Source organism: Coregonus lavaretus (genome assembly GCF_964263955.1).
Source record: "Coregonus lavaretus genome assembly, chromosome: 4".
Taxonomy (NCBI): domain Eukaryota; kingdom Metazoa; phylum Chordata; class Actinopteri; order Salmoniformes; family Salmonidae; genus Coregonus; species Coregonus lavaretus.
The window spans coordinates 19,940,543-20,001,490 of NC_139991.1; the positions used below are offsets into that span (position 1 = coordinate 19,940,543).

The 60,948-nt window shown below is 43.5% G+C and overlaps 2 protein-coding genes across 2 annotated transcripts; both read left to right on the forward strand.

The window, feature by feature from the left end:
- Positions 1 to 41,215: 41,215 nt before the first annotated feature.
- On the forward strand, positions 41,216 to 55,189 carry LOC311127215 (oxidoreductase HTATIP2-like). The gene is made up of 6 exons (XM_084159011.1): positions 41,216 to 41,415; positions 45,223 to 45,412; positions 47,558 to 47,665; positions 51,225 to 51,362; positions 51,503 to 51,564; positions 51,836 to 55,189. The coding sequence occupies exons 1-6, from the start codon at positions 41,300 to 41,302 to the stop codon at positions 52,050 to 52,052; spliced, it is 831 nt and encodes a 276-aa protein (XP_084015137.1). The 5' UTR covers positions 41,216 to 41,299; the 3' UTR covers positions 52,053 to 55,189.
- A 1,475-nt stretch (positions 55,190 to 56,664) lies between these two features.
- LOC311128016 (transmembrane protein 208-like) lies at positions 56,665 to 60,548 on the forward strand. Its single transcript, XM_084159945.1, has 6 exons — positions 56,665 to 56,850; positions 57,171 to 57,266; positions 57,351 to 57,410; positions 57,614 to 57,750; positions 57,954 to 58,038; positions 58,142 to 60,548. The coding sequence occupies exons 1-6, from the start codon at positions 56,845 to 56,847 to the stop codon at positions 58,280 to 58,282; spliced, it is 525 nt and encodes a 174-aa protein (XP_084016071.1). The 5' UTR covers positions 56,665 to 56,844; the 3' UTR covers positions 58,283 to 60,548.
- The last annotated feature ends 400 nt before the right edge of the window (positions 60,549 to 60,948 follow it).

Consider the following 60,948-nt stretch of genomic DNA (forward strand, 5'->3'; position numbering starts at 1 on the left):
GTTTGACTACGTTCCATTTATTCCATTCCAGCCATTACAATGAGCCCATCCTCCTATAGCTTCTTCCACCAGCCTCCTCTGGTGTGTGTATGTTCAAAGCCCCGTAGAATTCAGAGTGAGGCAGGGTGGTAGGGATAGGGGGTGGGGGGTATGGTGTATGGAATCTTAAGAGTGAGAGTTTATTCACCAGTGTCTGAGGGCTGCTTTTCACCACCAGTGAGTGAGTGTCTATAGTGGGGCAATCAACCATAGGGCTAGAGGGCCTTTATCTCTAAAACAGCCCCATGTCCTTCTCTGTCTGTCTGTCTGTCTGTCTGTCTGTCTGTCTGTCTGTCTGTCTGTCTGTCTGTCTGTCTGTCTGTCTGTCTGTCTGTCTGTCTGTCTGTCTGTCTGTCTGTCTGTCTGTCTGTCTGTCTGTCTGTCTCACACACACACACACACACACACACACACACACACACACACACACACACACACACACACACACACACACACACACACCCCATCTCCTCCGCCTCTACCCTTTATCCCTCAATCCTACCAACCTTTACGTGCCTCATCATCAGCTTCACTCTCATTTCTTTCTTCTTTTTCCTCCACCTTTTTCTCTCTTTTCTCTTTGCTCTCTATCTTCCTCTATCACTGTCTTTTTGACCTATTATCAGGGTCAATAGGGCAATGAGGGCAAATCACAAAACAACAAAGATGGTAGCTTTCATTTGACGGACACAGACAGCTAGGGCTGGCTGTTCTACTAAGTCTGCCAGAATATTTGAATATTGTTTGGGCAGCACTAATGGTTTAGGTCGGCCTTTCAAATATTGGTCATAAACTGGTAACTTTTGAACGCATCAAAAGTTGAAGACTCTTGTGGTCTTATAAAGGTCTGGGAATGGTCTTGAGTCATTGGTGTGTTGCCATCTGGGACTGCTGGGTCCACCAGTGCTTTAACCATGACAGATAATGAAATGTTCAGTTTTACCTTAAACAGTTGTCACTAGATGGCTATGTATTGTAAGGGGTCGGCAGGCTGGAGTGGGACTTTAAGGTTAGGGGTAAGGTTAGGGTCACAGTGGTTACAATGGCATACAGTATGTAGTTAAGTGCCATGTATCCGTCCTTTCTAGCATGGCAGTATAGTGACATCCCCACTGATGCACAGGCTCCTACTGCAGGCGACTCCAACTGCAGGCGGCTCCTATTGCAGGCCAGTGTGGGAAAGGCAGAGGGGACCATGACTCATCCGGACATATGGTCCTCCGATTCGACTCGCCATGCCTCATCTCCCCGGCATCTGGTGCCATGTCAGGCTGCCGAGTGTGCCACACAGTGACAAACGGGGGGGAAGGGAGGGGGTCGAGAGGGGCACAGAGTGTGGGGTTTGGGGGTGTAAGGCGAAGGCAGAGAGCTGGTGGTACAGTGTGGGGGGGGGGGGGGGGGGGGGGGGTTGGGGATGTAAGGTATACGAGGCACAGGGAGGGAGAAGAGAAGAAGGTAGAGAATAGAGTCATTACCACCCAGGGCTATGGGCTATTCCTCTCTGGCCCATTAGCCAATGGCGGCCGAGACCAATCGGGTTTTGTTGCTGTTTGCAGGGTCATCCACTGGTGGTCTGACTGTGGGCCTTTTTTTTTTTTTTTTGTACAATAGCCGCATGCTCAGTCGTCCTCACACAAAACCTTTTATGGAGTAAGAATATTCTCTCTGTGCCCCCCCCCACCTCTTACCTCTCTTTCTCTCTCTCACTCCCTCTCTGTCTCTGCTGGTAAAAAAGACCCAGTCAGGCAAAAGAGTGAAAGGAGAAAGAGAGAGAAAAGAGATATTTAAGAAGCAAGGCCTGCAGGGAAGTGATCGTTTAGGGGGAGGAGAGTTTGTTGTGTGTAGGTCTCGTCATAGTCTCATTCTAACCGGTAACGAATAACCTAAGATCAGAGCTCAAGGGCCGATTTCGATTACATTGAAGAAGCTATCTCATTCTTCATGAAAGAGGAATTTAGGCCTACACCTCTCTCTCAATTCAATTCAATTTAAGAGCTTTATTGGCATGGGAAACATATGTTTACATTGCCAAAGCAAGTGAAATAGATAATAAACAAAAGTGAAATAAACAATAAAAAATTCACAGTAAACATTACACTCACAAAAGTTCCAAAAGAATAAAGACATTTCAAATGTCATATTATGTCTATATACAGTGTTATAATGATGTGCAAATAGTTAAAGTACAAAAAGGAAAATAAATCTACATAAATATAGATTGTATTTACAATGGTGTTTGTTCTTCACTGGTTGCCCTTTTGTTGTGGCAACAGGTCACAAATCTTGCTGCTGTGATTGCACACTGTGGCATTTCACCCAATACATATGGGAGTTTATCCAAATTGGATTTGTTTTCGAATTCTTTGTGGGTCTGTGCAATCTGAGGGAAGTATGTGTCTCTAATATGGTCATACATTTGGCAGGAAGTTAGAAAGTGCAGCTCAGTTTCCACCTCATTTTGTGGGCAGTGTGCACAAAGCCTGTCTTCTCTTGAGAGCCAGGTCTGCCTACGGCAGCCTTTCTCAATAGCAAGGCTATGCTCACTGTGTCTGTACAAAGTCAAAGATTTCCTTAATTTTAGGTCAGTCACAGTGGTCAGGTATTCTGCCACAGTGTACTCTCTGTTTAGGGCCAAATAGCATTCTAGTTTTCTCTGTTTTTTTTGTAAATTCTTTCCAATGTGTCAAGTAATTATCTTTTTGTTTTCTCATGATTTGGTTGAGTCTAATTGTGTTGCTGTCCTGGGGCTCTGTGGGGTCTGTTTGTGTTTGTGAACAGAGCCCCAGGACCAGTTTGCTTAGGGGACTCTTCTCCAGGTTCATCTCTCGGTAGGTGATGGCTTTGTTATGGAAGGTTTGGGAATCACTTCCTTTTAGGTGGTTGTAGAATTTAACGGTTCTTTTCTGGATTTTGATAATTAGCGGGTATCGGCCTAATTCTGCTCTGCATGCATTATTTGGTGTTTTACGTTGTATACGGAGGATATTTTTGCAGAATTCTGCATGCAGAGTCTCAATTTGGTGTTTGTCCCATTTTCTGAATTCTTGGTTGGTGAGCAGACCCCAGACCATAAAGGGCAATGGGTTCTATAACTGATCCAAGTATTTTTAGCCAGATCCTAATTGGTATGTCGAATTTTATGTTCCTGTTGATGGCATAGAAGGCCCTTCTTGCCTTGTCGCTCAGATCGTTCACAGCTTTGTGGAAGTTACATGTGGCGCTGATGTTTAGGCCAATGAATGTATAGATTTTTTCTGTGCTCTAGGGCAACGGTGTCTAGATGGAATTTGTATTTGTGGTCCTGGCAACTGGACCATTTTTGGAACAACATTATTTTTGTCTTACTGAGATTTACTGTGAGGGCCCAGGTCTGACAGAATCTGTGCAGAAGATCTAGGTGCTGCTGTTTGCCCTGCTTCGTTGGGGGCAGAAGCACCAGATCATCAGCAAACAGTAGACATTTGACTTCAGATTCTAGTAGGGTGAGGCCGGGTCCTGCAGACTGTTCTAGTGCCCTCGCCAAATCGTTGATATATACAGTGGCTTGCGAAAGTATTCATTGTGGATTATGGTGGAAAATAAGTATTTGGTCACCTACAAACAAGCAAGATTTCTGGCTCTCACAGACCTGTAACTTCTTCTTTAAGAGGCTCCTCTGTCCTCCACTCGTTACCTGTATTAATGGCACCTGTTTGAACTTGTTATCAGTATAAAAGACACCTGTCCACAACCTCAAACAGTCACACTCCAAACTCCACTATGGCCAAGACCAAAGAGCTGTCAAAGGACACCAGAAACAAAATTGTAGACCTGCACCAGGCTGGGAAGACTGAATCTGCATTAGGTAAGCAGCTTGGTTTGAAGAAATCAACTGTGGGAGCAATTATTAGGAAATGGAAGACATACAAGACCACTGATAATCTCCCTCGATCTGGGGCTCCACGCAAGATCTCACCCCGTGGGGTCAAAATGATCACAAGAACGGTGAGCAAAAATCCCAGAACCACACGGGGGGACCTAGTTAATGACCTGCAGAGAGCTGGGACCAAAGTAACAAAGCCTACCATCAGTAACACACTACGCCGCCAGGGACTCAAATCCTGCAGTGCCAGACATGTCCCCCTGCTTAAGCCAGTACATGTCCAGGCCCCTCTGAAGTTTTCTAGAGTGCATTAAAATGATCCAGAAGAGGATTGGGAGAATGTCATATGGTCAGATGAAACCAAAATATAACTTTTTGGTAAAAACTCAACTCGTCGTGTTTGGAGGACAAAGAATGCTGAGTTGCATCCAAAGAACACCATACCTACTGTGAAGCATCGGGGTGGAAACATCATGCTTTGGGGCTGTTTTTCTGCAAAGGGACCAGGACGACTGATCCGTGTAAAGGAAAGAATGAATGGGGCCATGTATCGTGAGATTTTGAGTGAAAACCTCATTCCATCAGCAAGGGCATTGAAGATGAAACGTGGCTGGGTCTTTCAGCATGACAATGATCCCAAACACACCGCCCGGGCAACGAAGGAGTGGCTTCGTAAGAAGCATTTCAAGGTCCTGGAGTGGCCTAGCCAGTCTTCAGATCTCAACCCCATAGAAAATCTTTGGAGGGAGTTGAAAGTCTGTGTTGCCCAGCAACAGCCCCAAAACATCACTGCTCTAGAGGAGATCTGCATGGAGGAATGGGCCAAAATACCAGCAACAGTATTCCAAGACATTTAAATGTTTCCCCTTAAACCACTCGAGTGTTGCTTTAGCTGTATGCTTAGGGTCATTGTCCTGCTGGAAGGTGAACCTCCGTCCCAGTCTCAAATCTCTGGAAGACTGAAACAGGTTTCCCTCAAGAATTTCGCTGTATTTAGCGCCATCCATCATTCCTTCAATTCTGACCAGTTTCCCAGTCCCTGCCGATGAAAAACATCCCCACAGCATGATGCTGCCACCACCATACTTCACTGTGGGGATGGTGTTCTCTGGGTGATGAGAGGTGTTGGGTTTGCGCCAGACACAGCGTTTTCCTTGATGGCCAAAAAGCTCAATTTTAGTCTCATCTGACCAGAGTACCTTCTTCCATATTGTTTGGGGAGTCTCCCACATGACTTTTGGCGAACACCAAACGTGTTTACTTATTTTTTTCTTTAAGCAATGGATTTTTTCTGGCCACTCTTCCGTAAAGCCCAGCTCTGTGGAGTGTACGGCTTAAAGTGATCCTATGGACATATACTCCAATCTCCGCTGTGGAGCTTTGCAGCTCCTTCAGGGTTATCTTTGGTCTCTTTGTTGCCTCTCTGATTAATGCCCTCCTTGCCTGGTCCGTGAGTTTTGGTGGGTGGCCCTCTCTTGGCAGGTTTGTTGTGGTGCCATATTCTTTCAATTTTTTAATAATGGATTAAATGGTGCTCCGTGGGGTGTTCAAGGTTTCAGAGCATGGGGTTTGCAACGCCAGGGTTGTGGGTTTGATTCCCACAGGGGGTCAGTATGAAAATGTATGCACTCACTTAACTGTAAATCGCTCTGGATTAGAGCGTCTGCTAAATGACGAAAATGTAGATGTAACAAAGTATGAGAAGACTTTGCCTTTGTTTGTCAATTAGGGTGTGCAGAGTGAATACATGGTCTGTCATATGGTAATTTGGTAAAAAGCCAATTTGACATTTGCTCAGTACATTGTTTTCACTGAGGAAATGTACAAGTCTGCTGTTAATGATAATGCCGAGGATTTTCCCAAGGTTGATGTTGACGCATATCCCACGGTAGTTATTGTGGTCAAATTTGTCTCCACTTTTGTGGATTGGGGTGATCAGTCCTTGGTTCCAAATATTGGGGAAGATGCTAGAGCTAAGGATGATGTTAAAGAGTTTAAGTATAGCCAATTGGAATTGGTGGTCTGTATATTTGATCATTTCATTGAGGATACCATCAACATCACAGGCCTTTTTGGGTTGGAGGGTTTATATTTTGTCCTGTAGTTCATTCAATGTACTTGGAGAATCCAGTGGGTTCTGGTAGTCTTTAATAGTTGATTCTAAGATTTGTATTTGATCATGTATATGTTTTTGCTGTTTGTTCTTTGTTATAGTGCCAAAAAGATTGGAGAAGTGGTTTACCCATACGTCTCCTTTTTGGATCGATAACTCTTCATGTTGTTGTTTGTTTAGTGTTTTCCAATTTTCCCAGAAGTGGTTAGAGTCTATGGATTCTTCAATTACATTTGAGCTGATTTCTGACATGCTGTTCCTTCTTTTTTTCGTAGTGTATTTCTACACTGCTCAAAAAAATAAAGGGAACACTAAAATAACACATCCTAGATCTGAATGAATGAAATAATCTTATTAAATACTTTTTTCTTTACATAGTTGAATGTGCTGACAACAAAATCACACAAAAATTATCAATGGAAATCAAATTGATCAACCCATGGAGGTCTGGATTTGGAGTCACCCTCAAAATTAAAGTGGAAAACCACACTACAGGCTGATCCAACTTTGATGTAATGTCCTTAAAACAAGTCAAAATGAGGCTCAGTAGTGTGTGTGGCCTCCACGTGCCTGTATGACCTCCCTACAATGCCTGGTCATGCTCCTGATGAGGTGGCGGATGGTCTCCTGAGGGATCTAGACCTAGACTAAAGCATCCGCCAACTCCTGGACAGTCTGTGGTGCAACGTGGCGTTGGTGGATGGAGCGAGACATGATGTCCCAGATGTGCTCAATTGGATTCAGGTCTGGGGAACGGGCGGGCCAGTCCATAGCATCAATGCCTTCCTCTTGCAGGAACTGCTGACACACTCCAGCCACATGAGGTCTAGCATTGTCTTGCATTAGGAGGAACCCAGGGCCAACCGCACCAGCATATGGTCTCACAAGGGGTCTGAGGATCTCATCTCGGTACCTAATGGCAGTCAGGCTACCTCTGGCGAGCACATGGAGGGCTGTGCGGCCCCCCAAAGAAATGCCACCCCACACCATGACTGACCCACCGCCAAACCGGTCATGCTGGAGGATGTTGCAGGCAGCAGAATGTTCTCCACGACGTCTCCAGACTCTGTCACGTCTGTCACATGTGCTCAGTGTGAACCTGCTTTCATCTGTGAAGAGCACAGGGCGCCAGTGGCGAATTTGCCAATCTTGGTGTTCTCTGGCAAATGCCAAACGTCCTGCACGGTGTTGGGCTGTAAGCACATCCCCCACCTGTGGACGTCGGGCCCTCATACCACCCTCATGGAGTCTGTTTCTGACCGTTTGAGCAGACACAAAATTACCTCCACTGCTGGAGGTAATTTTGCAGGGCTCTGGCAGTGCTCCTCCTGCTCCTCCTTGCACAAAGGCGGAGGTAGCAGTCCTGCTGCTTAGTTGTTGCCCTCCTACGGCCTCCTCCACGTCTCCTGATGTACTGGCCTGTCTCCTGGTAGCGCCTCCATGCTCTGGACACTACGCTGACAGACACAGCAAACCTTCTTGCCACAGCTCGCATTGATGTGCCATCCTGGATGAGCTGCACTACCTGAGCCACTTGTGTGGGTTGTAGACTCCGTCTCATGCTACCACTAGAGTGAAAGCACCGCCAGCATTCAAAAGTGACCAAAACATCAGCCAGGAAGCATAGGAACTGAGAAGTGGTCTGTGGTCACCACCTGCAAAACCAGTCCTTTATTGGGGGTGTCTTGCTAATTGCCTATAATTTCCACCTGTTGTCTATTCCATTTGCACAACAGCATGTGACATTTATTGTCAATCAGTGTTGCTTCCTAAGTGGACAGTTTGATTTCACAGAAGTGTGATTGATTTGGAGTTACACTGTGTTGTTTAAGTGTTCCCTTTATTTTTTTGAGCAGTGTATATTGTTTTAGTGATTCACCATAGTGAAGGCGTAGGCTCAGGTTTTCTGGATCTCTATGTTTTGGTTGGATAGGTTTCTCAATTTCTTTCTTAGGTTTTTGCATTCTTCATCAGACCATTTGTCATTGTTGTTAATTTTCTTTGGTTTTCTGTTAGACATTTTTTGATTTGATAGGGAAGCTGAAAGGTCAAATATACTGTTTAGGTTTTCTACTGCCAAGTTTACACCTTCACTATTACGGTGAAACGTTTTGTCCAGGAAGTCGTCTAAAAGGGATTGAATTTGTTGTTGCCTAATTGTTTTTTGGTAGGATTCTACACTACTTTCCTTCCATCTATAGCATATCTTAATTATTCAGTTCCTTTGGCTTTGACGCCTCATGATTGAGTATTGCTTTGTTCAAGTAGACTGTGATTTTGCTGTGATCTGATAGGGGTGTCAGTGGGCTGACTGTGAACGCTCTGAGAGACTCTGGGTTGAGGTCAGTGATAAAGTAGTCTACAGTACTACTGCCAAGAGATGAGCTATAGTTGTACCTACCATAGGAGTCTCCTCGAAGCCTACCATTGACTATGTACATACCCAGCGTGCGACAGAGCTGCAGGAGTTGTGACCCATTTTTGTTGGTGATGTTGTCGTAGTTGTGCCTAGGGGGGCAAATGGGAGGGAATGCTGTCACCTCCAGGTATGTGTTTGTCCCTCTGTGTGCTGAGGGTGTCAGGTTCTTGTCAAGTTTTGGCATTTAGGCCACCACAAACTAGTACATGTCCCTGGGCCTGGAAGTGATTGATTTCCCCCTCCAGGATGGAGAAGCTGTATTCATTAAAGTATGAGGATTCTAGTAGGGGTATATAGGTAGCACACAGGAGGACATTTTTCTCTGTTGAGATAATTTCCTTTTGAATTTCTAGCCAAATGTAAAATGTTCCTGTTTTGATTAATTGAATAGAGTGAGTTGGACTTCTCCATACCAAATTAGCATACCCCCTGAGTCCCTTCCCTGTTTCACACCTGGTAGTTTGGTGGATGGGACTACCAGCTCTCTATAACCTAGAGGGCAACCAGTGGGTCCATCTCCTCTATACCATGTTTCTTGTAGGATGACAATGTCTGTATTTCTGATTTCTTTGGTGAAGTCCAGGTTCCTGCTCTTTAGGCCAAAGGCAGATGACCTCAGGCCTTGGATATTTCAGGATGAGGGGGCCTAAATGGGGTGTGGGCATGGTTAACTTGGGGGGGTGTTGATTGGTTGGGGTGGGGGTGTGGATGTGGCTGGTGGTGCTGTGGTCTGTATGTAGGTCCTCTCGGCATGGGTGGCAGGGTGGAGATAACCACTTGTACGTTGGGGAAAGTAGAATAAGCTTTTTCTCTCCCTCTCTCTCTCTCTCTCTGAACTGGCACATGACTGTCAATCAAACATACTATTGGAAACCAAGGGGTCACAGTTGAAGTGGTCACACTTCTTTCTATGGTATCTGAGACCTCTCCATTTGTGCAGATGGACAAACTGGACAAATAGGCCATAGCAAATTCATTATGTGCAGCATCTGAATACACAACATTGAGAAGGCCAATAAGGGGCAATATGGTGACGCATCCACTTTTATAATGGGTGTGTGTTCTCTGAATGTTTGCAGTGGGCCAACAGAGACAGATGGAGGATATAGTCACAGTGCAGTGACTCTATCATTGAATATAACCTTAAATGGTCTAAGATGAATACATTCCAATTCCAACATAGTTCATCATACATATTCAGAGTGTGTGTGTGTGGGCGTGTGTGTTCCTGCTTTCATGTACAGTGGGGAAAAAAAGTATTTAGTCAGCCACCAATTGTGCAAGTTCTCCCACTTAAAAAGATGAGAGAGGCCTGTAATCTTCATCATAGGTACACGTCAACTATGACAGACAAATTGAGAAAAAAATATCCAGAAAATCAAGGTTCTGGAGTGGCCTAGCCAGTCTCCAGATCTCAACCCCATAGAAAATCTTTGGAGGGAGTTGAAAGTCCGTGTTGCCCACCGACAGCCCCAAAACATCACTGCTCTAGAGGAGATCTGCATGGAGGAATGGGCCAAAATACCAGCAACAGTGTGTGAAAACCATGTGAAGACTTACAGAAAACGTTTGACCTGTGTCATTGCCAACAAAGGGTATATAACAAAGTATTGAGAAACTTTTGTTATTGACCAAATACTTATTTTCCACCATAATTTGCAAATAAATTCATTAAAAATCCTACAATGTGATTTTCTGGTTTATTTTTTCTCATTTTGTCTGTCATAGTTGACGTGTACCTATGATGAAAATTACAGGCCTCTCTCATCTTTTGAAGTGGAAGAACTTGCACAATTGGTGGCTGACTAAATACTTTTTTCCCCCACTGTATGTGTATGCACATACATAAATAGTCAAGAACAAGAAGGCCCCCACACGCTTTAAACTCCCAATTCACCACTTTACTGACTACGCTTTTATCTGAAACAGATCTTTGTCGGGTCAAACAAACATACTGAGTGCTCACTTCCCAAAATAGTTTCTAACATAATATATTTTACTGTTGCCTAGATTTTAACTTGAAACCATTTGTATGTATATAATCCTTTATGACCATATGTACCTCTGTGATTAATTATGATTGATTATGCACAAAAGTGAATGTAATTGTTTCCACACCCACCATGCGTCATGTGCATAATGATCATGTGATGTGAAATGTGTATATTTTGGGAAGTGAGCACTCAGTTTGTTTGTTTGACCTGATGAAGATCTGTTTCGGATCGAAACGTAGTCAATAAAGCTGTGAATTGGGAGTTTAAAAAGAGTGTGGGGGCCTTCTTGTTCTTTATTAGTATTCTTTATTAGCCCAGCACCTATGTTTTTAAGGATGTGCTTATGACCACAAACTTTTCTATAGACATTGTAAAAAATACACATATTTGCCTACATGTTCTGTGTGCTCCTACATGTCCCTGTATGGCAGTTTCTTTGGTCCAGTCCTGCAAAATAAAAGACCAGCTAGCCACCTAGCGGGCTGCTAATTCCCAATGTCAAATACAATGGGAGCAATTATATGGTAATCAGTGTTGGTGGCTCATACCTTTTTGCTTCCCTCAGTGTGTGTGTGTGTCTGACCAAGCTGCTCCTCTGGGAGACGGTTAGTCACGGCTTATTATTGACCCATTAGACAGTCACACTGGCAAAGAGGAACCATTCAACACACATGCACACATACACTCACTCACTGCATTTATTCAGTCATCATAATAATGATGATGGTGTTGATGAAGATAGCAATGATTATATTCTTATCTGGAACAAGGAAATATCAATTGAGTGATTTGTGATTATGAGTGGAGAGATATTGGATAGTCTTCTGTGAGTATTGTGATTGTTTATGTTTGAATATTTTCCGCCTTTCCTGTTGCTGTCTTGTACCTTGTATTAGGAATATTTTATTTTATATGATTGCTGACAATTTGGAAGTTGAATGATCAAATGCACGCAGTGTACGAACACACAAGCAACGCACAAACACATCAAATTTCAAATGTGTCTATCCCAACATGACTTCTCTCCATTGCACCATTGATAAATGTGTTGTTTTGATAGTAACCCCCCACCTGCACATCTTTAGTCCTGTCAACCCCAAACCGCCAGCCACCCCCTCCTTCCTCCTGCCCTCTAACCCCCTTCACCCTCCCATCCGCCCCTCTATCCTAACACACCCACACTACCCCCCTCCCTTCCCTCTCCCCTCCGCCCTGTCCCACCACAGCAAAGCTCTATCTTTGTTAACCTAATGTGCTTTTACCAGTTGCTTTCTGCCAGGGGGACATCTGCTGCATGCAACCAGTCAATATTGTGGGGACAGTTCAAAGCGGACCAGTTCATTATCTGTGTCAGCTTAACAACCAGAAGGTAGTGGTCCGAGGGACCGAGAGGGGGTGACAATGTGGCCCCACACAATGGACTCCTCATTAACTAGTGATTTATCATGATGGGATGCCCAATCCAACCTTTGCCCCCCCACCCCCCCCACCCCCCCCCCCCCCCCAGACTATCCAGGACACTCAAATTAGTATAATATGTTACGTTTGGTATGGTTACATAAGACAGAAGGTTACTTAAGGCAAAAAAACTAAAGTAGTGTGGGTGGGTGGGTGGATGGATGGATGGATGGGCGTATAACGTCAACGTCTAGCAACCCAAAAGTTGCGTGTTCCAATCTCATCACAGAGAGCTTTAATATTTTAGCTAATAAGCAACTTTGCAACTACTTACTACTTTTTAGCTACATTGCAACTACTTAGCATGTTAGCTAACCCTTCCCCTTTAACCTAACTCCTAACCCTAACCTTAACCCTAACCTTAGCCCCTAACCCCTAACCTAGCTCACATTAGCATTAGCCACCTAGCTAACGTTAGCGACAACAAATTGGAATTCGTAACATAAGTTTAGCTAATTCTTAACATATTGTTCGAATTGCAATTCGTAAACTATTGTACGACTTGCAATTCGTAACATATCATAGAAATTGTAATTCGTAACATATCATACAAAATGGATGATGGACATCCAGAAATTAATACTTACCATACGAAACGTAACATATCATACCAATTGAGTATCCTGGATCTACCCCTGAGTCTAGGTTGAGTTTAAAAGTCAAATAAAAAAAGAAAGTGAAAAAGTAGAATCATCAGTAGCAGGAGTGTGGCGAGAGTGAGGATAGTGGCGAGAGTGAGGATAGTATGGAGGGTGCCAGGCTAACTTTGCTGCGTTTTTATAAAAAGTATGAAACAGGTAAAAGAGAGGCCTACTGCTGGCTTTATATGCATTTACTTTATATCCCTTTTCATGTGCACACTTTTGCTCTTTGATTGATATTTTTCCACTTTGTATTCTTTGGGTTAACTTCAATCTCTTTACAGCTTCAATTCGTTTTCTGTGTCTTGAATGTCTATGACACTTTGGTTCCTGATAGTTCAGCTCCTGACTTTCCTCCTATTCTTATTCAGATTGTGAGTCAAACATAGGGCCTCTTTCTCTTTGCATTCATCTATTTATTTCTCATCCCTCATTTTCGCTTGCAAATATCACATCTAACCGTAAAATTAGCCTCTCAGCGGTCCCACACCTCCCTTTCCATGACGAGCTTTATCAAAGTCAAATATTGCAGTCATGATGATATGACACGTCACAGGAGCATGTTAAAGATGCATCATGCATGCATAACTAGAGAGATCATAGTCCGTCTCCAGCCATTCTGCCCTCATAGAGAGGGACTCCCCTTCCACATAATGGTAGCATAATGAGCGTTTAATGTATGGCTACTCTGAAATGGAGGAGAAAGGGAATATTCAGCGTGGCCCATGTGGTGGTTTTGTAAGAGAGAGAAGAGGGACACGCCTCTTCTCTCTCTTTCTCTCCACCCTCTCTTCCACACCCTTTTCTCTGAATCCATTTGCCTAAATCAATCTGAGGAGGAGGCGGTCATGGATAATGTACCAGTCGAGGTTTGTAAACCGTTTTGTTAACAATTGTATTGTGAAAAGAAAAGAAAAGAGGAGGAGAAGAGAGATAAAGAGAGAGAGGGGGAGAGGGGGACAGAAGGCAGAAGGTTTCATGAATGAGGAACAGTTGTGGTGGGTGTGGTGGGCAGAACCGTTTGGGACAGGGCCTGGTTGGTGGTGGTGACACCCCTGTCCCATCTCTACCCCTCGCCCCCTATTGCCCCCTTCCCACGTCCAAGACCCGGTATCCGCCCCGTTCGGACCAGTCTTCACTTTAGTCACACCACCTGCCTCCACCACACATCCACCAATCCTCTGACAAGGCCAACAGACGGAGATCCCCCCACTCACCTCCCTCCTTTCGAACCTCCCCAGCCCGATCCAACCACATCCTGCTTTGGAGGATGATAGTTGAGAAGACACTCAGCAGTAGTCAATGAGAAGAGAAAGAGATAAACTTAGTTACTAATCATGTCCCTGTTTGGCGTATTGTAGTGATCAATAATCAATAGTGTTCCAATCAGTTGGTGATCATTATAAATTTTTCTATAGGTCAATACCTTGATTGATAGTGAAAGGCAGAGGGTGTGTGTAAGAGTTGGTTCAAGTCAGGGAGACCTGTTCATTTTTCCCCCCACAGGCAGAGTGCAAATTATACCGTGACATTCGGGGGTCTCTATTTTTGTTCAGGGGATATCCTATTTTATGGGCCTAATAGTAAAGACATGTATTTTAACGGTAAACATGTATTAACCTTTAATGTGGCATGAACACAACCAGTCATGATGTTTTCACCTGACTGTCAAACAAATCACTTCAAAAAGTAGGCTACCTGCGCACGTTCATCCACTCCAAAATAAATCCTGTATCCAAACAGTGCACTGTGCACGCTCCAATTGACGGAGGGAAAGAGACATGTTACAAAACGACAAAAAGTGTAATGGCATTCGACGATTGTTATTAATTAATGCGTCTTGCTGACAAATAAACCTTACAAAAAATACATAATAATCAGGACACCTGAAAAGGGGTTGAAATACAGGACGCAAATACAGCTGTGTCTGTCCCGAGCTCATTAGTGCGGGAAACTGTGAGGGCCCAGTTAAAACAATGTTGCAAGTTCGCTAGCGAGCTGGACCAAGTCGATACAATGTTGCAACTTTGCTAGCGAAAGCTCAAGACAGACAGAGAGAGAGGGAGACAGGCGGAGTAGAGAGATAAATGTGATTGAAAGAACCTTAACAAACTGTCACTGGTTTAAACCTAAGCATGAAACATGGAGATGCCTTCAAATTATGTAGGTAACACCACGTAATTTCTTTCTCCAAATAGTCCCTTTATTTTTCAGAATGTTAAATGCATTTCATTTGAATTTACGCTGCCGATTGTCAGTGGTGTCGGTCCTTCAGTTGGTCGGAATTTGAGACAAAATGTTCACAGAAAAGTGTTATTAACCCAACTTCAAACCGTGGGTTTATGTGTGGCAATCTAGATTTGTTTGCTCGTGATCAAAGGCACGTGCACAAAGCAGAAGTACATGCACACGAGGGATGCATGCAACCGAAGTCTGCAGGTGTTTACATGGTTTTGTGCATGTGCCAGGTGATATACATTTCAACGGCAGTACCGGCGCTCTAAGAAGTCGGGTAATCAATACTTTCCTGTGGATATTTGATCTCAGATTTTGAGCGGCTGAAGGACCAACCACACAGACAACCGGTAGAGTAAATTCAAATGTAATTTTATTCAACATTCTGCCTTGTAAGGAAAACTTCAACAATTTTGCATTGCTATGTTTCAGACTATTTATCAAGTATTGGTATACATGTCTGGTTTATTAGGCAAGTTTAAACCATGAGAGAGAGGTGGGGGTGTTCGTTTAATTTGGAATAAGCTTTTATTTTATTTGTATTGCAATTAGGGGAGCTCATGTCTCATTTGGGGGGGCTGAACTCCCCTCTGGCCTCCCTGTAATTTGCACGCTGCATATAGGATACTCCAACAGAGACAGGGAAATCTATAGGGAAACTCATTCTGACCCACATTGAAGACAAAGCAGTAGAGAAACAGAGCTTGGCAGGTAGCCTAGCGGTTATGAGCGTTGGGCCAGTAACTGAAAGGTTGTTGGCTTGAATCCCCGAGCCGACTAGGTGAGGCACTTAACTTTATTTGCTCCTGTAAGGTTTAAAGTGTACCCCTTCTTTACCACAACAGTTGAAATTGCAACTCAAACCTTTATCTGAGTAGTTAACACATTACCACAAATCCCCTGCAATTGAACCCCCAAAACATAATCTGTTCATGTGAAACCAAGAGTCTCTATTGTACAAGTTGACTCTGAACCTATTCCTTTATGTTCCCCATATGGGACTACTTTGCCTATCAAAGACACTTTGAGCCTGGTGACGCCTGTGCCAGTCTGACACCGTATTCCCCTCTGGGCCCCTCCAGATCTCCACCCCAGCACCCATTACGGCATCCTAGCTCCAGACCCAGCTCTCACTGGACAGCTATCCCCAGAAGGGCCCTCCAGATCAGGGTTGATTTGCAGCATAAGCCCCCTAGTGATTACCCATTAGCCCTGGTCCCTATTGACTGGCTTCTAGCAGGGTAGCATGTGTACCCCTCTCTACCCCCCTCTATCGCCTTAGTGGCCCTCCCATTGAAGATTTGCCCCCCTCTCTCCTCCCTAATTGGCAGTAAGGGGATTCAGAGAGGGCCGGGACACAGGGAATAGATGGTGACATCTGATCTGATGTCCACTTAAAATCAAAATAATGTTGAGCTGCTACTTTGTTGTGTCACAAGAGGTAGTCTGTAGGGGCATAGTGCTTTGATTGGATGATTGATAGGTCATTATAGAAACAGAATCACAGTTTAAATGTGAAAGGAGAAGGTGTTGTCTACAGGAAAAACACCTGACTGTGACGAAAGATGTATTTGTTGCACAGAACATGAAGCTAGCCTTAGGGTTAGGATAGTGGTTGAGGCTAGGGTTGAACCGAAATGTTGACATGAAGCTAGGGTTAGGTTTAGGGTTAGGGTTGTGGTTGAGGGTTATGGTTGAACTGGGATGTGGATATGAAGCTATAGGGTTATGGTTAGGATAGTTAAAACAACGGTTGCAGTTTTTCTCAATCACATACAACATGTTTTGGGGAACAATGTTGTTGATTTTCAAAACATTGCACACAAGACACATGACCATTTGGCCTTTTGAAAAACATTAAATGCATTTTCAAAATGTATTTGTCTTCTCAAAACAGCAAACACATTCCTCAAAACTATATGATACCGTAACAATTGCAAATACACACAACCATACATACCTCTTGAATCAAGCTGACAAAACAGAAAGTTAATCTGTCTTTTAAAAATTACCTTTTTATTTGTATTTTTATTTAACCTTTATTTAACCAGGTAAGCCAGTTGAGAACAAGTTCTCACTTACAACTGCGACCTGGCCAAGATAAAGCAAAGCAGTGCGATAAAAACAACAACACAGAGTTACATATGGGGTAAAACAAAACATAAAGTCAAAAATACCACAGAAAATATATATACAGTGTGTGCAAATGTAGCAAGTTATGGAGGTAAGGCAATAAATAGGCCATAGTGCAAAATAATTACAATTAGTATTAACACTGGAATGATAGATGTGTAAGAGATGATGTGTAAATAGAGATACTGGGGTGCAAATGAGCAAAATAAATAACAATATGGGGATGAGGTAGTTGAGTGGGCTAATTTCAGAAGGGCTGTGTACAGGTGCAGTGATCGGTAAGGTGCTCTGACAACTGATGCTTAAAGTTAGTGAGGGAGATAAGAGTCTCCAGCTTCAGAGATTTTTGCAGTTCGTTCCAGTCATTGGCAGCAGAGAACTGGAAGGAATGGCGGCCAAATGAGGTGTTGGCTTTGGGGATGACCAGTGAGATATACCTGCTGGAGCGCATACTACGGGTCGGTGTTGCTATGGTGACCAATGAGCTAAAATAGATTGGCGACGAATATGTAGTGAGGACCAGCCAACAAGAGCGTACAGGTCACAGTGGTGGGTAATATATGGGGCTTTGGTGACAAAACGGATGGCACTGTGATAGACTACATCCAATTTGCTGAGTAGAGTGTTGGAGGCTATTTTGTAAATTACATCGCCGAAGTCAAGGATCGATAGGATAGTCAGTTTTATGAGGGCATGTTTGGCAGCATGAGTGAAGGAGGCTTTGTTGCGAAATAGGAAGCCGATTCTAGATTTCACTTTGGATTGGAGATGCTTAATGTGAGTCTGGAAGGAGAGTTTACAGTCTAACCAGACACCTAGGTATTTGTAGTTGTCCACATACTCTAGGTCAGACCCGTCGAGAGTAGTGATTCTAGTCGGGTGGGCGGGTGCCAGCAGCGTTCGATTGAAGAGCATGCATTTCGTTTTACTAGTGTTTAAGAGCAATTGGAGGCTACGGAAGGAGTGTTGTATGGCATTGAAGCTCGTTTGGAGGTTTGTTAAGACAGTGTCCAATGAAGGGCCAGATGTATACAAAATGGTATCGTCTGCGTAAAGGTGGATCTGAGAGTCACCAGCAGCAAGAGTGACATCATTGATACAGTGGGGAAAAAAGTATTTAGTCAGCCACCAATTGTGCAAGTTCTCCCACTTAAAAAGATGAGAGAGGCCTGTAATTTTCATCATATGTACACGTCAACTATGACAGACAAATTGAGAATTTTTTTCTCCAGAAAATGACATTGTAGGATTTTTTATGAATTTATTTGCAAATTATGGTGGAAAATAAGTATTTGGTCACCTACTAAACAAGCAGGATTTCTGGCTCTCACAGACCTGTAACTTCTTCTTTAAGAGGCTCCTCTGTCCTCCACTCGTTACCTGTATTAATGGCACCTGTTTGAACTTGTTATCAGTATAAAAGACACCTGTCCACAACCTCAAACAGTCACACTCCAAACTCCACTATGGCCAAGACCAAAGAGCTGTCAAAGGACACCAGAAACAAAATTGTAGACCTGCACCAGGCTGGGAAGACTGAATCTGCATTAGGTAAGCAGCTTGGTTTGAAGAAATCAACTGTGGGAGCAATTATTAGGAAATGGAAGACATACAAGACCACTGATAATCTCCCTCGATCTGGGGCTCCACGCAAGATCTCACCCCGTGGGGTCAAAATGATCACAAGAACAGTGAGCAAAAATCCCAGAACCACACGAGGGGACCTAGTGAATGACCTGCAGAGAGCTGGGACCAAAGTAACAAAGCCTACCATCAGTAACACACTACGCCGCCAGGGACTCAAATCCTGCAGTGCCAGACGTGTCCCCCTGCTTAAGCCAGTACATGTCCAGGCCCGTCTGAAGTTTGCTAGAGTGCATTTGGATGATCCAGAAGAGGATTGGGAGAATGTCATATGGTCAGATGAAACCAAAATAGAACTTTTTGGTAAAAACTCAACTCGTCGTGTTTGGAGGACAAAGAATGCTGAGTTGCATCCAAAGAACACCATACCTACTGTGAAGCATGGGGGTGGAAACATCATGCTTTGGGGCTGTTTTTCTGCAAAGGGACCAGGACGACTGATCCGTGTAAAGGAAAGAATGAATGGGGCCATGTATCGTGAGATTTTGAGTGAAAACCTCCTTCCATCAGCAAGGGCATTGAAGATGAAACGTGGCTGGGTCTTTCAGCATGACAATGATCCCAAACACACCGCCCGGGCAACGAAGGAGTGGCTTCGTAAGAAGCATTTCAAGGTCCTGGAGTGGCCTAGCCAGTCTCCAGATCTGAACCCCATAGAAAATCTTTGGAGGGAGTTGAAAGTCCGTGTTGCCCAGCGACAGCCCCAAAACATCACTGCTCTAGAGGAGATCTGCATGGAGGAATGGGCCAAAATACCAGCAACAGTGTGTGAAAACCTTGTAAAGACTTGCAGAAAATGTTTGACCTGTGTCATTGCCAACAAAGAGTATATAACAAAGTATTGACAAACTTTTGTTATTGACCAAATACTTATTTTCCACCATAATTTGCAAATAAATTCATAAAAAATCCTACAATGTGATTTTCTGGAGAAAAAAAATTCTCATTTTGTCTGTCATAGTTGACGTGTACCTATGATGAAAATTACAGGCCATCTTTTTAAGTGGGAGAACTTGCACAATTGGTGGCTGACTAAATACTTTCCCCCCCCACTGTATACACAGAGAAAAGAGTCGGCCCAAGAATTGAACTCTGTGGCACCCCCATAGAGACTGCCATAGGTCCAGACAACAGGCCATCCGATTTGACACATTGAACTCTATCTGAGAAGTAGTTGGTGAACCAGGCGAGGCAGTCATTTGAGAAACCAAGGCTATTTAGTCTGCCAATAAGAATGCGGTGGTTGACAGAGTCGAAAGCCTTTGCCAGGTCGATGAATACGGCTGCACAGTACTGTCTATTATCGATCGCGGTTATAACATCGTTTAGGACCTTGAGCGTGGCTGAGGTGCACCCATGACCAGCTCGGAAACCGGATTGCATAGCGGAGAAGGTACGGTGGGATTCGAAATGGTCGGTGATCTGTTTGTTAACTTGGCTTTCAAAAACTTTCGAAAGGCAGGGCAGGTTGGATATAGGTCTGTAACAGTTTGGATCTAGAGTGTCACCCCCTTTGAAGAGGGGGATGACCGCGGCAGCTTTCCAATCTCTAGGGATCTCAGACATTACGAAAGAGAGGTTGAACAGGCTAGTAATAGGGGTTGCGACAATTTCGGCGGCTAATTTTAGAAAGAAAGGGTCCAGATTGTGGTCCTCTGTAGCTCAATTGGTAGAGCATGGCGCTTGTAACGCCAGGGTAGTGGGTTCAATCCCCGGGACCACCCATACGTAAAAATGCATGCACACATGACTGTAAGTCGCTTTGGATAAAAGCGTCTGCTAAATGGCTTATTATTATTATTGTCTAGCCCAGATGATTTGTTGGGGTCCAGATTTTGCAGCTCTTTCAGAACAACAGCTGTCTGAATTTGTGTGAAGGAGAAGCGAGGGGGGCATGGGCAAGTTGCAGCGGAGGGTGCAGAGCTGGTGGCCAGGGTAGTGGTAGCCTGGCCAGCCATAGCAAAATGCTTGTTGAAATTCTCGATTATTGTAGATTTATCGGTGGTGATATTGTTTCCTAGCCTCAGTGCAGTGGGCAGCTGGGAGGAGGTGCTCTTATTCTCCATGGACTTTACAGTGTCCCAAAACTTTTTGGAGTTAGTGCTACATGATGCAAATTTCTGTTTGAAAAAGCTAGCCTTCGCTTTTCTAACTGCTTGTGTATATTGGTTCGTAACTTCCCTGAAAAGTTGCATATCGCGGGGGCTATTCGATGGTAATGCAGTACGCCACAGGATGTTTTTGTGCTGGTCAAGGGCAGTCAAGTCTGAGGAGAACCAGGGGCTATCTGAATTTTTTGAATGGGGCATGCTTATTTAAGATTGAGAGGAAAGCACTTTTAAAGAACCACCAGGCATCCTCTACTGACGGAATGAGATCGATATCCATCCAGGATACCTGGGCCAGGTCAATTAGGAAGGCCTGCTCGCTAAAGTGTTTTAGGGAGCGTTTGACAGTGATGACCGCGGACCCGTTACGGATGCAGGCAATAAAGCAGTGATCACTGAGATCCTGGTTGAAGACAGCGGAGGTGTATTTAGAGGGTAAGTTAGTCTGGATGATATCTATGAGGGTGCCCATGTTTACGGATTTAGGGTTGTACCTGGTAGGTTCCTTGATAATTTGTGTGAGATTGAGGGCATCTAGTTTGGATTGTAGGATGGCCGGGGTGTTAAGCATATCCCAGTTTAGGTCACCAAGCAGTACAAACTCTGAGGATAGATGGGGGGCAATCAATTCACATATGGTGTCCAGGGCACAGCTGGGGGCTGAGGGGGGTCTGTAGCAAGCGGCAACAGTGAGAGACTTATTTCTGGAAAGGTGAATCAATGTATTTTCTTTGCAGTCATTAAATCATGTTGATCAAAATTGGAAATACAACTATCAAAAGGTGCAGCATTTTGGGCAATTACTATCATTTTATGCACACTTCACCAAACAATTTCATACACATCAAATATTGTCAAACATTGTTCCTGATCAAAACGAAAATGGAAAATAAGCACATTGTGCATTCTTCAATATTATCACAATGCTTACAGGTTTGTAGACTTTCATCACCAAGTAGAAAAACAATTCCCAATAGAAATAAGGACAGGTGAATACAGAGGAGGAACTGCTGATATGAATGGATAGGCCTCAACTTACACCAAAGAAAAGCTCTGTAATGGAGACAATGTTGGAGATGACGACTTAGGAGTAACCCAAAGTTACTTAGAAGTAACCCAAATTTATTCTCTGCAATGTTGTGAAAAATCATACAAATATCACTCGGAATCACCCTACTACAGAATCGTGTTGATCTGCACATTTCTTCCAAGTGACTAGGCTGGATAACTATATCAAACTACATCAAACTGGCTGTCAGGCCACTGAATTTTCCAAATATCTCCACTGTTGAACCAGAAACATAGACAGTGAGTTTCAGGGTGTTCTTAGATGCCAACTGTCTTTGGTCTGTTTGGGTCAGACTGATGGTGGTCCCATGAGAACATCTCTCAATCAACACTCCAGACCTCACCAACTCTCTCTTCCTTTTAGCAGCTAAACCTTCATGCCGTTCCCTCTGTTTACACACCCTGATTAGTTTTGTAAGGGGACAGAATCTCCCAAGAACCCGTGATCTCTGAATCAACGTGCCCCTCTGTCCTACCCTTTATCCCTCCATCCCTCCATCCCTCCGTTCACAAAAGAAACAGATTCTCCCGGAATCAGGGAGTGAAATTGGGGATCAGAGCGGGCAGACTCCTGAGCAAACAGACAGCTAATGGACCGGCTGTCTTCTCCTCCCCTCACATTATCAGCAAAGCAGGGGAATGCAGCCCGGCCAGTCATAAGACTGATGCTAAAGCTGGCTAATCCCTTACACACACAGGCCTCATACTCACTGACTCACACACTGATAGTAGATAATCACTCCACCACCCAGGCAGTGGAAGAGAGTGTGTGAGAGAGTGAGAGTGATGGAATGGGACTCACAACGCACATGTATGTTCACATAAATGAACGTACACATGCATGGATGCACTCACTCACACACACACACACACACACACACACACACACACACACACACACAGACACAGACACAGACACAGACACATACACATACACATACACACACACACTACCCCCCCCCCCCCCCCTCTCTCTTCACTAGACCCCCCAGCTGTGAAAACCTGTCTCCTCCAGGTTGGACTCATAGCTAGCTAATGGAGAATATGCTAATGCTAGTTTGGAGGGAGGAGCACTGTTGGCTTATGGAGGATTAGGGCTTGTTGGCTCCCCGCCGTGGTAGCGCACTAATACAGGTGTTAGTAAACTGGCATTAGCCACCAGCTAATTAGCCCCATTCAGAGAGTGATTGTCTGGCCGGCTCTGCCATTTGTAGCGCTGTTTGCTCGTCAGCAGGGAGGTCTCTCTGTACTGTGGTGGGTCCATCACGATCCGACTAGATCCCCCCTTCTCTCTCTTTCACTCTCTTCTTCTCTCTTCTTTCTGTAGTATCCTGGACAGCAGGACTCATCCCAGAGACAGAGACATGCTCAGGCGGTCTAAAGAGAACCAGAGGCCGGAAGAGGACTGAGGAGAAGCAGGGATCACACAGATCGTCTGTTCTGACCACTGATTCACTGCTACATCTCTCTATTCTCCTCTTCTTTTTTCCCCTTTCATTGAGGACTACCATTTTTGCTTTCATTATTGTTGTTATTAGATTGGCAAATCTGGCACCAATGATGACAAATGTGCTTGTAGAATCTTCCATCTTTTACGACCATGTAATATATAAATAACAGGTGGTTTGTGTGTTGAGAGAAAGAAAGGGAGACAGAGTTGGAGATAACTCTGAATGAATAAAATTGTGAGGTGACATTGAATAGATAGTTCTGAGAAAATGGACTCGTGTGTACCTGCCAAGTGTAGGACATGTGGGAAAGGTTAGTTGGGTGACCTAACATGCCTAGAGCCATTCTGTCGGGGATGTCGGTGGTTCAAAGAAGTCATTAGTCTTCTCCAGCACCGTCACAAAGAGGAGATTTAAAACAGCAAACAGAAACAGATCTTGGAAAACTCAAAGCCAAACACACATATCCACTAAGAGGCTTTGGTGTATTATGCTGTTCTGTCCCCATACAAAACCACAGATTCAAATGTGTCTCCCTCTTGCTCTTTTTCTCCTAAGAAAGTCTTATCATGTCTCGTCCTGTGTTGTTTGTAAGGACTTTTGAGTCCAGCAGCCAATTCTGTAAGGTGGACTGTCCTTGAGACAGATTTTTGTCTCGTAGTAAGTAAACAAAAAGTCAGAAAACTTTGTTGGAAATTACACTTACCAGAGTTTCTAAATAGTGAGCAAATGAAGACATTTTTAGAATTACATTTGACACGAAACGACTTTGTATCTCAGCCATCAGCTGTAACTAGCTGCTGGTGGGAACTTAATATGCATGGATAAATAACATTTGTAGAGTACCTTCCATGAAAACAGTGAAAGAAGCGAAGAATGCAGAAAAACTATTATTTCAAATGTATTTCAAGGCCTTACAAGAACTATTGCCAGCTGGCAAGTGTCTTCACTGACATTTTCAATCTCTGCTTGTCCCAGTCTGTAATCCCAACATGTTTCAAACTGACCACCATTGTCACTGTTGAGGGAGATGTTGTTGTAAACAGAGTAGCAGCAGCGTAAAAGAGGGGATGGGGGGGGGCGAACAATGCAAATAGTCCGGGAAGCCATTTGATTAGCTGTTCAGGAGTCTTATGGCTTAGGGGTAGAAGCTGTTAAGAAGCGTTTTGGACCTAGATTTGGCGCTCTGGTACCGCTTGCCGTGCGGTAGCAGAGAGAACAGTCTATGACTAGGATGGCTGGAGTCAATTTTTAGGGCCTTCCTCTGACACCGCCTGGTATTTAGGCCCTGAATGACAGGAAGCTTGGCCCCAGTGATGTACTGGGCCGTACGCACTACCCTCTGTAGTGCCTTGCAGTCGGAGGCAGAGCAGTTGCCATACCAGGCAGTGATGCAACCAGTCAGGATGCTCTCGATGGTGCAGCTGTAGAACAAGTGAAGACAGTGACATCGGAAGGCAATGGCGCGCGTCCTTCTTATCGAATTCCAAGAACTGTCCACATTTACTTTTCCTCAGCCAACAAAATGAGTAATGAACAGCAAAAGCACTAGCCTATGTCAATCTACTATCCCCCATAGTACAAAAGTTTAGTTAGCCTACCTATTCAATTGGTCAGCTTGTCATTCTGTGCCAGAAACAAATATTCCAAACAGACTCTGGGACTGTTGTGGGATAATAGATTCCAAAATCATACAATCACTGTGCATTAAACAAACTGTTAACAAATGCCCCATTAAATGACAAAAAAAACATCCAGGTTTTAAACAATTATGTTTATGGTTAAATAGTTTCAAAATGTTGACTGCATCCGCTCAGATTGCAAGATGTGTGATATTGCGGTGCGCAACATGCACTGGCCTTTCTCTCCTAACGAACAGTGCATGCAATTTCAATTATTTTCTACAGTTTATATATATATCCATTTGCTTTTTTTTATTGGGGGGGGGGGGGGGGGTGGCTTGCCAAGCTTTGGCGTGCCAAGGCAAATACACACGTGCCTTAGATTGTCGACCCCTGGTGTAGATGAAGGGGAGGATACAGGTTAAATAAGGGTTTTTAAGCCTTGAGAGACTGTGTATATGTGTGCAATTCAGAGGGTGAATGGGCAAGACAAAATATTTAAGTGCCTTTGAACGGGGTATGGTAGTAGGTGCCAGGTGCACTGGTTTGTGTCAAGAACTGCAACGGCGCTGGATTTTTCACGCTCAACAGTTTCCTGTGTGTATCAAGAATGACCCACCACCCAAAGGACATCCAGCCAACTTGACACATTTGTGGGAAGCATTGGAGTCAACATTGGCCAGCATCCCTGTGGAATGCTTTCGACACTTTGTAGAGTCCATGCCCCCACGAATTTAGGCTGTTCTGAGGGCAAAAAGGGGAGGGGGGTGGTATACATGCCATATACACACTCACTCACACACACTACACTGATGCTTTCACACAAAAAACCCACACACATTCACATACACTACATATTCACATACACTACATTTACACTCACCATATGTTGCTGCTAGTCTGTTCTTTATTTTACTCTTATTATTATCTATCTTGATGCCTGTCACTTTACCCTGCCTTCATGTACATATCTACCTCAATTACCTCGTACCCCTGCACATTGATCTGGTACTGGTACTCCCTATATATACAGTGAGGGAAAAAAGTATTTGATCCCCTGCTGATTTTGTACGTTTGCCCACTGACAAAGACATGATCAGTCTATAATTTTAATGGTATGTTTATTTGAACAGTGAGAGACAGAATAACAACAAAAAAATCCAGAAAAACGCATGTCAAAAATTTTATAAATTGATTTGCATTTTAATGAGGGAAATAAGTATTTGACCCCTCTGCAAAACATGACTTAGCACTTGGTGGCAAAACCCTTGTTGGCAATCACAGAGGTCAGACGTTTCTTGTAGTTGGCCACCAGGTTTGCCCACTCCTCTTTGCAGATCTTCTCCAAGTCATTATGGTTTCGAGGCTGACGTTTGGCAACTCGAACCTTCAGCTCCCTCCACAGATTTTCTATGAGATTAAGGTCTGGAGACTGGCTAGGCCACTCCAGGACCTTAATGTGCTTATTCTTGAGCCACTCCTTTGTTGCCTTGGCCGTGTGTTTTGGGTCATTGTCATGCTGGAATACCCATCCACGACCCATTTTCAATGCCCTGGCTGAGGGAAGGAGGTTCTCAGCCAAGATTTGACGGTACATGGCCCCGTCCATCGTCCCTTTGATGCGGTGAAGTTGTCCTGTCCCCTTAGCAGAAAAACACCCCCAAAGCATAATGTTTCCACCTCCATGTTTGACGGTGGGGATGGTGTTCTTGGGGTCATAGGCAGCATTCCTCCTCCTCCAAACACAGCGAGTTGAGTTGATGCCAAAGAGCTTGATTTTGGTCTCATCTGAACACAACACTTTCACCCAGTTCTCCTCTGAATCATTCAGATGTTCATTGGCAAACTTCAGACGGGCCTGTATATGTGCTTTCTTGAGCAGGGGGACCTTGCGGGAGCTGCAGGATTTCAGTCCTTCACGACCAATTGTTTTCTTGGTGACTATGGTCCCAGCTGCCTTGAGATCATTGACAAGATCCTCCCGTGTAGTTCTGGGCTGATTCCTCACCGTTCTCATGATCATTGCAACTCCACGAGGTGAGATCTTGCATGGAGCCCCAGGCCGAGGGAGATTGACAGTTATTTTGTGTTTCTTCCATTTGCGAATAATCGCTAACTGTTGTCACCTTCTCACCAAGCTGCTTGGCGATGGTCTTGTAGCCCATTCCAGCTTTGTGTAGGTCTACAATCTTGTCCCTGTCACGATCGTTATAGAGAGTAGACCAAGGCGCAGCGTGATGAACGAACATATTTATTTATATAATGAATGCACGAACAAAACAACAAAACGAAAACGTGACGTCCTACGGGAAACACAACCCAAACGGAACAAGATCCCACAAACACGAATGGAAAACAGACTGTTTAAATATGGTTCCCAATCAGAGACAACCAGCAAAAGCTGACACTCGTTGCCTCTGATTGGGAACCACTCTGGCCAACATAGAAAATCAAAACTAGATAGTGAACATAGAACAAAACACATAGAAACTACACACCCTGGCTCAACATATAGAATCCCCAGAGCCAGGGTGTGACAGTACCCTCCCCAAAGGCGCGGACTGCGACCGCGCCTCCACATGAACCAAACAGGGGAGGGCTGGGTGGGCATTCCTCCTCGGAGGCGGTTCCGGCTCCGGGCTTGCCCACCACCCTCCAACCATCCCCCCGTAGCGCCCCTGGTCCGGTCTGGCCCCGCTGGCTGGAGCTGGACTGGACATCGTAGGAGCGGATTGCTTAAGCTCTGGTGTGGAGCAGCTGACCGGTACCTGACCAGGCACCGGTGACCCAGGCACGGGTTGTGCCGGACTGACGACGCACACCCCTGGCTTGGTGCGTGGAGCAGGAACGGGCCGGACCGGACTGACGACGCACACCCCTGGCTTGGTGCGTGGAGCAGGAACGGGCCGGACCGGGCTGACGAAGCGCACCCCTGGCTTGGTGCGTGGAGCAGGAACGGGCCGGACCGGGCTGACGATGCGCACCCCTGGTTTGGTGCGTGGAGCAGCAACGGGCCTTACCGGGCTGACGACTCGCACCCCTGGCTTGGTGCGAGTGGCAGGAACAGGCCGGGCCGGGCTGACGACTCGCACCCCTGGCTTGGTGCGAGTGGCAGGAACAGGCCGGGCCGGGCTGGCGACGCGCACCGTAGGCTTGGTGCGAGTGGCAGGAACAGGCCGGGCCGGGCTGGCGACGCGCACTGTAGGCTTGGTGCGAGTGGCAGGAACAGGCCGGGCCGGGCTGGCGACACGCACCGTAGGCTTGGTGCGAGTGGCAGGAACAGGCCGGGCCGGGCTGGCGATGCGCACCGTAGGCTTGGTGCGGGGAGCAGGAACAGGCCGGGCCGGGCTGGCGACGCGCACCGTAGGCTTGGTGCGTGGAGCAGCAACGGGCCTTACCGGGCTGACGACTCGCACCCCTGGCTTGGTGCGAGTGGCAGGAACAGGCCGGGCCGGGCTGACGACTCGCACCCCTGGCTTGGTGCGAGTGGCAGGAACAGGCCGGGCCGGGCTGGCGACGCGCACCGTAGGCTTGGTGCGTGGAGCAGGAACAGGCCGGGCCGGGCTGGCGACGCGCACCGTAGGCTTGGTGCGAGGGGCAGGAACAGGCCGGGCCGGGCTGTGGAGACGGATAGGAGGCCTGGAGTGAAGAGCGGCCACAACCCGTCCTGGCTGAATGCCTACCTTCACACACTCTGTGTGAGGCATCCGCACAGGACGTACAGGGCTGTGTACCCGTAGTGGCATAACAGCACGTGACACTGGCGCAGGATATCCGGGACTGAGGAGAGGCACTGGAGACCACGAGCGCTGAGCCGGCACACTCCGTCCTGGCTGCATGCCCACCTTCGCACGACACGTGCGGGGTGCTCGCACAGGATGTACCCGGACTATGCCGGACCACTCGTGGCACAGTACGCAGCTCCGCATACCGCGGAACCTGCCCAGTCCCATGCTGCCATGCCTGAGTACGGGGAGTTGGCTCTGCTCTCCATCCAGGCTCCGCCAACCTGCCTTCTGGCCCCCCAAACCCGGTGGCCTCCTCTCCAAATCTCCCAAATCGCCCTGTGGCAGCCTCCTGCTGCCCAGTCGCCCATGCCGTGTGCCCCCCCCTAAAAATTTTTTGGGGTTGCCTCTCGTCCGACCGACGACGACACTGTTTACGCCGTTGCTCCTCTCTACGTCGCGCCTCTACCGTCTCCCTCCATGGACGGCGATCCATCCCGGCCTGGATTTCCTCCCCGGTCCAGGACCCCTGCCCGTCCAAGATCTGCTCCCACGTCCAGGCTGCCTGCTCCTGGACACGCTGCTTGGTCCTGGTATGGTGGGATCTTCTGTCACGATCGTTATAGAGAGTAGACCAAGGCGCAGCGTGATGAACGAACATATTTATTTATATAATGAATGCACGAACAAAACAACAAAACGAAAACGTGACGTCCTACGGGAAACACAACCCAAACGGAACAAGTTCCCACAAACACGAATGGAAAACAGACTGTTTAAATATGGTTCCCAATCAGAGACAACCAGCAACAGCTGACACTCGTTGCCTCTGATTGGGAACCACTCTGGCCAACATAGAAAATCAAAACTAGATAGTGAACATAGAACAAAACACATAGAAACTACACACCCTGGCTCAACATATAGAATCCCCAGAGCCAGGGTGTGACAGTCCCTGACATCCTTGGAGAGCTCTTTGGTCTTGGCCATGGTGGAGAGTTTGGAATCTGATTGATTGATTGCTTCTGTGGACAGGTGTCTTTTATACAGGTAACAAACTGAGATTAGGAGCACTCCCTTTAAGAGTGTGCTCCTAATCTCAGCTCGTTACCTGTATAAAAGACACCTGGGAGCCAGAAATCTTTCTGATTGAGAGGGGGTCAAATACTTATTTCCATTAAAATGCAAATCAATTTATAACATTTTTGACATGCGTTTTTCTGGATTTTTTTGTTGTTATTCTGTCTCTCACTGTTCAAATAAACCTACCATTAAAATTATAGACTGATCATTTCTTTGTCAATGGGCAAACGTACAAAATCAGCAGGGGATCAAATACTTTTTTCCCTCACTGTAACTCCATTCTTGTGTATTTTATTCCTCTTGTGTTACTATTTTATTATAATTTTTTACTCTGCATCGTTGGGAAGGGCTCGTAAGCAAACCTTTCACGGTAAAGTGTACAGCCATTGTATTCAGCGCGTGATTAATAAAATGTGATTTGATTTGCTAGAACCATGCTCTTAACCAACTGAGCCACACAGGTCCAACACAACACCAGACAGCAATACACTATATCCAAACTCCATCTAATAGGCAATCCAGTGGGCCAATATGCATCCACTTACACTATGGGCTGGGAAGCTTGTCTTTGACATTCGTCCTACACAGAATAGGAGGGGATTTAACATCAGCAGGTCTGAATGATAAGAAACCCCTCCATCTCATCCTCCTATAGTGTTACACTGTATAGTAGCAGGCAGGCCAGATGTGCCAGTGTTTCCCCTAGTATTATCTCTACCTGCTGGGAGCTGGTAGGAGACCTATCCTTCTCCAGACCCTTCCTGGATCCCCCTGTTGAAAACTGCTCTAATCTGTTTGCTCGTTTAATGACCCTATTGTTTCCTAGGCCAAGAAAAGCAGGTCTCAGTGCTGCTTAGTCCAGGCTCTATGGGCAGGAAAGCTCATCCTTGCTGCATTGATACTCTGCTTAGCTCTGGGCACAATATGCAGTCACTGTGCCTGATGTCTGAGCCTGTAAGAAAGGAGGAAAGTTCTGGAGTCTTTCTATTGAGATGCTGTTTCGACCAATCAGAAGTTATGCAGCTGGTCGCTTTGTGAGTTTGATGCGACCTAGCTATGATGATTAATCATTTCACTGAATGGTTCAAAATGGAATGCTTCTCACCTATAATCAGCTTCTGAGTGACATCAGAGATTATGTGTAAACTGAAAAACAGAGAAATGTGGATTTAGGAAAATTATCAGGTTATTGACAGTTAAATAATGTGTTCTTCTGTGATCTTAAGCTTGCACACATTCATGTGGCTGCTTGGCCCCTGTTTCCTTTTGAGGAATAAATCCATTCAAAGGTGACGAAATGGAGATTAATTAGAATTGAAATTTATGACAATGAATGGATATCCCACCAGAAGGTCACTGCTATAGAAAAGCACAGGGCATCATATTGACTATTGTTACCACAAACTGAATCAGGAGTGACAGCAACAAATAAAGGCAACAGTCAAGTCTAATGATGTACGTCTCACGACACACACACACACTGACTGCCACAGGGACCAGTGGACCATTAGACCATCAAACCCCTCGTCTCGACAGGCTCACTCTAATTGCGCTAATCCCTGTCCCATGGGGCATGGACACATACACACACACACACACACACACACACACACAAACACACACACACACACACACACACACACACACACACACACACACACACACACACACACACACACATACACACACACAGAGAGACACAGACACAGACACACACACAGAACACAGACACACATACAGAACACACACACCCTGACAACAAGCCTCCAGTCTCATCTCTGGCCCATGTGGTCAGCAGAGCTACTGATTGGGAGACAATGGGCAGCAGATTGTGCTGTCAGGGTCCATTATTTGACATCGTTAGCATCACACTCTGGAGTCACAGGAGCTGTGTTCTTCCTAAACCCTAAGCTGAGTGTGTGTGTTTGTGTGTGTGTGTCAGTGGGGGAGGATGGGGACAAAAAAGTACAGTGGTTAACATCAAACCGTGTCTTATTACATCATCCTACTACTCAGCGATATAAATTCAAGAACCAATCAATTACTTGGCCCCTGAGACATGTTACAGGCATAGCTGTTGATTGACAGTCAAAAACATTTTATTTGATTTAAATTCAAAATTTCAACGTTAGCCATATGACTTACCCAACGGAAATAATATTTTCATAATCCACAAAGCCCTCTTAGGCAACCTAGTCGATGGTCAAAATCACTGACCACTGGCATTGACCATCAATGGCACTTCCAGTTCCAATATCCAACCGCAGGTCTCTGAAAAGGAAATGGATCCACGCTGCTGCCATATATCCACTGTGGCGTAAGCCGCTGCTTCCTCCATTCGACTTCCTGTCTGATCAATGCAGGGGACAATGTCTCAACAGGTGTGACAGACAGGGGCCCAGCGGCAGCCCTCCACCCCACCGCTAGCTCCAATTAGCACCCACTGCTAAGGAACAAAGAGGAGATATGTCACTTTCATTTCATTTCAGCAGTGCCAGTTAAAGGCCTCTTCTATCAACCTCTCTCTTTCTCTTTCTGTCACATTCTGTCTCTTTCTGCTGGCATCTCTCAAAGATAATTTCTCGCTTTGTGTTTTGTATGGCTGTGGCCAGTATGGAGTCGATGTCTTGTGTTTTAAGTGGTAGGGGTGTTGAAATCATGGGGTGTTGATTAATTCATAGCATGTGACTGACTTGCTTTTTGTGTTTTAGTGGGGTTGAGTTCATGAAAACCCCTGGAGGTCTGAGGAAAGGAACAGCTTGTCTTGAAAGGTTGCATATTGCTCACAGAGGAAGTGACCACACTCAATAGCCATGTTTTCAGTACTTTCACATACCGTATCTAAATATACAGTGTCTAACACATTCATATTTTGCAACACTTTGTAACATTATTACAGCATACCTTAATATGAGTAATTGTTTTCATACCATTACATATCGGGGGGATTGGTGAATTTCTGAGTGAATTTAAACTGTCCCTCTATATTGGTGGGTTCAATATGGAGCTGATTTTACATTATGTCCAGTTTATACATTAAATTCCATTGCCATGATCATTCTAGAGGGCAAAAAGTATTTCATTATAATGTGATGATATCACAAACAAATGTGTTGATTTGAAATAGTTAACATACATTCTGTTTCACTTCCATGGTGATTGTAAATCATAAGAATACAATTACATTTGAATCTGACCACATCACAATTAAATGTATAGCAACGTCAGTAGAATGTTTGAGTTTAGAATATTTGGTTGATAGGCGACAACTCAGTTTTGATGGCAACAATCAACAAGACAACAGGTGCACTAGAATCTACAATCTAAGATTGAGTTCTCAAGAATGAGCTTCTGGCACCAAATCAAATCTAATGTATTTATGAAGCCCTTTTTATATCAGCAGATATGTGCTATACAGAAACCCAGCCTAAAACCCCAAACAGCAAGCAATGCAGATGTAGAAGCACGGTTGCTAGGAAAAACTCCCTAGAAAGGCAGGAACCAAGGAAGAAACCCAGAAGCTGGGCCTAAAATAGTGTATAAGAGATCATACAAAAGATTTTGCTGTGACTCTTATGTGGATGATGTTAAAAATATTTGTTGGTCTGATGTGATTAATAAGGAGCATCCAGACGCTGCACTTGATGAATTTATGAAATTGCTTCTTCCAATTATTGATCCACATGCACCTGTTAAGAAACTGGCTGTCAGAACTGTTAAGGCTCCATGGATTGATGAGGAATTGAAAAACTGTATGGTTGAAAGAGATGGGGCAAAAGGAGTGGCTAATAAGTCTGACTGCACATCTGACTGGCTGACTTACTGCAACAAAAAGAAGAAGAAACTGTATTATGAAGCCAAGATCAATGATATAAAGAATGATGGAAAAAAACTTTGGAGTACTTTAAATGAAATTATGGGCAGAAAGACAAATTCAACTCCATCTTTCATCAAATCATATGGCTTATTCATCACAAAACCATTTGATGTTGGCAATTATTTGAATGATTACTTCATTGGCAAAGTGGGCAAACTTAGACAGGAAATGCCAACAACGAACAGTGAGCCATCATATTCAAGCATAAAAAAACAAATAATGAAAGAAAAGCATTGCAAGTTTGAATTTTGTAAAGTTAGTGTGGGAGAGGTGGAAAAAGTATTGTTATCGATCAATAATGACAAAACTCCTGACATTGACAACTTAGATGGAAAGCTACTGAGGATGGTAGCTGACTCTATAGCCACTCCTATCTGTCATATCTGGGCGGCAGGTGGCTTAGTGGGTAAGAGCGTTGTGCCAATAACCGAAAGGTCGCTGGTTCTAATCCCAGAGCCGACTAGGTGAAAAATCTGTCGATGTGCCCTTAAGCAAGGCACTTAACCCTAATTGCTCATGTAAGTCGCTCTGGATAAGAGCGTCTGCTAAATGACGTAAATGTAAATGTAAATATCTTTAATCTGAGCCTAGAGGAAAGTCTTTGTCCTCAGGCCTGGAGGGAAGCCAAAGTAATTCCGCTACCCAAGAGTGGTAAAGCGGCCTTTACTTGTTCTAACAGCAGACCTATAAGCTTGCTGCCCGCTCTTAGCAAACTGTTGGAAAAAATGGTGTTTGACCAAATACAATGCTATTTCTCTGTAAACAAATGAACAACACACTTGCAGCATGCTTATATAGAAGGCCACTCAACATGTACTGCACTGACACAAATGACTGATGATTGGTTTAAAGAAATTGATAGAAAGAAGATTGTGGGAGCTGTACTGTTAGATTTTAGTGCAGTCTTTGATATTATTGACCATAACCTGTAAAGAAACGTATGTGTTATGGCTTTTCAACCTCTGCCATATTGTGGATTCAGAGCTATCTATCTAATAGAACTCAAAGGGTTTTCTTTAATGGAAGCTTCTCTAATGTCAAACATGTAAAGTGTGGTGTACCGCAGGGCAGCTCTCTAGGACCTCTACTCTTTTCTATTTTTCCCAATGACCTGCCACTGGCATTAAACAAAGCATGTGTGTCCATGTATGCTGATGATTCAACCATATACGCATCAGCAACCACAGCTAATGAAGTCCCTGAAACCCTTAACAAAGAGTTGCAGTCTGTTTTGGCCAGTAATAAACTGGTCCTGAACATCTCTAAACCTAAGAGCATTGTATTTGGTACAAATCATTCCCTAAATTCTAGACCTCAGCTGAATCTGGTAATGAATGGTGTGGCTGTTGAACAAGTTGAGGAGACTAAATTACTTGGCATTACCTTAGATTGTAAACTGTCATGGTCAAAACAAATAGATTAAATGGTTGTAAAGATGGGGAGAGGTCTGTCCGTAAAAAATAGATGTTCTGCTTTTTTGACACCACACTCCAAAAAGCAAGTTCTGCAGGCTCTAGTTTTGTCTTATCTTGATTATTGTCCAGTCGTGTGGTCGAGTGCTGCAAGGAAAGACCTAGTTAAGCTGCAGCTGGCCCAGAACAGAGTGGCACATCTTGCTCTTCATTGTAATCAGAGGGCTGATATAAATACTATGCATGCCAGTCTCTCTTGGCTAAGATTTGAGGAGAGACTGACTGCATCACTTCTTCTTTTTATAACAAACATTAATGTGTTGAAAATCCCAAATTGTTTGCATAGTCAACTTACAAACAGCTCTGACACACACACTTACCCCACCAGACATGCCACCAGGGATCTTTTCACAGTCCCTAAATCCAGAACAAATTCAAGAAAGCGTACAGTATTTTATAGAGCCATTATTGCATGGAACTCCGTTCCATCTCATATTGCTCAAATAAACAGCAAACCTGGTTTCAAAAAACAGATAAAGCAACACCTGACGGCACAACGCCTCTCCCCTATTTGACCTAGATAGTTTGTGTGTATGTATTGATATTTCGACAATGTCTGCCTTTAAGAATTTGTGTCAAAAGTTTTGAGAATGACACAAATACTAATTTTCACAAAGTCTGCTGCCTCAGTTTTGATGATGGCAATTTGCATATACTCCAGAATGTCATGAAGAGTGATCAGATGAATTGCAATTAATTGCAAAGTCCCTCTTTGCCATGAAAATGAACTTAATCCCAAAAAAACATTTCCACTGCATTTCAGCCCTGCCATAAAAGGACCAGCTGCCATCATGTCAGTGATTATCTCGTTAACACAGGTGAGAGTGTTGACGAGGACAAGGCTGGAGATCACTCTGTCATGCTGATTGAGTTAGAATAACAGACTGGAAGCTTTAAAAGGAGGGTGGTGCTTGAAATCATTGTTCTTCCTCTGTTAACCATGGTTACCTGCAAGGAAACACGTGCCGTCATCATTGCTTTGCACAAAAAGGGCTTCACAGGCAAGGATATTGCTGCTAGTAAGATTGCACCTGAATCAACAATTTTTCGGATCATCAAGAACTTCAAGGAGAGAGGTTCAATTGTTGTGAAGAAGGCGTCAGGGCGCCCAAGAAAGTTCAGCTGCGGGATCGGGGCACCACCAGTGCAGAGCTTGCTCAGGAATGGCAGCAGGCAGGTGTGAGTGCATCTGCACACACAGTAAAGCAAAGACTTTTGGAGGATGGCCTTGTGTCAAGATGGGCAGCAAAGAAGCCACTTCTCTCCAGGAAAAACATCAGGGACAGACTGATATTCTACAAAAGGTACAGGGATTGGATTGCTGAGGACTGGGTTAAAGTCATTTTCTCTGATGAATCCCCTTTCCGATTGTTTGGGGCATCCGGAAAACACCTTGTCCGGAGAAGACAAGGTGAGCGCTACCATCAGTCCTGTGTCATGCCAACAGTAAAGCATCCTGAGACCATTCATGTGTGGGGTTGCTTCTCAGCCAAGGGAGTGGGCTCACTTACAATTTTGCCTAAGAACACAGCCATGAATAAAGAATGGTACCAACACATCCTCTGAGAGCAACTTCTCCCAACAATCCAAGAACAGTTTGGTGACGACCAATGCCTTTTCCAGCATGATGGAGCACCTTGCCATAAGGCAAAAGTGATTACTAAGTGGCTTGGGGAACAAAACATCAACATTTTGGGTCCATGGCCAGGAAACTCCCCAGACCTTAATCCCATTGAGAACTTGTGGTCGATCCTCAAGAGGCGGGTGGACAAACAAAACCCCACAAATTCTGACAAACTCCAAGCATTGATTATGCAAGAATGGGCTGCCATCAGTCAGGATGTGGCCCAGAAGTTAATTGACAGCATGCCAGGGCGGATTGCAGAGGTCTTGAAAAAGAAGGGTCAACACTGCAAATATTGACTCTTTGCATAAACTTCATGTAATTGTCAATAAAAGCCTTTGACATTTATGGAATGTTTGTAATTATACTTCAGTATACCATAGTAACATCTGACAAAAATATCTCATAACACTGAAGCAGTGAACTTTGTGAAGACCAAAACTTCTGTCATTCTCAAAACTTTTGACCACGACTGTATGCAGTTCGGTCCTTGAGCTGTTCTTGTCTATTAATGTTCTGTTTTATGTAATGTTTCATGTTTTGTGTGGACCCCAGGAAAAGTAGCTGCTGCTTTTGCAACAGCTAATGGGGATCCTAATAAAATACAGAATACATAGAATATTGCAGCATAGATACTGGAGGCTGAAATCAGGGTCCAGAGTAACGCCGAGGTCCTTCACAGTTTTCTTTGAGACGACTGTACAACCATCAATATTAATTGTCAGATCCAACAGCAGATCTCTTAATTTCTTGGGACCTAGAACTAGCATCTTTGTTTTGTCTGAGTTTAAAAGTAAAAATATTGCCACCATCCACTTCCTTATGTCTGAAACACAGGCTTCCAGGGTAGGCAACTTTGTAGCTTCACCATGTTTCATCGAAATGTACAGCTGTGTGTTGTCTGCATAGCAGTGAAAGTTGACATTGTGTTTCCGAATTACATAACCAAGAGGTAGAATATATTGTGAGAACAATGGTGGTCCTTAAACAGAACCTAGAGGAATACCAAAACGTACAATTGATTTGTCAGAGGACAAACCATCCACAGAGACAAACTGATATCTTTCCGACAGATCAGATCTAAACCAGGCAAGAACTTGTCCGTGTAGACCAATTTGGGTTTCCAATCTATCCAAAATAAATGTGTGATCGATGGTGTCAAAAGCAGCAATAAGGTCTAGGAGCACGAGAACAGATGCAGAGCCTTGGTCTGACACCATTAAAAGGTCATTTACCACCTTCACGGGTGCAGTCTCAGTGCTATGAGGGGGTCTAAAACCAGACTGAAGCGTTTTGTATACATCATTTCTCTTCAGGAAGGCAGTGAGTTGCTGTGCAACAGCTTTTTCAATTTTTATTGAGAGGAATGGGAGGTTCGATATAGGTCGACAGTTTTTTACATTTTCCGGGTCAATGTTTGGCTTTTTCAAGAGAAGCTTTATTACTAACGCTTTTAGTGAGTTTGGTACACATCCAGAGGATAGGGAGCCATTTATTATGTTCAACATAGGAGGGCCAAGCACAGGAAGTAGCTCTTTCAGTCATTTAGTTGGAATAGGGTTCAGTATGCAGCTTGAAGGTTTAGAGACCATGACTATTTTCATGAATGTTTAAAGAGATACAGGATTCAATAACCTGAGTGTCTCTACTGATCCTAGGTCCTGGCAGTTCTGTGCAGACTCAGGACAACTGAGCTTTGGAGAAATTCGCAGATTCAAATAGGAGTCCGTAAATTGCTTTCTAATGATCATGATCTTTTCGTCGAAGAAGAAGTTCATGAATTCATCAATGCTGAAGTGAAAGCCATCCTCTCTTGGGGAATGCTGCTTTTTAGTTAGCTTTGCGACAGTATATATATTTTTTGATTGTTCTTATTTAGGATGATCGAGCAGCAGTGAGGGCTCTTCGATATTGCATGGTACTGTCTTTCCAAGCTGGTCGGAAGACTTCCTGTTTGGTGGAGCGCCATTTCCGTTTCAATTTTCTGGAAGCTTGCTTCATGGCTCAGGTATTTTTTGTATACCAGAGAGCTCATTTCTTGTGACAAATGTTTTTTGTTTTTAAGGGTACGACTTCATCTAGGGTTTTACGCAAGGTTAAATTTAGATCCTCAGTTAGGTGGTTAACCAATTTTGTACTCCGACGTCCTTGGGTAAGTGGAGGGAGTCTGGAAGGGCATCTAGGAATCTTTGGGTTGTCAGAGAATTTATACACAGCTTTTGATGATCCTTGGTTGGGGTCTGAGCAGATTATTTTGTTGCGATTGCAAACGTAATAAGATGGTGGTCAGATAGTCCAAGATTATGAGGAAAAACATTTAGATCCACAATATTTATTCCACCGGACAAAACTAGATTCAGGGTATGACTGTGGACTTTTCCATGTGAATATTGAAGTCACCAAAAATGTGAATATTATCTGCCATGACTACAAGGTCCGATAGGAATTCAGGGAACTCAGTGAGGAACGCTGTATACGGCCCAGGAGGCCTGTAAACAGTAGCTATAAAAAGTGATTGAGTAGGCTGCATAGATTTCATGACTAGAAGCTCAAAAGATGAAAACGGAGTCATTTTTTCATTTTTTTATTAACCAGTCTGTACCATGGATGACAGAGGAACATCAGTATCTTCCTGGGTCCACTCCTCACACAGTAAGTACCTCTACATACCATACTATCTACACTGGTTCTCTTTTTAAATCAATACATTTTATTTCAAATGTACTTATCATTAATTTACAGTTTACTCCACCCCAGCCTGTGCAGGCAGACATCCCGAGTTTCTGGGAGCACAAGAAGTACTGGAGGTACGAGCTCAGAAACAAAGCCATGATCCTCTGCCACAGCCAGCACCTGCCTGAGCTGGAGCAACTCTGCCTGGCCGACTGGCACATTGAGGTGGAGCGCAGGGTTCACTTTTACAGTGTGGGAGTGAGAGAGACCCTGGGCAGACTGACCAGAGACATCAGAGAGTGAGCAGGAGCAGAAGAGAAAGGCTTGGGCGTGGGAGGACTGAATCTTTTTTTGTTTTAATATTACTCCATGGAAAATGGATGAAATAGATGAAAATGGAATGGAGCCGGAGGGGATGGTTGCCGTTTTATGGGCTCCTAACCAATTGTGCTATTTTCTTTAGTTTTTACTTAGTAAATATTTTCTTAACTCTTATTTTCTTAAAACTGCATTGTTGGTTAAGGGCTTGTAAGTAAGCATTTCACGGTAAGGTCTACACCTGTTGTATTCGGCGCATGTGACAAATAAAATGTAATTTGATATTTATCAAACAAACTTGATTAAAGGTTGAAAAACTATTCTGTTTGTGTTTATGTGTGTGTGCGTGTGTACGTGTGTGTGTGGCAATGGTTTATGTGACTATTTGTTTTCTTCTGTTTAATCTTTTAATCAGTACAGGCCACTCTGATTTGTCATTGAAATCAATATAGTGTATTTGTATATGTATTTATTATGGATCCCCATTAGCTGCTGCAAAGGCAGCAGCTACTCTTCCTGGGATCCAGCAAAATTAAGGCAGTTCATACAATTTTAAAAACATTACAATACATTCACAGATTTCACAACACACAGTGTGCCCTCAGGCCCCTACTCCACCACTACCACATATCTACAGTACAAAATCCATGTGTACGTGTGTGTATAGTGCATATGTTATCGTGTGTGTGTATGCATGTGGCTGTGCCTATGTTTGTGTTGCTTCACAGTCCCAGCTGTTCCATAAGGTGTTTTTTAAATCTGTTTTTAAATCTAATTTTACAACTTGCATCAGTGTGAAAGCTATGTTACCGAAACTATTATACAAATGACAAGGGACAAATTCAACCAAAACTGCAATTGACAAAATTGCAAATTAAACCAAAATAGTCACCAACACATTGAGCTTCATGACAAAACTATGAGTGGTTCGCCTGGGTGTCTGTGGCTCCATAGAAGGGTGAAATTAAAATGACTTGGTTGGTCTGCCATCAAACTTGCTAACAGTGGCTTGAAGTCATCAATGACACATGTTCTTTTGTGACAAGGAGGAGTCTGAACAGTTGGTCTGAACCACTAGCTGTGAATTAACTATGAAAGGATGGTAACAGATGAACGGATATAAGATAATGCATGTACACAGACACAGAAGCTACAGCTTACTTTGTTTTTATTTCATTTCTGAATGTGAACAGGTGATTGGGAATACATGGTTTATACTGTGACAAAACCGTGTTTGATGTCATTTTATATCCCATGTAAATGTATTTTGACAACTAAAGACACTGACCACATTATGACAAAGACTGACAGAAATATAGTGTTACCAAATGCTCTTTGGTACCTCCTGACAAATAGCCACTGTGACCGTGTGTATCAATACCTGTAACTTTACTGTCCTCTGCCTAGCCTATTGATAAGTGCAAAGTAATCATGGTGATGACAATGATGATGGTTTTTACTTAGCAACCAGCAAATAAAACTGTCAAAGCTAGGCTTCATATTGAATACAGGCATTAGATATATTTGTGTTTCAATAAAACAATAACTATTCAAAACATTTTCAGAATGTATTATCTTCACAGAATATTTTTGACAGTGTATTTGGCAGTGCTTAACGATTGAAAATGCTTGATAGGTAATGTTAATCTGTTCTACTGCGCATGCCTATCACCAATGACAGCAGAAACCGGATGTATGTTTCCATGGGCACATCCATTTGTTTAGCTATCTCGCTGATCTGTTATGAAACTACTGGAAAGCAGCTGGGGAAAAGCTCTTGGCTTCTTCGCCGTTCTGGTCGCTGTCATTGCAGCCGTTTTACACCATATAGAAAACAGCGAACGGACGATATACACCAGGTGAGAGGCAGAAGCTAACCAGCTAGCTTAGCTAGCTACTCGAACTACACTGACAGATTGTTGACAGTTTACCATGTCAGTCTGCAATCAGGCTTGGGAATGCTAGCATGTACAGTAACTAGCTACTGGTACTAGCTATTAGCCTACTGGTCTGTTTTACAGCTAGTTCTAATGCTGAGTGATTGCCTTTGAGGGAGGCTTGCAAGAAAGGTTAATTGCTTTATTTAGCTTGCTAGTTAGCTAGCTAGCGTGGAACCCCTTATAATCGGCATATTCAACAGCGTTTAAGAAATATATTACCTTCAACAGTGTTATCTTGTGATCAAGTCATCAATATTTTGTAATTATTGGTGTCGTAAAAATGTTAGTTAACGGGTTAGCAATTAGCATGTTTGACATTTCAGCGGAAATACTATTATCAACTTTTTGATAAGCGGTTTAGCATATTTTAGACATGTATTTTTTTTGTACAAATAAATGATTTCATATGAACACAAACAATTAAATCTCGACCTCCATCCCTATATTATCACAAAAATCACAATAAAAATCCAGCTCCACCGCTACCTCTGGATCCCACTGCACACACCTGCAGTGGAACCAGTGCTGGCAGAAGTCACAGCACACCCATGGCACCTTGGATCTACACTCCTGAGGGGAGCTTGCAGGCGTATCATGCTCCCCGCAGCGAGCACAGCAGGTGGCGTCTTTTTTTATATAAAATAATAATAAAATTGATTAACATGGTTTTGCAAAATTTAGAAGTTCTTCAACAACAATAGTAATTGATACAACTGAGAGCCAGAAAAACAGATTATGAAGTACCTGAGAGTGGTGCCATGGGTGGCGTGACAGACGTGACTGGTGGAGCTTTTCTCGTCCTTTTCTGTGCTGTAGCTTGAGAAAAAGTAGTGTTAGACAGAGCATGTTTCATAAAAACCCTTTTCAACTTTTTTACATCAATACCTCTGGAGGAAGCCGCAGAAGCTTTGGAGGAGGTGGAGATGACTTGAGGGCTGGTGCTATGGACTGTAGATATGTAAAGATATATTTTTTTTTACATTGCTGTTTTATAAAACAGATAACAAACAGTCATTTTTTTGTAATTTAACATGTGTTTGCCTGTGGAGGTGGCTGTATTCAAATTGCAGCGGGCAGGGACACCAGACGAGGCTGCTATGGTGGTGTGACCAGGGGAGACGGAGGAGGAGGCCGTGTTGGTGGTGACAGACAGGGGGGTGGTGTGCATCATGGTGGTGGTGGACAAAAACGCTGACGATGGCTTGGAGGAGCTGGTGTTTGTAATGGTGGGGTTGAGGGGCCGACGATGGTGTGGCCGGGAGAGTAGGCACGTGGCCTTCTTCTGCAGCTGGGGACTCCGATGGCTCCTACAGGTGTTGCACACTGAGAGGCACTGGCAGTGGTGATGCAGCTGTCCGGAGTGGTTCTACATTTACATTTACATTTTAGTCATTTAGCAGACGCTCTTATCCAGAGCGACTTACAGTTAGTGCATACATTTTTTATTTTTTCATACTGGCCCCCCATGGGAAACGAACCCACAACCCTGGCGTTGCAAACGCCATGCTCTACCAACTGAGCTACATCCCTGCAGGGGTTCCAGCAGAGGCGATGGCGTCAATGGTCTCATCCATGGCAGCCCTCTCCTGTGCCCTCTGTGTTCTGAGGGCTGCCCAACGCTCTTTCTCCTCTGCCTCGGCCCTCTCCTTCTCACCCCTCTCCTGCCACTGGCACGTGTATTCCTCCCCTGTGAGGCATGTGGCGACCACAGGGAGTCTTCTGTATCGGTCTAGCCGATACTTCAGAACAGTAAGGATGTGCCCCAGGTCCTTCGCTATCAGTCCCCCCTCTATTAGGAGGTGCTCTTCTAGAGCTAGGGCTGGGACTGGAGCAGGGGATGTGACTGGAGCAGGGGCTGAGGGCCCTCCTGTGGTCACTGGGGAGGAGGTGCTGATGGACGGCACAGTGCTGCTGGTTCCAGGAGAGGCGGTGGTGGGAGCCGGTAGGGACCGAGACGGCATTAAACGGGACCCTTCAATGGCTGAAGGGTCAAAAGGGAAGAGGCCACACTTCTTAAACCCTTCCACCACATAGCGCATGTCCTTGCAGCGCTGGTACGGGTAGCGGAATATTCTGGCAAATTCTGATTTGTTTACCATGTAGGAGTGGTCAAAATGGCTAAGGTCTCCAGCTACCTTGGAGAAATTAGCCTTTAAAGGGCCAAAGTATGCCACATCCAGCGGCTGCAGGACATGGGTGCAGTGTGGTGGAAGACAAAGAAGTATAACCCCTTCCCTTAGTGCCGCCTTGAGCACCTCCGGGTCCATGTGGCTCTTGTGCCCATCGAAGAGGAGAAGGAGAGGGCGCTCTTTCACTTCATGCTTAATGAAGTGCTGAAACCACTTCCTGAACACATTGAGAACAGTCAGTCCAGCAATCTACATACATAAACACATAGAACACAAAATACCTGCGTATTTTGTCGGCGTATTTCATCAGCCTCTGTCTGGTGAAGGGGAACCCATGGCTGGCGCAGTAGATACAGTACTGCACCAGATAATTTTCATCCTCTGGTGCAAGCAATGTGGGTGGTCCACTGCGACAACCATGGGTCACCCGGATGCTCAGCCTGTCCGCCAGGGTCTGCCGAGGTACACCATGCACCTTGGTAGATAAGAAAAGAAAACTGTTACTAGCAGATACAATTCACATACACATGGTAATCTCCTAAAAACAAAAGATGCCTAACCTTGGCAGCCTGGCGGATAGCCATCCCTGCCCCGCAGTCCTCCATGGCATGGAACATGTCCTCCTCACTCCACTGCTTCCTCTTGACTTTCTCCATGCTGTGGTGGTAAATACATGTAGCTAAATAACATGGAATACTATACACATTTTAGAAAGATAACTCAATCTGAATATGTATAAACATTTACATTTCAAAGCTAAGGCATTGAAAGGTGATGAAAGTTTTCACAATAAATGAAAGTGTACCCACGTTTTTTGTTTGATGTTATCTGTAATGAAAATTAGTGTCCCAATTAGTTTAATATTGATGCATACATTGTAACATTTGACTAAATACTGCCTCTATGTAGCTGTTGTAAGATGAAACATAGCCAACAGTGATAGGTGTCAAAAAGTTCATGGTTCAAAGTTCCAAATAACATTTTGCAGATTGTGCAAAACGCCCCCGTCAGAGGACTCCAATTTTTATACGGTAAAGCTTGACAACATTCAGCTGTTTTCGTGATATGTATTATCTAACGCTTACAATTTATTTCCTTTTTGCAGTCTTAGCAGTTCTATCAACATTTAGCAACTAAGCTAGCAACATTAGAAAATCCGTTAGCTATATTTCAGAGGTAAAAAGTTGGATATTAAATTGTGTGTGGTCTGTCGCGCAGTCGATTTTTACAATATGCAGCGTGTCCCACAAAATGTGTACATATAACTTTTTTGAAAACTCTCAAAACCTAACTTAACTTACATAAATTGCACTGAAAATCGGTGGTCAGCTAGCTAGAAGGGTGTCTTTAGTCGCAAAACATACCGTTATTTTCCTGTCCATTTAAATGTTGAGCTCGAGGTGATTTAGTCCTCCAACCGCTAGAGAGTGTCCAAAGTTAGGGGAAAATTAGCTAGTAGTCAAGAGACCGTTGTAGGGCGTGACACACACCTGTGTTGCAATAAAACTGCTGTATCATGCTGCTTCTGTGTAAAATAGCGATCAAACCATTAGGTCTCTCCTCAGTGGTGAAGCACTGTCTTGTTTTTTTCCTTCAGGATGGCACACGACCTGAAAACACTGTCAGAGGACTTCAGACAGAAGAATAAAAGTTGTTTTATCCTGGGTGCCTCTGGCGAGACAGGCAAGGAGTTACTGAAAGAAATTGTGGAGATGAAGCTCTTCTCGAAGATCACTCTCATCGGAAGGAGGCAGCTCACATTTGAAGACGAAGCATATGAGAACCTGGTAGGTGTGCGACTTGTCTTATTGTCAATGTATTGTTGTATTTTCAAGCAGGGCCGGTTTCCCAAAGGCATCTTAAGGCTAAGTTAATCGTGAATTTAGCCTTAAGATGCTTTTGGGAAACCGGTCCCAGCTCTATTTGGCAAAGTAACACACACCCATGATTAGGGTGTTAGGGGAAAAATGTAACTTTGGTTCTGGTGTTATAGATAAGCTTGTCAGGAACACAGAACACTTTATTTCATGAGGACAGGATTTACCATTGCTGAGATCTTATTTTCAAGTTATCGTAAAGGTAAATGTTCATCCCTAGTCAATAATGACACCAAATAACCTGTTTTATAGATAGGGCGGTAGTATTGTTATGACATTTTCAGGGCTGATGTAGCCCAATGTTGGACTAAAGAAGCCTAACGTTACTCCTTAGTCCAAGGACCTTACATGTTCTGTTTAAAGGGCGAATTGGCTCTGGAAGCCAAAATAGCCCAATACTCCATCTAAACATGAATCGATTCTCAATTGCGGTACAGTTCTACAAATATAAATCCCTCTACTTTCATATCACATCCAAATAATTTCACAAATGCAAAATACACACTTACTGTACACGGTTTTAACACAGTTGCAGCCGACAGTATTTGTCAGTGACAACAAGTTTGTGTCGTCTGTCTTCCGTTTACACACAGGGGTTCAGAGACGCAGATAGCTAATTAGCACAGGTAGTCCACTCTGTCTTCCATCTGTTTTCCGTAAACAAGCGCTGTAAGGTGGAAATATGGCCGTGTGGGAACCCTAACCCTATAAAGGTGTATCAATTTCACCTTTCACCTTTTTATATAATTTCTCACCGATATGAAAGATAATCAATCTCCTTATGCTTCCAAAACCGTACCACAAGCAATGCTTGTTAATGATCAAGGGCTAGGGCTGATGTAGAACAGAGATTATTTAAATAAAAGTACAAATTCTTCAATTAAAATGCTATACATAATTACAGCCAAATAATTTAAGGAAGGGTGGTCATATCATTAACAAATATTCATGCTTTATGCAAAACTAGGAGATTGTAACAATTTATGAAATTAGAATACAACTTTTTATACTACTTTATGCAAATTAGATACTTAAGAGACACACACACACACACAGCCTAATGCAGACACACACTTCTCAGCATCCCCATACACTCACACAGCACCCCCACCAACACATACACACACACACCACATCACACACAGCCTAACACAGACACACACAGCCTAACATAGACGCACACTTCTCACAAAGTCTGAACTGTAACACTGAAGGCTACTAGTCTAATAAGATAGCTTACTTCTAAGGTAGGCCTACCCTTGAGTTGGGTTACATTGTAATGTTAGTTTTGGTGTTAATGAGTTACTCTGGTGATGGGAGGATAAACTGCAGCAAATAATTAGGCTAGGCACAGAAGAGACAGAGTGAGCTGCCAGCTGCTAGGACCAATCCCTGACAACCCATACATCAAAACGTAGCTACGAAGCTCTACTTTGTGACCTGCAGCCTGCTATATTTTTTTAGTGTCTCTGAAAACATCTGATGACAGAAGTGAAGGAAAAATGTTTTACCTTATATTTCAGTCAAAATACGTCCGATGACCGTGAAATACCCTCAGGACTTTCCCATACTTCTTGGCAATGCGATCTTACTCTGATAGGTTGAGTAATACCCATCGCAAAGAGCAAATAAGAACACACCGATTTCGCGTTTTTCACAAAAAGGGCTGTCCCACAGATTTGAACATTCTTTGCACGGCACTTGCTTTACATTTGGGCTCATATTGCGTAAATATCTTAACGTACAGTATTGGGATTTTTTGAAATAGGTAACAACTGCCACATGTATGTTTTCAAATGATTTATTATGTATTTTGATGACCACATTATTGACATTTAGTGAAAACAGTTTTGTTTACTGTGTTTTTGGTAGAATTCTCATATAGCGTCCATTGTTTGTCGCGTCACCCAACACCATACCATGAGCTTTGAATAAACTTAAACATTCAATACCATTTAAATGTGTGTGCAGACTACAACAAAGCCTACAAGAAGCCTACATCCATTATTCCATTCTAAAGATTGGCCTTGTGTATTGTTCTCTGTCCTCTTTCAGGTGCAGGAGGTGGTGGACTTTGAGAAACTGGATGACTACGCTGCAGCATTCCAAGGGCATGATGTTGGCTACTGCTGCCTGGGAACGACCAAAGCCAAAGCAGGGGCTGTGAGTTCATGGTCACTGATATAGAGACCCCTGTGTATACTGTAACTGGATGAGTACTCATATGAATATGATAGGGAATGTACCACAAGGGTCATAAGAAAATAAAGAAGATTGACACCCACCATCTCAGATTTTTGTGAAATAATTGTTGTTTTTAGAAACAGATAAAATTAGCATTCCTGCAACATTATTTTGTTTAAATATCATTTGATCTCAGCTAATTGATTGCATCCACATTTGACATTTTTAATTTCTAGGATTCATATAATGTTCAATAAATATAGTACCTAACATCCGATTTGGATGAAAGTTTTTCTAACAATGATTTATCCAATGGTCAAAAGCCACCCACGGACACCCCACACCAATCCCATCCCAACGACAAGTACACTACCGTTCAAAAGTTTGGGGTCACTTAGAAATGTCCTTGTTTTCGAAAGAAAAGCAATTTTTTTCTCCATTAAAATAACATCAAATTGATCAGAAATACAGTGTAGACATTGTTAATGTTGTAAATGGCTACTGTAGCTGGAAACGGCTGATTTAATGGAATATCTACGTAGACGTACAGATGCCCATTATCAGCAACCATCAGTCCTGTGTTCCAATGGCACGTTGTGTTTGCTAATCCAAGTTTATCATTTTAAAAGGCTAATTGATCATTAGAAAACCCTTTTGCAATTATGTTATCACAGCTGAAAACTGTTGTGCTGATTAAAGAAGCAATAAAACTGGCCTTCTTGAGACTAGTTGAGTATTTGGAGCATCAGCAATTGTGGGTTTGATTACAGGCTCAAAATGGCCAGAAACAAATAACTTTCTTCTGAAACTCGTCAGTCTATTCTTGTTCTGAGAAATGAAGGCTATTCCATGCGAGAAATTGCCAAGAAACTGAAGATCTCGTACAACGCTGTGTACTACTCCCTTCACAGAACAGCGCAAACTGGCTCTAACCAGAATAGAAAGAGGAGTGGGAGGCCCCAGTGCACAACTGAGCAAGAGGACAAATACATTAGTATTTAGTTTGAGAAACAGACGCCTCACAGGTCCTCAACTGGCAGCTTCATTAAATAGTACCTGCAAAACACCAGTCTCAACGTCAACAGTGAAGAGGCGACTCCGGGATGCTGACCTTCTAGGCAAACACAACGTGCCATTGGCACACAGGACTGATGGTTGCTGAAAATGGGCCTCTGTACGCCTATGTAGATATTCTATAAAAAATCAGCCGTTTCCAGCTACAATAGCCATTTACAACATTAACAATGTCTACACTGTATTTCTGATCAATTTGATGTTATTTTAATGGACAAAAAAATTGCTTTTCTTTCGAAAACAAGGACATTTCTAAGTGACCTTTTGAACGGTAGTGTATATAATATCCGTTTTCTGTGTCTGACAAGTAATATATTTCTAGTAGTATGTTTGTTTCTTCATCCTATGTAATGTATTCCCAGTGAATTTGGTGATGTTTTTTTCCCCCTGCTCAGATAAATTATTCATTGAAGTTGTTAGGTTTAGTCCAATCCTATATCCTGATATTACCAGGTTCTGACCACGAGATGGTGCTGTTCCTGCTATTAGGTGAAAAAAGTTAAGACCCCCCCCCCATCAATCAATCAATCAATCAAATGTAATTATGAAGCCCTTTTTACATCAGCAGATGTCACAAAGTGCTATACAGAAACCCAGCCTAAAACCCCAAACAGAAAGCAATGCAGATGTACAAGCCATGACACCCAATGTTAAAGGGATAGTTCACCCAAATTACAAAATTGCATTGGTTTCCATGGACCAAATTACAAATGTAGGTATCGGTTTCCTTACCCCAGCGTTTCCCAAACTCTGTCCTCGGGACCCCAAGGGGTGCACATTTTGGTTTTTGCCCTAACACTACACAGCTGATTCAAATGATCAAAGATGATTAGTTGATTATTTGAATCAGCTGTGTAGTGCTAGGGCAAAAACCAAGACGTGCAATCCCTTGGGGTCCCGAGAACCGAGTTTTGGGGGGGGTTTAAATCACCTAATAGCAGGAACAGCATCATCCAGTGGTCAGAACCTGGTAATATCAGGATGTAGGATGGGACATAAACAATTTCAATGACTAATTTCTCTGAACAGGGAAGAAAAGAAACACCACCAAATTGACTGAGAATACATTACATAGAATGAAGAAACAATACTCCGACCACAGCTCAATACTACTTCTCAGACGTAGAGAACTGAAACTGTATAGTCGTTGTTGGGTGGGGTGTGGGGGGTCCGTGGGTGGCTTTTGACTATTTCTTTAGATTCCTCATGTCTTACTCATTGTTAGAAAAAAGTTCAAATCAGATGTTAGATGCTGTATTAATTGAATGTTACATGAATCCTATAAATTAAAATGGCCAATTTGGGTGCAATCAATCAGCTTAATTTCTCAGATAAATTTCAACAAAAGAATGATGCAGAAATTCTACATTTTTACATTTTAGTCATTTAGCAGATGCTCTTATCAAGAGCGACTTCTAACTACAGAAACTATTTCAGAACAATCTGAGATGGTGGGTGTCATGGCTTGCTGAAATGACATTGAACGACCCACCATACACAACCTGCTTGGATCAGTCAAAGGTGATGATTGTGGACTACAGGAAAAAGAAGAGGACCGAGCACGCCCCCATTCTCATCGACGGGGTTGTAGTGGAGCAGGTTGAGAGCTTCAAGTTCCTTGGTGTCCACATCACCAACAAACTATCATGGTCCAAACACACCAAGACAGTCATGAAGAGGGCACGACAGAGCCTATTCCCACTCAGGAGACTGAAAAGATTTGGCATGGGTCCTCAGATCCTCAAAAAGTTCTACAGCTGCACTATCGAGAGCATCCTGACTGGTTGCATCACTGTCTGGTATGGCAACTGCTCGGCCTCCGACCGCAGGGCACTACAGAGGGTAGTGCGTACGGCCTAGTACATCACTGGGGCCAAGCTTCCTGCCATCCAGGACCTCTATACCAGGCGTTGTCAGAGGAAGGCCCTAAAAATTGTCAAAGACTCCAGCCACCCTAGTCATAGACTGTTCTCTCTGCTACCGCACGGCAAGCGGTACCGGAGCTCCAAATCTAGGTTCAAAACGCTTCTTAACAGCTTCTACCCCCAAGCCATAAGACTCCTGAACAGCTAATCAAATGGCTTCCCGGACTATTTGCATTGTCCCCCCCCCCCCCCCCCCCCCCACCCCCTCTTTTACGCTGCTGCTACTCTCTGTTTGTTATCTATGCATAGTCACTTAAACTCTACCTACATGTACATATTACCTCAATTACCTCGACTAACCTGTGCCCCCGCTGCTGCTCTTTAATTATTAGTTATTTTTATTTTTTACTTATCAATTTTTTTACGTAACACTTATTTTTCTTAACTGCATTGTTGGTTAAGGGCTTGTAAGTGAGCATTTCACTGTAAGGTCTACACCTGTTGTATTCGGCGCATGTGACAAATACAATTTGATTTGATGTTGTGGTCAAAGGTAGATTAATGTACACATATTTTCTCTTATTTTTCTGTCATTGTAGGATGGATTCATCCGCGTTGACCATGACTATGTCCTGAAGTCAGCGGAGCTCGCCAAGGCAGGAGGCTGCTCACACTTCAACCTAGAGTCTTCTAAAGGGGCTGACAAAATCAGTGGTTTTCTCTATCTCAAAGTGAAGGTAATACACAAAATGTTCACCTGAGTAAAGATACCTCATTTATATCCTTTCATAAATAAGGCCTCTTTCAGCCTCTCTCATAAAGCTATTTGATGAAGTGCTGTATATTGTTTGGTTAATGCAAATGTTTGCCTCTCCAGGGACAAGTGGAGGCAGATATCGAGCCGTTGGACTTCGAGAGATACTCCATCTATCGCCCTGCGTAAGTCTAATTTGCATTAGTCATGTGTAAAAATGTCCCTTTGCAGAAATGACTCACTTGTTCATTACCTTATCAGTCATGGCAAAACAAATAGTGTCATGATTAGCAATATACAAATTTCTCCAGTGATCACGATGTAAACACATAGTGTTCACTTTCATTGCATAAATACACTCTGAGATATTATGATACTGTGTTTATAGCTGTAACTTATTTCACTCGTAACAACTCACAACTGAATTCTTCCTCTCTTTCTTGTTTTTCCTCCCAGGGTGCTGATGGTCGACAGGCAGGAGAGCCGGCCTGCTGAGTGGTTTGCCAGGAAGGTCCTGGGGCCTATTTCCTCCATGTTTCCCACGGCGATGTCCATCCCCATCCAATCAGTGACCAGGGCCATGTTGGCCAACACACTGATCCCTGCAGGGGAGAAAGTGGAGATCCTGGAGAATAAAGCCATCTATGACTTGGGAATGACTCTGTGGGAATGAGTCCAAAGGGGAATATTTCCTTATCATGAAAAGTGCCATTAAAGCTCTTCATGGGTAATGCAAATAAGATATGATTGGGAAATTATGACGTCATTATGAATACTGAAATCTGCCTTCTCTGTAAAGTCTTTGTATCCCAAGTGCTTTTTCTGAGTGCAGACTATTTTTGTGGTCAACAAGAAGGAGTTGGCTGAAGAGGAAACAGACTGGTACCGAGGCTAGAATCAGTTTAATATATTAGGTGAAGAGGGAAATGTATTTGACTGGTTCTTCTGGGTCCATTACCTCCTCAAAACGGTTTAGTTAGTAGAAGGTCTGCCATCCAACCTACAAGGTTCATGCTATTTTATATAAGACCACATCCTTAACCACTTTGAAAAATGATGCACTTACTTGAAGCAAGAGTTTATTTTCCACTATACTGAACCATTGGAGAGGGATTTTAAGGCAATATGTCTGAGTTATTTTATTGTCTTTGATCACTTTTGTTTTCTGAGCAATGCTAAGCATGTAATTGAATCAAGGGTTATGTTGTTCATACTCCTATTGACTTGGATTTGTATACATTTTAATTGTGATGTTATGTAAATTCTATGTATTTTTCCATTTCAAGTCGACTATGCTTCTGTGTTACGTTAAAAGATGTACATCTGTAGTAGGCAGTAATACTTGATATGCGTATATACCGTACAGTATATTATACAGGCCTCCTGTAGCTCAGTTGATAGAGCATGGCGCTTGCAACGCCAGGGTTGTGGGTTCGATTCCCACGGGGGGCCAGTATGAAAAATGTATGCACTCACTAACTGTAAGTCGCTCTGGATAAGAGCGTCTGCTAAATGACTAAAATGTAATATATACCTCACATGTGACTCATAATAAGAGTGTAATTAGCCTATTAACTGAATTATCTGACTCCATAAGATAAATAGCAATATGCAAGAACACTATAGATGAGCTACAGTAATAGGCAATGAAGAAATGTCTGAGAATGGAATTCTAAATACAAGTGTATTTAATTAGTTTGTCAAATGAATAATAACATTATACAAGGCATAAGCTTAAGTTACAAAGCATTACAAGGCATTATTCTAAGCATGGTCAGAGAGGGAGAGAGAGAAATGGCAATGGCACATAGCTCATGGGAGAGAGAGAAAGAAAGAGACAATGCAATCTAAGACCCTTTTATAAGCATCTGAGTTGTTTGGATTCAAAATCTGAATTGTTGACCAATAGTATTACTATAAATCAGATATCAGAACTGCTTCTCAGAGGGGGTTGGCAAGATCATCATAGAGAATGTTCAATTCCTAAGACAACACAGGAAATTCTTGCATACAGTCGATAAGAAGAGTCACTTCGGGGGCTGCCCTACATAATTGACATTTAGCAGACGCTCTTATCCAGAGTGCATACATTTAAATATATATATATCATACTGGCCCCCCGTGGGAATCGAACCCACAACCCTGGTGTTGCAAGCGCCATGCTCTACCATCTGAGCTACACGGGGGCCTCATAATCCTCTCTTGAACACATCCGATTCTGCATCAGACAAAAATGTTCAAAACTGGACGGCCAGCACTGTAGTCACTGGAAACAATCTTCAGATCAGCAGTTCATGATCCTAGCAGCATCACTTCAGGAGTGTCCTTTTTGCTGCTGCCACCACCATGCTTCACCATAGGGATGGTATTGGCCAGGTGATGAGCGGTGCCTGGTTTCCTCCAGACGTGACGCTTGGCATACAGGCCAAAGAGTTCAATCTTGATTTCATCATACCAGAGAATGTTGTTTCTCATGGTCTGAGAGTCCCAAGTGGGCTGTCATGTGCCTTTTACTGAAGAGTGGCTTCCGTCTGGCCGCTCTACCATAAAGGCCTGATTGGTGGAGTGCTGCAGAGATGGCTGTCCTTCTGGAAGGTTCTCCAATCTGCACAGAGGAACTCTGGAGCTCTATCAGAGTGACCATCAGGTTCTTGGTCACCTCCCTGACCAAGGCCCTTCTCCCCCAATTGCTCAGTTTGGCCGGGCGGCAGCTCTAGGAAGAGTCTTGGTGGTTCAGTGCATGTCAGATCAAAAACCAAGCCATGATGTCAAAGGAATTGTCCGTAGAGCTTCGAGACAGGATTGTGTCAAGGCACAGATTTGGAGAAGGGTACCAAAAAGATTCTGTAGCGTTGAAGGTCCCCAAGAACACAGTGGCCTCCATCATTCTTAAATGACAAATTAGCAAAATAATCTAAAAACCTGTTTTTGCTTTGTCATTATAGGGTATTGTTTAGATTGATGAGGAAAAAAACAATTTAATTAATTTTAGAATAAGGCGGTAACCTAGCAAAATGTGGAAAAAGTCAAGGGGTCTGAATACCTTCCGAAGGCACTGTAGACAGGTGTGTTCCTTTCCAAATCATGTCCAATCAATTCAATTTACCACAGGTAGACTCCAATGAAGTTGTAGAAACATCTCAAGGATGATCAATGGAAACAGGATGCACCTGAGCTCAATTTTGAGTCTGAATACTTATGTAAATAAGGTATCTCTGTTTTTTATTTTTAATACATTTGCAAAAATGTTTAAAAACCTGTTTTCGCTTTGTCATTTATGGGGTATTGTGTATATAGATTGATGAGGACAAAATGAATGTAATACATTTTAGAATAAGGCTGTAATGTTACAAAATGTGGAAGAAGTGAAGGGGTCTGAATACTTTCCGAATGCACTGTATGGCCAATGGCTAACGGCTGTTCTTATGCATGACGCTTAGAAGTGGTATATTGGCCATATACCACAACCCCCCGAGGTGCCTTATTGCTATTATAAACTGGTTACCAACGTAATTAGAGCAGGAAAAATAAATATTTTGTCATAACCGTGGTATACGGACTGATATACCACGGCTGTCAGCCAATCAGCATTCAAGCCTCGAACCACCTAGTTTATAATTACAAATAATTTGTAGACTGCAATTGACTGCAAGAAGCCCAAACAGATATGATGTTTGACTAAAACATAATCATTTCAAACCTTACTTGCATTTATATATGATCATGCGTCTCTCTATTATTCATGGGAATACTTGGGAACAGATTTCTTAAATTAAAATCACTTGGAACTCATTTCCTGGTGCTTTTATGTCCAACAATAAAAATAAAAATAAATAAAAAAAGGTTGTTTTATTTTGCTCAGAAAACTTGGGGGGCCAAATGAAACCACCCGCAGGCCGCCAGTTAGGGATCCCTGCCCTAGCGCTTTTGAGCATGTTTATATGGAGAGTTACAGTCTAAGAGGTATCAGACTAGGCCTCTGGCACCCTGAGCCTACTAATACCCCAAATAGCCTTGTTCAGGGCAGGTTTAAACCTTCCCAAAACAGCCGTCATATCAGTGACACTTCTTCTATGAGCTCATTGACTGTTCCCAAACACATCAGTGACACTGAACATGATGACTCAAGTAAACCTAGTCAGGGCAGAGCCTTGTCAAACGACAAGCCTGACCAATTTGAAGATGAGAAGTTAGGTCCACATGGTTTCAACCCTTCCACCGGAAGCACTAGTCCCCCAACAACCACATATCCACCCAGTGTTAACACTTCTCAGAGTGCAACTGCCCGCACCAGCATTACATTTGAGTAATTTATCCAGAGTAAGTACACTTTCCCTCAATAAAGTAGCTATCAGCAAAGTCAGAGCTAGTAAGGGGGTGTAAGTCAAGTGCAAGTGTTGCAGGTAATGGTGGTGATAAAATACCAGTGAAATAAAATGAAAATGAAGGTGGTAAATTCCTAATGTTAGATGAGGTTATACTTTATTGCTCATTATGCATTGTTGACCCAGGTTTCTACCGCTCCTGAGATGACTGGCTTCATCCCTGTGCCCTGCTATGGTCTGACTTTGAATACATGGTTAAATCCTGAGCCCTTGGGAAATCTTTGGTTTCAGGGATTAGAAATGGTTAAAATAAATTTTACATGGGCACTATTGTTTTTATTTCACTACAGTGGTCAGGGCTTCATCAAAATGTGATAATTCAAAGATTGTCTTTTGAGTTCGTGACCTCAAGTGGTGAATGTATGGAAATACTTTAGAACCAGTCAGACCTAACCCAACAGGACAGAGTGCAGTAGTACTGAACTCTGCAGGCCAGGAGCCCAGTGAAGCTGCTCTTTCACTGCTGGTATGGAGTGGAGCTGATCTCATGATAATAATAATATGCCATTTGGCAGACGCTTTTATCCAAAGCGACTTACAGTCATACGTGCATACATTTTTGTGTATGCGTTGTCGCGTGGATCGAACCCACTACCCTGGCGTTACAAGCGCCGCGCTCTACCAGCTGAGCTACAGAGGACCACCGCATCACCATCTACCTGGCCCCATGTTTGAAGCAGGTTCATATGGTTGATTTGCTTATGTTTTATTTTGAATCTATATAGTTATTATCAGGCATGGCTGTCAAAATGGTTCTGGTTGAGCGGGCCTATTGTTATATTGGTACATTTTCAAAAATTGTACAACTACAAACGCTGTAGTTGAATGCATTCACGTTCATGACGCCAGGTGGCGACAAAGTCATTTTGCACTTTTAAATAGTGACGTCTTACCTGCGCCGGAAGTGTAATTCGTAAACGCTGATGTGTTACCTTCATTGAGATCTCGTTACAGTTGAACTTCAAGCCTGTGTTTGGTATAACAGTCCATCTAAATTGCTCGAATACTGTACAAGTCGATGTCAAAAAAGGACCTACTACGCGTACGTGAAGGGAACAGCAGCACAGGGTTAAGGAACTAATGGCGGTAGGTGGATCTTTCACCTGCGTATGTTTCAGACAGGTTGGGCAGACTAGCTGACTGCATAGGATAACGAGCCTACTAAGTTTTATAACAGCAACTAACTCACCTTCAGTTATGTGTACCTATTGGCTAATTAATTTGATAGAATGATAAACTAATGTGTATCAAAGCCAATTAATTAGCTTGAGCCAACGTTAGTTAACAAACCCTACACAGCCTGTCTCCATATTGATGCTAGTAAGTTAATTGCTGGTAAGCTTTCTTATTTCTGAAGTCCATGCAATGTTGACTACACTAACAGCCCACCTTTCTAATGCACACAGCCCAAAGGTAAGGTCGGCACTAAAGGCAAGAAGCAAATCTACGAGGAGAATGAGGGGACACTCAAGTTCTACACCAGAGTAATCTTGGGAGCTAACGTAAGACATCATCTTCCTTGCCAATGTTACTTTTTGAATGGAAATTGTGACTAGTACAGCACCTGACACTTCTTTCTCTCCTAGGCGATATACACTGCGTTAAACCTCTTGGTCTTCTATAGCTCTTCAACGTTTTGGACATGGGTGAGTTCATTCTGTGTATGTTATTGACATTGATGGCTCCTCTACTGTTGAGCAGTGAAACTGGGATGATTGCGGATTACTAACGCTCTCTACTTTATTTTCTCCCTCTCTCTCGTTCCTCCCTTCTTGGTTTCTCCCCCACGGTCTCATTCCCCCTGTCTCTCTCTTCTTCCTTCCTCCATCTCCTTCTCCCACCCCTGTAGTTTGCAATGGTGTTTGCCCTGGCAGTGTATGTGGGCAGTTACCGCTCCATGACTGCCATGGCCAAAGCAGTGTTTGGTGAGGATGGAAGTCTGCTGGACGGAGGAATAGATCTGAACATGGAGCAGGGGATGGCAGAGTGAGTGCTCACACTGCAGGAGTGTGTTTATTTCCGTGAACATGAGTGTGCAAACATACAGTATGTGTGTGAGAGAATTGGTGAGTATTACAGCATGTTCAAAATGCGTGTAACAATGGTGCCCTTATCTCCCTTCAAGGGTAGATTTCTCAAAGCTATAATGGTAGTGTGGTGCGTTTATGATGGATTCTTTGTCATTATAGGCATCTGAAGGATGTTATCCTGCTAACTGCCATAGTACAAGTGCTCAGCACCATCTCCTCCTACTTCTGGTACCTTTGGCTACTGGTAAGAGTTTATCCCATACTTGCTGTACTCGCTCTCTTTGGTTGTTTATTTTCCCTTTCTCGTGGCCATTATTGATCTCTTAATCAATCTGTGTGTGTGTCAGGCCCCGGCCCGTGCAATGTTCCTGCTGTGGGTCAACTTCCTAAGCCCCTGGTTTTCGGCCGAGAACTCTGGTGCCGCCCCAGAGGAGGTGAATGAGAAGAAGCAGAGACGACAGGAGCGCAGACAGATGAAGAGATTCTAACTTGGCAGACTGTCGCATTATTTCTATACACAGAATGAATCTAAATACAGACAGCCAGGAACTCTACAGTTAAGTTATTCAGGAGGAGCTTTTGATGTGTGCTCAGACGTCCAGGTATGGATAAAGAACTGAACCGGACCCTGGGGGTTATCTGGTTTTCCTCTCGCTCCCTATCCCTTCATCCTTCCCTTTCTTCCTCGCCCCTCTATCCTTATCCCTCTTTCTTTACATCTGGAGAGGAAATCGTCCTTGTTGGGCTGATGTCATCATCACCAATACATGTTGTCATATACCTTGGCCTGTAATTTGTGTTTACATCCAATTGTTCGTAATCTAGGTCTATGTATCACATCAATTTCATATGAACTAGTGAAAAGGATGTGGTGATTTTACCCTATGGCAGGCCTTTTATTTTAGACACTGCTCATCAGATCTCACTCTCATTGCCCAATTCCAAATAGACCACTAGCAACTACCACCTAGGTGCTAATCTAGACCAAGGGGGAACTATTACCTAACTTTTACAGCTATTTATTTCAGATCTACATGAAGTGCCTAGGGTTAGGGGCTAGGTGTTGATTTGGAATTGGGCCTATGTGACGAAGGTTGAAATTAATTCCGATTCTGCTTTGTCCGCAATGCACAGTTTAAAGGCAATGTTCTCGCAGAGACTACATTCACTGTTAGTGCTGCATATGTCGGCTCAATCGGAAATGACTTGCACTGAACAAAAATATCAACGCAACATGTAAAGTGTTGGTCCCATGTTTCATGAGCTGAAATAAAAGATCCCAGAAATGTTCCATACGCACACAAAGCTTATTTCTCTCAAATGTTATGCTCAAATTTGTTTACATCCCTGTTAGTGAGCATTTCTCCTTTGCCAATATAATCCATCCACCTTACAGGTGTGGCATATCAAGAAGCTGATTAAACAGCAGGATCATTACCCAGGTGCACCTTGTGTTGGGGACAATAAAAGGCCACTCTAAAATTTGTCACACAACACAACGCCACAGATGTTTCAGATTTTGAGGGAGCACGCAATTGGCATGATGACTGTAGGACTGTCCACCAGAGCTGCTGCCAGAGAATTTAATGTTCATTTCTCTACCATAATACGCCTCCAACGTCATTTTAGAGAATTTGGCAGTACGTCCAACCGGCCACACAAACGCAGACCACGTGTATGGCTTTGTGTGTGCGAGCGGTTTGCTGATGTCAACGTTGTGAACAGAGTGCCCCATGGTGGCGGTGGGGTTATGGTATGGGCAGGCATAAGCTACGGACAATGAACACAATTGCATTTTATCGATGGCAATTTGAATGCATAGAGATACCGTGACGAGATCCTGAGGCTCATTGTCATGCCATTCATCCACTGCCATCACCTCATGTTTCAGTATGATAATGCATGAACCCATGTCGCAAGGATCTGTACACAATTTCTGGAAGCTGAAAATGTCCCAGTTCTTCCATGGCCTGCATACTCACCAGACATGTCACCCATTGAGCATATTTGGGATGCTCTGGATCGACGTGTACAATGGCGTGTTCTAGTTTCCGCCAATATCCAGCAACTTTGCACAGCCATTGCAGAGGAGTGGGACAACATTCCACAGGCCACAATCAACAGCCTGATCAACTCTATGCGAAGGAGATGTGTCACGCTGCATGAGGCAAATGGTGGTCACACCAGATACTGACTAGTTTTCTGATCCACGCCCCAACTTTTTTTTTTTTAAAGGTATCTGTGACCAACAGATGCATATCTGTATTCCCAGTCATGTGGAATCCATAGATTAGGGCCTAATGATTTCCTCATATGAACTGCAACTCAGTAAAATCTTTGAAATTGTTGCGTTTTTATATTTTTGTTCAGTATAAATGGCGCATTGTCTAAATCCGCGATCAGATTGTATCTCGGCCCTAATCGTTATAGCTCCCATCCTTCATAATGCTGAAAAATGATTTGATTACAAAAAATAACAATCCTCAGATTCTCAAGTATCATATACATTCATTTAACATTTCAAGTGCATTTCTTCACAACATAAATAAGCAATAGGAAATATACAGTGCCTTCAGAAAGTATTCAGACCTTTTGACTTTTTCCACGTTTTTGTTGTTACAGCCTGAATTTAAAGTTTATTAAATTGAGATTTTGTCACCCTACACATGATACCCCACCCATAATGTCAAAGTGGAATTATGTTTTTTGAAATTTTTACAAATTAATACAAAAATTATTGAGTTAAGTATTCAAGCCCTTTGTTATGGCAAGCCTAAATCATTTTAAGTCATAAGTTGCATGGACTCATTCTGTGTACAATAATAGTGTTTAACATGAGTTTAGAATGACTACCTTGCATCTCTACCCCACACATACAATTATATGTAAGGTCCTCCAGTCAAGCAGTGAATTTCACACACAGATTCAACCACAAAGACCAGGGAGGTTTTCCAATGCCTCGCAAAGAAGGGCGGCTATTGGTAGATGGGCAAATGTGTTTGTGTTTTTTTTTTAAGCAGACATTGAATATCCCTATGAGCATGGTGAAGATATTAATTACACTTTGGATGGTGTATAAATACACCCAGTCACTACAAAGATACAGGCGTCCTTCCTAGCTCAGTTGCCGGAGAGGAAGGAAACCGCTCAGGGA

Coding starts and splice junctions, on each gene's coding strand:
- LOC311127215 (XM_084159011.1), top strand. CDS start 41,300: ATGAAACTACTGGAAAGCAGCTGGGGAAAAGCTCTTGGCTTCTTCGCC. Junction 45,413..47,557: donor ACGAAGCATATGAGAACCTG/GTAGGTGTGCGA, acceptor GTCCTCTTTCAG/GTGCAGGAGGTGGTGGACTT. Junction 47,666..51,224: donor CCAAAGCCAAAGCAGGGGCT/GTGAGTTCATGG, acceptor CTGTCATTGTAG/GATGGATTCATCCGCGTTGA.
- LOC311128016 (XM_084159945.1), top strand. Junction 57,751..57,953: donor ATGGAGCAGGGGATGGCAGA/GTGAGTGCTCAC, acceptor TTGTCATTATAG/GCATCTGAAGGATGTTATCC. Junction 58,039..58,141: donor TCTGGTACCTTTGGCTACTG/GTAAGAGTTTAT, acceptor TGTGTGTGTCAG/GCCCCGGCCCGTGCAATGTT.